This window comes from Lepisma saccharinum, chromosome 14 (assembly GCF_977018435.1).
Source record: "Lepisma saccharinum chromosome 14, izLepSacc3.1, whole genome shotgun sequence".
NCBI classification, from domain to species: domain Eukaryota; kingdom Metazoa; phylum Arthropoda; class Insecta; order Zygentoma; family Lepismatidae; genus Lepisma; species Lepisma saccharinum.
The window spans coordinates 34,349,431-34,421,519 of record NC_139242.1 but is presented as its reverse complement, the minus strand read 5'-3'; the positions used below and the strand labels follow the sequence as shown (position 1 = coordinate 34,421,519).

Here is a 72,089-nt window from a genome sequence, read left to right as displayed (position 1 = left end):
GCGTACTGTGGGAGTATGAGTTGGAATTACTAAAAATTTACTTTAAAAATTGTCCCAAAGTGGGAGGGAGGGGGGGACTAATTTAATGTAAAGCAATTCGTACAGAAGGGTACTCAATTGCAAAAAGGGCCTGAAGCACCTCCACCATGTTGTAATCCCGGTTTACCTGGGATCTGAGGTCACAGGGAAGTTTCAATTAGACATTTAGGTAGAGCTTAATTGTGTCTGTTGGCTGAACCTTCTCCGATTAGGAGGGTAGAGATATGGAAAGTTGGTGTAAAGGTTATTCACGCTTGTTCATACCTGGTAGGTGTGTGATGTTCTTGTCCTTATGCTTCTTGCAGACCGAATCGTGACAGGTGCCAAAGGTTCTATTCTCGATCCTTAGCTCACCAAACCGAGCGATCCCTTGCGACTTGTAGCATGCTAGGCAGCGGTAACTCCGTGTTCCATCGTCGTAGTTCAGCAGTGTAATGTGTTGTAGAGTATTCAGAGACTACTTGTCCATGTGAGCGTCGATGATAGGTCTAGTTCAAATGTGCGTCAAATTCTAATAGAGAGCGAGCTCCGGGGAAAAGCTTGCTTTTATAATCTTAGGCTTCGAAAGGTTGTTAAACCTTTCGAACGCGGTAGATCTTGTTTTGATCCACGCGTTTGCCTTTCAGTTCCTTGTTTAACGGAAGTTACAAGTTAGCGCATTCTTGGGATCACCCTCTGGTCGGACAATTCCAGGAAATAAACAAGTGTGAATATTAACATGACGAGGTTTTCTCGGTTTAATAATCTCCATATCTCTACAATATATATATATGTAACACTTACTTGAAAACGGATTCGTGTCGAGACGTGTGTAGGCAATTTGCACAGAAATTCCCTGGCGTTTCACCTCCAGGGAGAGAGACGGTTAAACGTCTTGTCCTTACATTACGAGAAACTGGATCGTTAAATTTTAGACCACCTAAGCAAAAACGACGGATTCTAACCGAAGAAAAACTCGACGAAATTGGGGCAATGTTAGAACGCTCTCGAAACAAACCTCTACGCCGTGTTTCACAGAAGGTGGGTGTGTCAAAATCATCAACACATGCAGCCACTAAGCTACTAAAATTAAAATTATTATTTGTGAGGAACCTTAAAAACTAGAGTCTACCGAAATAACCCTCATAGTATCGACGAACTAAAAGACAATATAACGGCAGAACTTGGAAGAATTACGGAAGAAGAACTTTTGCGTGTGAATCAAAATTTCATAAAACGATGCCAGAAATGTGTGAATGTAGTTGGACAACACTTTAAATAACTCTTATAACACAGGTTAGTGCTCGTCTTGCAATATTAATATAAATATATTTTATGCTAATGATATGTCCATTAAAATAAACGGGACGTTACTGGTCACAAATGTAGGCATCTCCGCTAGCGCCGCCCGCCACACTTCTCCCAATCTCTCGGCCCCGCAAGGAATTGGACGCACAACACCTAAAAGACACACATATTATCACATTATTCATATTTATTATTTACAAAAACTTAAAATGTGTTAAGACAATTTTCCAGTCACTTCTATATGAAAAATTGAATTAGCCTTTAATTACTTTTTGTAAGAGCTGGTCTATTTTTTAAATTACGTTCTAATTACCTTAGTGAGATTAAAATTAGGAACATTTTACATTATAACATAGTGCAATCAGTCGTTCACATAACAATTCAAGGCCATCTGTGGGTAATAAAATAAGAGTTTTGCTGTTTATAAATATGGCCAATACTAAAGTAGAAAAAATTTCAAATTTACAAACTTTAATTTTAGTACTGGTATTGCAGATATAATTCTGGGGGAGGTCGTAGCCCCCACAAAGCCCCTCTCGGCATGCCTTTCATCTACACCATTAAAAAAGTTTCATGTAAAGTAATGATTGTTAAGGTCGTGGTGGGTATACGGTAGTGTAATAAGTGAGAACGGATTTACATGAAAATGCATATCTTCATATGATGCTAAAATCAATGTTATTTTGTATTGCCTTTGCGAAATGTGTTATGTAAGCTCCAAAACATGCTATATTTATTTTCTATATTTTTTACATATATTAGGTATTATCACATATTTTAGTAATTTTTACATATATTAGGTTTTTCACATATTTTAGTTATTTTTACATATAATTCCATATTTTCAAACACTTCCGACATATTCCATATTCATGGTATTAGTACATTTTCCCTTCATGTGTTAAATGTCAATAGTTCTGCTCGTTATGTACTCTCTGCTTATTTTAAATCTTGAACACACACAATGCATCTGTTATTATAACATACTTGTCAACAATAGAGAATGCAAGCTCAAGCATCCCACCAAGGCCAATGGCGCACCCCATCATATCATATGCGTGTCCCCCAAATCATATCATTCGCGCCCTCAAACCATATCTTAATCCCCACAAAGTACAGTCAAACGGGATAACTTCGTACAGATTTTGGCATATTCTAATGTGCTCTGCAAAATCCGTGGCGAGTGACAACACGAAAATTATACGCGAGCAACACTTTATCCTTTATAAATGTACTGAAGGAATACCAAAGATATTCCAAAATATTAGGAATACGTCAGAATTTTCGTGACGGTTACCCCAGAAAATGGGGTAACTTCGTCATCTCTGCTTACGTTCCTTGCAGGTCAATATTACCCATGAAGAGGTAAGATCGTCACGCAAAATGGTATGAATTGCAAAATATATCCTCTTGTCTAAGTAGTGACGTTTGTGTGTATTTTATTCTTATTTTATTTTATTTTTTATTGGTTTTTAAACATTGAAATCTTAGAACGTCTTTGAAAACAAAAGACGCTCAGCACATGTATCATAAGGAAACAAAGAGCAAGGTGTTTCGGTACAAAGCATAGACAATACAATCAGTCATCAACTTCACATGCCTCACACGTGTAATATTTGTCTTTGGATATCTTGTTACACACACCACAAATCCATTTCATACATGAAACGCACCGAAGCCAATCAGGCCCCCTGTACGTGCTGTATTCACACTTGCATACCACGCAAAGATCTTCAGTGGACGGTTCCCCCGTGCGACCATTCGTGTTACCGGTATTTCAAATTTGCCATGGCTCAATACTGCCCCCGGAAACAATCTTTTTGCCTCTCCTCCTCTGTGTCGTAGTAGTATTTTCATGAAGGTTCTGCAACACTTCTGCAAGTCCATCTCCTTGCACACTACACACTTCCTCCCTTGATGTCCGCTCCACAACTGCACGTGTGTGACTATAGTGGAACCACGAACAAAACAACTTGCGCAGATCCGCGAGTCCTCTGCACAGTACCCCCGCGAGTAGGGGAGGGGGATAGTTGACCATGCTTCCTTATGGCCCGAGGTGGAGGGAAGAAGGGAAAGCTGCGCGGGGACTTGTCCTCCCAAGGTTTTTTTCCTTGTGGTCGATCTATACACACTCACTTCGTTCCACCAGCATGTGACTCCTACCGACATCTATCGATCTCATGACGAAGTTACCCTCCCGTTTGACGGTATTTAATTACGACAGCGTGTCTTCCGAAAGTAACTTTTTTCATAGCTTTACTGAGCACTATACTTGACATGCCCTTCTTCCCTAAACAGGAGTGCCCATCACTCAATACCGCCCCTAAAATCATTCGTCATAATCCCCGCAAAATAGTTTGGATGAGTACGTATTAATTGATGTCCATTTGAATGAAATACTATGTTAAACTGTCCATTGTTCGATTTTCGAAAACATGTAGTAAATTAAAATATGTAAATATACATATAAATAGTGTTTGTGAGTAGGTTTATAAAACTCACAATTTGAGTAACATAAATTGTTACACAATCTATACGTATATATAAAAATGAATGTATGTGTGTGTGTGTGTGTGTGTGTGTGTGTGTGTATGTTTGTTCTGGCATAACTCTCGAACGCCTTGAAGCGATTTCAACCAAACTTGGTACACGTATGACTTACAACCTGGAAAGAAATACTACTGGGGCAAGACACCACTGGCACCCCTGGGGGTGGGGGTGGGGAGAGATGACATATAAAAATAATCGAAAGGACCGACATTAGTGTGGAATCCATAGTTTTCGGGGTCGTTAAGATGAAAAGTGACACTCCCAATCCCGTTCAACTCCAAGGAACCTCTGGCACTCCTAGCGGTGGGGGTGAGAAAGGGTGACATGTAAAAATAATCGAAAACGACCGATCTTAGTGTGGAATCCATAGTTTTCGGGGTCTCTAAGATGAATAGTGACACTCCCAATGCTGTTCAATTTCAAGTCAAGTCTGTTACCCCTAGGAATGGTGGTGGGAAGGGCGTGGTATGTAAAAATTATCGAAAACGACCGATATTAGTGTGGAATCCATAGTTTTTGGGGTCGCTAAGATGAATAGTGACACTCTCAATGCCCTTCCACTTCAAGTTCATTTTACACTATAGTTAGAATTCATCATTTTCCTGCCTAATAGAACGTTGGGATAAATAAATACCCGGGCAACGCTGGGCAATCAGCTAGTTTAAGATAAAGATAGAAAATTCAGCCTTCACAAACCAAATAACATGCTCCACCCGTATGACCGATTCAATTATTGTTTCACAAGACATTGCAGAACCCTAGCTAGAAATCTGAAGCTCAGGGCGATAATAGTTGTATAATACGGTTCCTCTTTCAAAGAATTTCCCCCCTTCAGTTTTCTTGTGGTATACAGGGTGTCCCAAAAGTAGGTATACAGTATATACCACTGTCGGCCTGGCATTGTTGTTTGTAATTCATTATCCTTTTCAGATATCTTGATACTATGAATGATGGCTGGTAATTTGAAAGTACGTACACAGTCGTAGTACTACCAGAACTTGTTGTTGTTGTTTGTAATTGTTGATGAATAAAGTCACTGTTACTGTATACCTACTTTTGGACCACTCTGTATAATAATTTTAGTAACCAATAACAAAGCGCCAAATACGGATTATCGCAAAACATTATCGCGAGCGAAGCAGGCAGGCTTTCAAGAATATTAATTCAATGGGGTGTCAATACTTTCTTAGAATCCCGAGATATTTAGATTTCTCCAGCTTCGCTTTTGGGACGTTCGTGGTCGAAAACGTGTGGATACCATTTCGCAAAATACAGTCTCCAAAATTTAATGTTCGAACTCTCTCTCCAAAGAGAAATCCCTTGACAATCTAAGATTTAACACTTTATCAAGAGCTTCCTATCTCGCCCTTTAAATTTAATACTGTTCCACCACCAGAATTTCGATGCCAATTTTAGACTTACTGTTGATATTGAAGAGTGGATATGGCCTCCTCCAAAAAAAAATAATTCTAAGTCTCCACACCAGAATTTCCGCAACAGTCTAAGACAATAGTAATACACAAGAATTGGATATCCCCTTCAATTTAATGCTCAATCCCCCTCTAACCAAAATACCCTCCATAATCTAAGACCTAGAGTTGGATACTTCCTCTCCCCCAACGTTTAATTAAGAATCCTCCCCCCAGAGCCCACCTGTCAATTAAGGCCTAATATGTAAGAGTTGGATATATTCTCCCCCCTCCCGCCTTCGATAATACCCTTAAACGCTTTATTCATGTAATGGATTAAATATGGTGCATTTAAGGTGTAAAATTTTTACATATATTTTGGAAAAATATATAAATGTTGAATTTTATATTATTTGAAGAGGAAAATCCCCCACCCAAAATATCTGGATGGCGCAGCCTGCGCCATAATCCCCCTTCGCCTGTGGGTACCCTTGAGCTCAAGCATTCGCAGTTATATCCATTTCATATTTTAAGTATACTGCTATTACTTTGTGCAATTTTGAATGAAGTTTCAGTTAATGTAAGGAGAAACAGGAGAAGATACAAGTTTCAGAACTTGAAATAAAATTTGGTAATCCATTGCTTTCGTAACAAAAAAATAAAACACATTTCTTATTTGAATTTTGCATTACATTTAATGTTAATTAAGCCTAATGCATTTGATTTAGCTAGATGAGCAGCTTGCTTAATGAAAATGGCTATTTTCACAATTGTTAAGTCCATATTTAATTCAATATTTTAATTAAAATAACTAAATACATACTTATGTACAAAAACACTTTTCGTGCATAAAAATCCGTTCCTTGTTGATGAAATATAATGCAATATGTTGCAATCTACAGTGAAATACAGCGTAAGGTAAGGATAAAGTTCCCCATGCTTATAACACCGCGCCATGAAACCACATTTAGGGGATGTAGGAGTATAGCCCCTCACATTCTCGGTATCGGCCATTTTGGAGGTGATTTGATCAGCACCACGCCCCAGCCGCCTTTACCACCCCCCCCTCCCCCGCAGGTACTAATCGTTGCCAATTAATGTATTTACTCAATACAGACCCAGTCGTTCACACGACCATCATCCGACTCTCCTAGAAAATCTAATCAACATTTTTTATTGTCATGTTCGTGTTCATAATTTTGAAATGAGTAAACATTAGTTTATCTTATTCATTTCGTATATATTTTATGTGTTGTCCATAATTAAAGTAATCCTCTGCACATTGCAACAAGCTAAAGAGTTTCATGGTAAGTGTGGAGGTGATGGGATGAACACCACGCTCCGACAGCCCTTTCCTTACATCTTTTCATCCAGATACCCATATTATTAGAAGGTCCGTGAACACCAGAGCCATCTGAAGTCACATACCCCAGGAATCGAACCGAGTTCTCCCGTGCGTAATCAGACCCCTCGTGTTGACAGATGTTACTGACAAAAAATCCCTAGAAACTCCCATTTCATAATCGTGGTATCCATTTCAATTTAGAGTGAATATATAATGCACTTTTTGTACTAATCCTCTTTATTGAATTGTCGCTCTTAATAGCATTAAAATCATCCAACCCATCAACAGTATTTCGTATCAATTACAAATATTGTAAAAAATACTGATTTTTTTCCCCTGAAATGTATTTCTCTGCTGAAAATATTGTACCTAATTCAGGTTATTACACATATGTGTGAGCAAGCCTTGCAAAGAACACAGATCGGTCAATCGTTATGCGTAACGAAATTTTTCAATTATACACGATGTTCCTCTCTCTCCCTCCATAATATATATATATATATATATATATCGTAATTCATGAGCTATTATCCAATTTGTATGCATCAAAATGAATGCAAATATCAGTTTCATTTCATTGAGTTGATTGTTGTCCGACAACAAGAGAATGTCGCTTCAGAATGGGTATCTTTATTTTATATTTTGAACGGCATTGGGAATGTGAATATTCATCTTATCGAACCCGAAAAATATGGATTCCACACTAATGTCGGTAGTTTTACATGTCACCCCTTCCCACCCCCACCCCTAGGGGTGCCAGGAATGTCTTGGAGTTGAATGGCATTTGGAGAGTCACTATTCATTTTAGCGACCCCGTAAACTGAGGATGCCACACTAATATTGCTGTTTTCGATTATTTTTACATGTCACCCCCTTCCCACCCCACCCCTAGGGGTGCCAGAGGTGTCTTGGAGTTGAACGTCATTGGGTGTATCACTATTTATCTTAGCGACCCAGAAAAATATTGATTCCACTCTAATATTGGTCGTTTTACATGTCACCCACTTCCCACCCCTAGGGGTTCTACGGGCGTCTTGGAGTTGAACGGCATTGGGAGTGTCACTATTCATCTTAGCGACCCCAAAAACTATGGATTCGACCTCCACCCCTAGGGGTGCCACGAGTGTCTTACCCCCACATTATTTCTTTCCAGATTATAAGCCATATGTGTACCAATTTTGGTTATCGTGAATGTCACCAATTAGCTTAGCGACTCCAAAAACTATGGATTCGACACTAATCTTGGTCATTTTTGACATTTTAATTTTCACCCCCTCTCACCCCCCTCCATCCCGATAGGTGATGAACGTGAAGTGGAACGGTATTAGGAGTGTCACTATTCATCTTAGCGACCCCGAAAACTATGGATTCCACAATAATATCGGTCGTTTTCAATTATTTTTACATGTCACCCCTCCCCACCCGCACCCCCAGGGGTGCCAGGGGTGTCTTACCCCCACAGTATTTCTTTCGAGATTGCAAGTGATACGTGTTCCAAATTTGGTTGATATTGCTCCAGGCGTTCGAGTGTTATGCTGGAACAAACATACACACATACACACATACATCCATTTTTATATATTAGATTTTAGTCTGATGGTCCCTGATGTATCCTACGTATATAATAATAGGTATTATTTTTAACCACCCTAGGGCTTATAGCTAGGCCATGTCTTCCGCATCAACGGACTTGTGCAGCAGATATAAAACATGCGTGTCACTTGAAACAATCAATGAACTGTTCTTTTTTTAAGGGTAAATTGGAATTCTCTGATTGAAATTATCCACTTGGGATTCGTTTTCCTGGTATACGAAATTTGCAATACGGCTTAGAGTAGTTTAGAAATTGTGTTAACATAAATCATTAAAAGGTACGGAAACCTTTGATGTTATTTGTCTGTCAAATAACTTTTTGTTAATCCCTCTGGCTTGGTGCTTCTGTTGAAAATTGTGGAAACTATTCCAGTAGAAGTCAAAGGTTTGGTAAAAGTTGTTTTAAGTACACTTGATGCCCGGATGGGTTCATTAATTAGGACAGTAGCTGTAGCTACAGGGGGCCGGTCGCTCCAGGTCTGAAACAAGTAAAAAAGGAAAAAATGGAAAAAGTCAAGTCTCCGTTCCCTGTGAAAGTATTAGTAATTAAATTAATACTATTATGAGTTTGAAAGCTAAAATATTTAATTTATTTTTTTTTCTTGGTGGCCTCGCTCATTTAAAGCCGTATCAAATTTATTCTTAATACTTGAAAACAGATGATGCATATGATTTCTTCACGGTGTGATATGAATGAATAAACGAATAAGTAAGGTTATTTTACGTCGCTTTTCTGCCACTTTTGGTTAGTTATGACGATGGGGATGAATGCTGGTAAGATGAAATTGGTGATGTAAGGTACCGACTTATGACTGACTAAATGTATGACTAGGTGGGGCTTGATGAAGTGATTAAGTTATTAGAGACCCAAAAGACAAATATATTTTCAGTATTGAATGATTTTAGTTATACAGGGTGTCTCATAAGTAATAGCGCAAACTGGCACAGGTGAAAGTACACGATAACAGAAGCAAAAAGTCTCAGTAAACATGGGTCTGCAAACGAGCCGTTTTCGAAACAATTGCGAATGTGTGGTTACAAGCCGCCACTGACTTCATTGTTTGTAAACGTCGTCCTAGTTGGTAGAATGCTAATAATGTGTGCGAATGTGTGGTTAGAAGCCGTCACTGATTGCATTTTGTAAACATCGAGTGCTTTACTCCTTGCGCGTTCCGAGCTTTGCTCTTTGTTTACAAAACAGAACATTTGCGAGAGGTGGCGTTGTAATCAAACAGGATGGATACAATCAGTACACAGTCTAATCGTACTGTGGGAGTCACTTTTCTTTACCAACTTGGACGACGTTTACAAACAATGAAGTCAGTGGCGGCTTGTAATCACACATTCACGCTTATCTCGAAAACGGCTCGTTTGCAGACCCATGTTTACTGAGACTTTTTTGCTTTTATTATCGTGTACTCTCACCTGTGTCAATTTGCGCTATTACTTTTGAGACACCCTCTATGAAGGTATTTTGCCGTGTTCTCCTAATATTAGCCTTGTCACTGTGAAGGACTTTTAATTGAATGGAAGCGTCACACTGTAAATTGTTCGCGACAATGTGCAGCTCGTCGTGGATGTATCCGATTAAAATCTTGTGCAATGGCATGCGAACTTCTCTCATTAGACGTCACTTTGATCTCGATGCGTTACCGATGCGCTAAACAAATTTTAAGGCAATTTTCTAACACCTCGAAAAGGAGCAAATTGGTACAAGAATTCAGTCATAACGTTTTACTGGTTAAAGATACGTCGAAAAAACCTTCACCATTGCATTTCTCGTGAAATTCTAGTCTGATTTGATATTTCATATCACCCCCTTCCCATTTAAAATTCTGAAGTTGAATTCGAGATGGCGGACATCAAGATGGTAGCCGACAGTGCGGGTGGCGTCAATGTGGTTCCCCCTTGGCCTGATAACGATTGGTCATCACCATTTCCACGTTGCGCGCTGCAGTGGCCTTGTACCGGGGGTGTTACGTGACTTTTTGAGCCACCCTGTACTTCGATCATTTTGTCGGAGGATAATTTTGTCTCTGTGATTTTGGGTACAGTTCAGAGTTCATGAGTGGGTAACTTTGGCTTCTCCACACACACACACACACACACACACACACACCACAGAGAGAGAGAGAGAGAGAGAGAGAGAGATATTTCCGTCGTTTGAATGACTGACAGCTCATAAAGTAAGAGGAGAAGGAGGCACAGTGACTGAGGCAGCCTGTAGCTCCTCCCCTTGCTACTGCGCAGCCAGTCTTGGGCAGAGTTCTCCCGCAAAGTTACAGCTCATCAGCTCTAACTTTTTTTGTTGTAGTAGAGGAAAGCGCGCGCTTGGATCAAAATTAATGTCAGTTTTGGTACAGATTCTTCACGCGATCGGGAAATTATCGTTTGCCGCGAACATTGAAAAAGAATTGTAAGTTAGGAGAACAACATCTGGCCCAAGCAGGGTGAGAGGGGACGCCAATATCAATTTCCGTCCCGGTCGGAGAAGTTAAGTGGTTTCCTGTTTTCTGCTACAGAATTTCTACACAGTGAAACTTCTCTGTTCAAGAAACCTTAAGGTTCTATAAAAAAATCTCGATTTGGGCAATAAAATGTGTTCATAAGCTAAAATGGAATGTACGTAGGATGTACCGCATTTACTTGAATCTAATGCACATTTACTTATTATGGTCAAATTTGTTTCCAAAATTAAGGTGTGCACAAGAATTGAAGCACTTTAATTTTAGGAGCGTAAAGGTTACAAATTTTCTTCCAAATTTAACGAGCAGAATTTTTTAAGCATGTACATTTTACGTATTACTTTTAACATATTATTATTATCATTATTATTATGAAATACGTACTCGAACTCTGCGTCGTGGGCCTCCCCGATGGTGTAGTGGTAGGGTCGTCGCCTTGTAATCAAGGGGTCCCGGGTTCGATACCCGGTGGAGGCACATAGTGGTTCGGATCCCACTTTAAACTGTAGGTCCAGTCCCGATTAGTCTTACTGTGCATAAAGTGGACTTGAAACCCAAAATCAACAAACCAACCAACTCTGCGTCGGTGTCAGAGAAAAATTATTGTGTGAGAAACAGGAAGTAATATTTTTGGGGAGGATAGTCCAATTTAATATACCTCATTAATACACTTTTAAAATTTTGTGATTATATGAGCATTTTCATGCGGTTTTCTTGTTTTCTTGAGCGATTGGGGGGCTGTTTACTTAGCACCCCCTCTAGCATTCCTCTAGCGTGTTATAAGAATATCAGTTGTTGAATCTCAAAGAATGATTGACTGACTGATTTAGTTTATATTACTTCACATTTTGGCAACTTCAGTCTAATCGTGAAGATGAGTATGAGTGATCATATGATGAAATTGATGAATGGACACTTACAAAGAACACCAATGTCCAAGCTGGGATTCGAACCTGGAACCCCTGACACCGTAGCGCAATGTGCTAGCACTCCAAAGTGGAGTACGGCTGGATGAATCCAAGGAAGTGTTATCCAATAGCTATATCAGGAAATGTTATTTGATCCTCGGTAAAATGTAATTGAATCAAATTAATTGAAATCTACAGTGTCACGGGTAAATCGAGACAACATCTCCAGGAAATCTGAGTGGAGCGGGTAAAGTTTATAATCTTACCCGAAATGACATCAACCTGTTCTTGAGGGAGCTCTGATAAATGCAGACAGATTGGAAGAAGATGAACAAAAACCTGGCACCTCGGTGGAAAACGTAATCACACGGATCCTTGGTCTCGTCCGTTGGCACAGGCCACGTCACTCACTTTGAATTTAATCTGCTTTCTCTATCTCTCTCCTTCTCTGCTTGATTCCTTTTGCTGTCCCTTCATTGGCTTCCCCGCAGACTAGTCCATAACGACCGACACAGGAGACAGTTTTTGCCAAAAGGAAAGAAACGATATCATCGATTTCTCTTTTCCCCCGAGTTCCCATCTCTTCATCGCCTACTTCCCCTCCTCTCTTCGTGGAAACCGAAACCAGAGATGAGCAGAAGTCGAAAGATGAGCCGCGATTTAATTTCCACTTGGCATTGAAAACTCCAAAGTTATCCGAAGCTCTGTTTAGGCTTCAAAAGTAAAGAAAGAGTTCTTGCCAGATCTGTCACGGGACCACGACACGTTCTCCAAAGAAGCTTTCACCGCTTGCGGGAATGCCTGTGGATCTGCAATACTACTTCTGTATCTCTCTTCGCCTGCGGATGACACATGAGTAATCGGCGACTGGGATGGGATACAAGGCTAGGGATGAAACGCTATCAGTTTTAAGGTTTCGTCGAACTTTCTTTATTGAAAGACTTTGATGCCCGTTCTTGGTGCCTTGAGTTTCTCCAAACTTCAACAAAAGGAGTCACCGAGCATAGTGATTCTGTAGGTAATTCATTAGAAGAAATTCTCGTTGACAAAAAAGGCAATGTAATTACTGGCAGCTTCACAATTGCAAGGTGCCGGCCTGAGAGATACGGCCTCGTATACTCAAGGTATCTCAATATACTAGTTACCGAAACGAACTATGAACTCTTTTGAGACTGTTTGTTCATCCATTCCATGAATTCTTCACACATCCTTATCATCACGATTAACTCCTCTTGAATGTAAGCCAACGGCAAAAGCAATGGCAGGCGAATTGTTCATTACCATTTTCATTCAGTCTGTTTTCCACAACGTGATGATAACGAATCGAAATAAGAATGTCAATGAATAGAAGACAATATCAATAACAAATTGGTATCAGAAAAGATACTTATTTTACCAGAACTTCCAAAAGTACATAAAGGTAGCTCCTTTATCGTATCAATTACATTCATTGGCTTAATATCAGAATTCCGCTTAGCAGTACCAATAGCACACAGCATATACAAAACAACTATAGCAACTATTTTAAAACAATAACAGTAACATTTCAGGAAACTTACTGAACACCTGATGTACTTCCTACGAGTCGTTAAATGCTTAAAAGATGAAGCATTGATTTCGACAAATGTATCATTAATCTATTCTTGAAAAGGTTTACAAAAAAGCGAAGGGGAATAACAAAAGTTAAAAACGGAGAAGAGAAATAAATGCATTCATCTATGGATGTAGGCTACTTCCAGAATAGCCTTTTCAAAATTGAATCGCCTTTAATTTATAACTTTACCGTCCCAGAAAAGTTTGACAACCACATTGAAGGATGCTGAACGTAAGCACAGAATATTCAAAGGAGAACGTGGAACATACGCATATGGGTCCCGTGGTGTTACGTCCTGTCACAACGGTATCAATCATCCCTTACGCGGTTGACCATTTGTCATTCTTGCACCGAAGAAGCATGACAGCAGAGAAGGCCTATTTATCCCTGGACCTCAAACGCGTTGATCCATCTCTTGTTGAAGAATTAGAAGAGATATCAACCCGTGACAATCTTTCCACGCATTTAATAAAAAATGTCCACGCTTCCAGATACCGACAAGGGTTGCATATTTTGCATTTAGACATTATTTTCGTAACTGACAAGTGAAATGCGAATCAGGGCCTTCAGAGGAGGCGTTGGCTAAAATTAATATAAACATTTTTACAACGCCCTCATCGTCCTGCCCAGTGGCATGCTGGGAAATTTCACAAGGGGTATTCTGACTGTAAGAAAAGGATTAAAAAAGGATATCGTTTCGAATGTTTAATTTTTCGTAAGTTTCACAGGAGTATTAGGATGTACTTTAGAATACTGGAAAAGGTTGTAGAAGTTAGTTCTAACCTTGAAGAAAGTATTTTTATCACAGTTAAACGCTTTCTAAGTATTTTTTACCAGAGAAATTATGATTTGAAAAATGTATTATGGCAGCGTCCGCGTCTTGTTGTGAGCAGCCGTTCTTGGTTTCTAGTCATCTCAGACATGGAGGTTTAGCAGATTTTCATGCAAGATGTTACATTACCATGTTTTGGAAGCATTTAGAGACGTTATTTTAATGCTAAGAGACCTAAACCAGGCCCACCGATCCTAACGACGAAAGCATTTAGCGACATAATATCTCTTCGCACTCCACGGACGTAAAATAATCCGTATCCAAAACGATAGTAAACGAATGGCTGTACACAAACAATCACATAGCAGTGTATGGAAGGAAAAAAAACGTTCCCCAGACAACAGTAAACAGTCACTAAGACTATGAAGTATGTGTTAATAAGAAGAAATAGAAATCGAACCATTTAAAATATTTCCGCGTACCATGATTAACACAAAATTAAGCAATCGGAACTTTTACATAATGTGATATTTACAGAAAGGAAATGGATTGCCAGAAAATGAGGCAGAAAGCAAACATTTTGCTTTAACAGTAAAAGCGAAATGCTTTACATGAAACAAGAGGAAAAAAATGCACAGCAGCACTGTTACAAAACGAACGAAAACAACCGAGGTATATAATGAGCGTCAGAAGTCCCAACCGGCGCTGGTTCATGATCTTCAGGAACCAATGGGTTTCCCCGAGCACGTACATCTCTACACGAGGTGGCATGATTCGCAGCAGGTTGTCCAGTGTATACGGTCCCATTTTTAATAGCGGCCTCGGTGAGCTATCGGAGGGTTTGTGGTGGATTGGGATAATTGACGATGGCTCTCTTCAGAAGTGTCCATGCATTCCTGATGCAGTTGAGGTTGGGGAATCAGATGGCTATGGCATGTGGTGCATTCCGTGCTTCTGCAGGAACTGGGTGGTGATAAGGACGCGGTGGGGCCACACAATGTTTTCACAATGTGCAATAATTTTTCAGTACAGTAGATTGCAAACTTACCTCTTTCATTTGCGGATGGCAATATGATGAACTAATTCAGATTCAATTAAAAGCATTGAGAAGATGGAATGTTTATGGTAACTGTTGGGTTTTAAGTTCACTTTATACACAGATAGGCTAATCGGAACTGCAATTACAGTTTAGAATAGGATCCGAACCACTGTCTTCACCGGGCATGGAACCACTTGATTACGCATCTTAAAGGCAATCGTGTAACAGGTACAACGTACATTTGTCAGGCCTGGAAGGACTGCGGTTAGTAGCATAATGAGTCTTTTCATTAATTGATTGATTAATTTGCTTTATTTTACTTCGCTTTTGTGCCACTTTTGACTAATTTTCGAAGATGGGGATGATTGATGATGTGATGAAATGTGATGAATGCCCGTCTATACCCAGGCCGGGATTCGAACCCGGGACATCGTAGCGCGATGTGCTAATCACTTCGCCACGGGGGCCGGCATCATGTGTCTTCCCTATGCACAGTTTAGTTATAATTATTTAAGCCAAGATATGGCAGATGGTTAGTGTAATTTCAATATCGTAATCGCATCAAATATCGCATCTTTTCTCATTTTTGTGGCCTTCATGAAAGCATTTTGCAGTTGTCCGGAGCTCCAGCCTCTCAAACCATCCCAAAATCTGGTTGGTTGGTTCAATTTAAATTATGGGGATTTCAGCACACATGCTATTTTTGCCCGTCATACTATTGCAGAGATCAAGCCCCCTAACTAAAATAAAATTGAAGACAGACCCCAACAAGAATATACAATAGGCCGGTTGAACTCAATTAGTAAAACTATTCATTCATGCATTTCTTAAGAACTACAACTATACTGTCTTTGAGGACTAAAATACCCTTACCTATTAAACCTGAGGCTGTAAAGGAGCACTCGACACACAAAAGGACAAACACAGGACAACACAACTACACGAAGGATTATCCTGAACGTGGATCTAGGCACCAGAGCCTCGTTGGCCTGGAAGAAGCCGTTACCGGGATGTAATACATATTGACTTTTGGGTAAGGTTACAAGAAGATCATCCCTTACACCAATTCGATTAATATACCTGTACCAATATGTTTACAGAGTGCCAAATATAACGTTAACAACAAATCATGTGTACATGCAAATTTTTCCGTTGCAAGTGTGTGGAAACAGACAATGGTCAAGTCAATAAAGTCAAAGAAACAGAGTTGTAAGATCAGAAAGAACTTAAGTGTCAACCTCACTTCCACGTATTTTCCAACTGTCAACCTCACTTCCACGTCTTTTCCAACTGTCGACATCACTAACAAGTATTTTCCAACTGTCGACCTCACTTCCACGTATTTTCCAACTGTCGACCTCACTTCCACGTATTTTCCAACTGTCAACCTCACTTCCACGTCTTTTCCAACTGTCGACATCACTAACAAGTATTTTCCAACTGTCGACCTCACTTCCACGTATTTTCCAACTGTCAACCTCACTTCCACGTATTTTCCAACTGTCAACCTCACTTAAACGTTTCTTCCAACTGTCGAACTCACTTACACGTATTTTCCAACTGTCGATCTCACTTACACGTATTTTCCAACTGTCGACCTCACTTCCACGTATTTTCCAACTGTCGACTTCACTTCCACGTTTCTTCCAACTGTCGACCCCATTTACACGTTTCTTTAAAATATCGACCTCACTTACACGTATCTTCCAACTTTCGACCTCACTTACACGTATTTTCCAACTGTCAACCTCACTTCCACGTATTTTACAACTGTGAACCTCACTTACACGTATCTTCCAACTTTCGACCTCACTTACACGTATTTTCCAACTGTCAACCTCACTTCCAAGTATTTTATAACTGTCGACCTCACTTCCACGTATTTTCCAACTGTCGACCTCCCTTCCACGTTTCTTCCAACTGTAGACCTCACTTCCACGTATTTTCCAACTGTCGACCTCACTTCCACGTCTTTTCCAACTGTCAACCTCACTTCCACGTCTTTTCCAACTGTCAACCTCACTTCCACGTCTTTTCCAACTGTCGACATCACTAACAAGTATTTTCCAACTGTCGACCTCACTTCCATATATTTTCCAACTGTCGACCTCACTTCCACGTATTTTCTAACTGTCAACCTCACTTCCACGTCTTTTCCAACTGTCGACATCACTAACAAGTATTTTCCAACTGTCGACCTCACTTCCACGTATTTTCCAACTGTCAACCTCACTTCCACGTATTTTCCAACTGTCAACCTCACTTAAACGTTTCTTCCAACTGTCGAACTCACTTACACGTATTTTCCAACTGTCGACCTCACTTACACGTATTTTCCAACTGTCGACCTCACTTCCACGTATTTTCCAACTGTCGACTTCACTTCCACGTTTCTTCCAACTGTCGACCCCATTTACACGTTTCTTTAAACTATCGACCTCACTTCCACATATTTTCCAACTGTCGACCTCACTTACACGTATTTTCCAACTGTCGACATCACTAACAAGTATTTTCCAACTGTCGACCTCACTTCCACGTATTTTCCAACTGTCAACCTCACTTCCACGTCTTTTCCAACTGTCGACATCACTAACAAGTATTTTCCAACTGTCGACCTCACTTCCACGTATTTTCCAACTGTCGACCTCACTTCCACGTATTTTCCAACTGTCAACCTCACTTCCACGTCTTTTCCAACTGTCGACATCACTAACAAGTATTTTCCAACTGTCGACCTCACTTCCACGTATTTTCCAACTGTCAACCTCACTTCCACGTATTTTCCAACTGTCAACCTCACTTAAACGTTTCTTCCAACTGTCGAACTCACTTACACGTATTTTCCAACTGTCGATCTCACTTACACGTATTTTCCAACTGTCGACCTCACTTCCACGTATTTTCCAACTGTCGACTTCACTTCCACGTTTCTTCCAACTGTCGACCCCATTTACACGTTTCTTTAAAATATCGACCTCACTTACACGTATCTTCCAACTTTCGACCTCACTTACACGTATTTTCCAACTGTCAACCTCACTTCCACGTATTTTACAACTGTGAACCTCACTTACACGTATCTTCCAACTTTCGACCTCACTTACACGTATTTTCCAACTGTCAACCTCACTTCCAAGTATTTTATAACTGTCGACCTCACTTCCACGTATTTTCCAACTGTCGACCTCCCTTCCACGTTTCTTCCAACTGTAGACCTCACTTCCACGTATTTTCCAACTGTCGACCTCACTTCCACGTCTTTTCCAACTGTCAACCTCACTTCCACGTCTTTTCCAACTGTCAACCTCACTTCCACGTCTTTTCCAACTGTCGACATCACTAACAAGTATTTTCCAACTGTCGACCTCACTTCCATATATTTTCCAACTGTCGACCTCACTTCCACGTATTTTCTAACTGTCAACCTCACTTCCACGTCTTTTCCAACTGTCGACATCACTAACAAGTATTTTCCAACTGTCGACCTCACTTCCACGTATTTTCCAACTGTCAACCTCACTTCCACGTATTTTCCAACTGTCAACCTCACTTAAACGTTTCTTCCAACTGTCGAACTCACTTACACGTATTTTCCAACTGTCGACCTCACTTACACGTATTTTCCAACTGTCGACCTCACTTCCACGTATTTTCCAACTGTCGACTTCACTTCCACGTTTCTTCCAACTGTCGACCCCATTTACACGTTTCTTTAAACTATCGACCTCACTTCCACATATTTTCCAACTGTCGACCTCAGTTACACGTATTTTCCAACTGTCGACCTCACTTACATGTATTTTCCAACTGTCGACCTCACTTCCACGTATTTTCCAACTGTCGACCTCACTTCCATGTATTTTCCAACTGTCAACCTCACTTCCACGTATTTTCCAACTGTCGAAATCACTTCCAAGTATTTTCCAACTGTCGACCTCACTTCCACGTATTTTCCACCTGTCATCCTCACTTCCACGTTTCTTCCAACTGTCAACCTCACTTCCACGTTTCTTCCAACTGACGACCTCACTTACACGTATTTTCCAACTGTCGACCTCACTTAAACGTATTTTCCAACTGTCAACCTCACTTCAACGTTTCTTCCAACTGTCGACCTCACTTCCACGTATTTTCCAACTGTCAACCTCACTTCCACGTTTCTTCCAACTGTCGACCTCACTTACATGTTTCTTCCAACTGTCAACCTCACTTCCACGTATTTTCCAACTGTCGACCTCACTTCCACGTATTTTCCAACTGTCAACCTCACTTCCACGTATTTTCCAACTGTCGAGCTCACTTCCACGTATTTTCCAACTGTCGACTTCACTTCCACGTTTCTTCCAACTGTCGACCCCATTTACACGTTTCTTTAAACTATCGATCTCACTTCCACGTATTTTCCAACTGTCAACCTCACTTCCACGTATTTTCCAACTGTCGACCTCACTTCCACGTATTTTCCAACTGTCGACCTCACTTCCACGTTTCTTCCAACTGTCGACCTATCTTGCACGTATTTTTCAACTGTCGACCTCACTTACATGTATCTTCCAACTGTCAACCTCACTTCCACATATTTTCCAACTGTGGACCTCACTTCCACGTTTCTTCCAACTGTCGACCTCACGTCCACGTATTTTCCAACTGTCAACCTCACTTCCACGTATTTTCCAACTGTCAACCTCACTTACACGTTTCTTCCAACTGTCGACCTCACTTCCACGTATTTTCCAACTGTCAACCTCACTTCCACGTATTTTCCAACTGTCAACCTCACTTCCATGTATTTTCCAACTGTCGACCTCACTTCCACATATTTTCCAACTGTCGACCTCACTTCCACGTATTTTCCAACTGTCAACCTCACTTCCACGTATTTTCCAACTGTCGACCTCACTTCCACGTATTTTCCAACTGTCGACTTCACTTCCACGTTTCATCCAACTGTCGACCCCATTTACACGTTTCTTTAAACTATCGACCTCACTTCCACGTATTTTCCAACTGTCAACCTCACTTCCACGTATTTTCCAACTGTCGACCTCACTTCCACGTATTTTCCAACTGTCGACCTCAATTCCACGTATCTTGCAACTGTCGACCTCACTTCCACGTATTTTCCAACTGTCAACCTCACTTCCACGTATTTTCCAACTGTCGACCTCACTTCCACGTTTCTTCCAACTGTCGACCCCATTTACACGTTTCTTTAAACTATCGACCTCACTTCCACGTATTTTCCAACTGTCAACCTCACTTCCACGTATTTTCCAACTGTCGACCTCACTTCCACGTATTTTCCAACTGTCGACCTCACTTCCACGTTTCTTCCAACTGTCGACCTATCTTGCACGTATTTTTCAACTGTCGACCTCACTTACATGTATCTTCCAACTGTCAACCTCACTTCCACATATTTTCCAACTGTGGACCTCACTTCCACGTTTCTTCCAACTATCGACCTCACTTCCACGTATTTTCCAACTGTCAACCTCACTTACACGTATTTTCCAACTGTCAACCTCACTTACACGTTTCTTCCAACTGTCGACCTCACTTCCACGTATTTTCCAACTGTCAACCTCACTTCCACGTATTTTCCAACTGTCAACCTCACTTCCACGTATTTTCCAACTGTCGACCTCACTTCCACATATTTTCCAACTGTCGACCTCACTTCCACGTATTTTCCAACTGTCGACCTCACTTCCACGTATTTTCCAACTGTCGACTTCACTTCCACGATTCTTCCAACTGTCGACCCCATTTACACGTTTCTTTAAACTATCGACCTCACTTCCACGTATTTTCCAACTGTCAACCTCACTTCCACGTATTTTCCAACTGTCGACCTCACTTCCACGTTTCTTCCAACTGTCGACATCACTAACAAGTATTTTCCAACTGTCGACCTCACTTCCACGTATTTTCCAACTGTCAACCTCACTTCCACGTATTTTCCAACTGTCAACCTCACTTAAACGTTTCTTCCAACTGTCGAACTCACTTACACGTATTTTCCAACTGTCGACCTCACTTACACGTATTTTCCAACTGTCGACCTCACTTCCACGTATTTTCCAACTGTCGACTTCACTTCCACGTTTCTTCCAACTGTAGACCTCACTTCCACGTATTTTCCAACTGTCAACCTCACTTCCACGTATTTTCCAACTGTCGACTTCACTTCCACGTATTTTCCAACTGTCGACCTCACTTCCACATATTTTCCAACTGTCGACCTCACTTCCACGTTTCTTCCAACTGTCGACATCACTAACAAGTATTTTCCAACTGTCGACCTCACTTCCACGTATTTTCCAACTGTCGATTTCACTTCCACGTTTCTTCCAACTGTCGACCCCATTTACACGTTTCTTTAAACTATCGACCTCACTTCCACGTATTTTCCAACTGTCAACCTCACTTCCACGTATTTTCCAACTGTCGACCTCACTTCCACGTATTTTCCAACTGTCGACCTCACTTCCACGTATTTTGCAACTGTCGACCTCACTTCCACGTATTTTCCAACTGTCAACCTCACTTCCACGTATTTTCCAACTGTCGACCTCACTTCCACGTTTCTTCCAACTGTCGACCCCATTTACACGTTTCTTTAAACTATCGACCTCACTTCCACGTATTTTCCAACTGTCAACCTCACTTCCACGTATTTTCCAACTGTCGACCTCACTTCCACGTATTTTCCAACTGTCGACCTCACTTCCACGTTTCTTCCAACTGTCGACCTATCTTGCACGTATTTTTCAACTGTCGACCTCACTTACATGTATCTTCCAACTGTCAACCTCACTTCCACATATTTTCCAACTGTGGACCTCACTTCCACGTTTCTTCCAACTGTCGACCTCACTTCCACGTATTTTCCAACTGTCAACCTCACTTCCACGTATTTTCCAACTGTCAACCTCACTTGCACGTTTCTTCCAACTGTCGACCTCACTTCCACGTATTTTCCAACTGTCAACCTCACTTCCACGTATTTTCCAACTGTCAACCTCACTTCCACGTATTTTCCAACTGTCGACCTCACTTCCACATATTTTCCAACTGTCGACCTCACTTCCACGTATTTTCCAACTGTCAACCTCACTTCCACGTATTTTCCAACTGTCGACCTCACTTCCACGTTTCTTCCAACTGTCGACCCCATTTACACGTTTCTTTAAACTATCGACCTCACTTCCACGTATTTTCCAACTGTCAACCTCACTTCCACGTATTTTCCAACTGTCGACCTCACTTCCACGTTTCTTCTAACTGTCGACATCACTAACAAGTATTTTCCAACTGTCGACCTCACTTCCACGTATTTTCCAACTGTCAACCTCACTTCCACGTATTTTCCAACTGTCAACCTCACTTAAACGTTTCTTCCAACTGTCGAACTCACTTACACGTATTTTCCAACTGTCGACCTCACTTACACGTATTTTCCAACTGTCGACCTCACTTCCACGTATTTTCCAACTGTCGACTTCACTTCCACGATTCTTCCAACTGTAGACCTCACTTCCACGTATTTTCCAACTGTCAACCTCACTTCCACGTATTTTCCAACTGTCGACTTCACTTCCACGTATTTTCCAACTGTCGACCTCACTTCCACATATTTTCCAACTGTCGACCTCACTTCCACGTTTCTTCCAACTGTCGACATCACTAACAAGTATTTTCCAACTGTCGACCTCACTTCCACGTATTTTCCAACTGTCGACTTCACTTCCACGTTTCTTCCAACTGTCGACCCCATTTACACGTTTCTTTAAACTATCGACCTCACTTCCACGTATTTTCCAACTGTCGACCTCACTTCCACGTATTTTCCAACTGTCGACCTCACTTCCACATATTTTCCAACTGTCGACCTCACTTCCACGTATTTTCCAACTGTCGACCTCACTTCCACATATTTTCCAACTGTCGACCTCACTTCCACGTTTCTTCCAACTGTCGACATCACTAACAAGTATTTTCCAACTGTCGACCTCACTTCCACGTATTTTCCAACTGTCGACTTCACTTCCACGTTTCTTCCAACTGTCGACCCCATTTACACGTTTCTTTAAACTATCGACCTCACTTCCACGTATTTTCCAACTGTCAACCTCACTTCCACGTATTTTCCAACTGTCGACCTCACTTCCACGTTTCTTCCAACTGTCGACATCACTAACAAGTATTTTCCAACTGTCGACCTCACTTCCACGTATTTTCCAACTGTCAACCTCACTTCCACGTATTTTCCAACTGTCAACCTCACTTAAACGTTTCTTCCAACTGTCGAACTCACTTACACGTATTTTCCAACTGTCGACCTCACTTACACGTATTTTCCAACTGTTGACCTCACTTCCACGTATTTTCCAACTGTCGACTTCACTTCCACGTTTCTTCCAACTGTAGACCTCACTTCCACGTATTTTCCAACTGTCAACCTCACTTCCACGTATTTTCCAACTGTCGACTTCACTTCCACGTATTTTCCAACTGTCGACCTCACTTCCACATATTTTCCAACTGTCGACCTCACTTCCACGTTTCTTCCAACTGTCGACATCACTAACAAGTATTTTCCAACTGTCGACCTCACTTCCACGTATTTTCCAACTGTCGACTTCACTTCCACGTTTCTTCCAACTGTCGACCCCATTTACACGTTTCTTTAAACTATCGACCTCACTTCCACGTATTTTCCAACTGTCGACCTCACTTCCACGTATTTTCCAACTGTCGACCTCACTTCCACGTATTTTCCAACTGTCGACTTCACTTCCACGTATTTTCCAACTGTCGACCTCACTTCCACATATTTTCCAACTGTCGACCTCACTTCCACGTTTCTTCCAACTGTCGACATCACTAACAAGTATTTTCCAACTGTCGACCTCACTTCCACGTATTTTCCAACTGTCGACTTCACTTCCACGTTTCTTCCAACTGTCGACCCCATTTACACGTTTCTTTAAACTATCGACCTCACTTCCACGTATTTTCCAACTGTCAACCTCACTTCCACGTATTTTCCAACTGTCAACCTCACTTAAACGTTTCTTCCAACTGTCGAACTCACTTCCACGTATTTTCCAACTGTCGACCTCACTTACACGTATTTTCCAACTGTCGACCTCACTTCCACGTATTTTCCAACTGTCGACTTCACTTCCACGTTTCTTCCAACTGTAGACCTCACTTCCACGTATTTTCCAACTGTCAACCTCACTTCCACGTATTTTCCAACTGTCGACTTCACTTCCACGTATTTTCCAACTGTCGACCTCACTTCCACATATTTTCCAACTGTCGACCTCACTTCCACGTTTCTTCCAACTGTCGACATCACTAACAAGTATTTTCCAACTGTCGACCTCACTTCCACGTATTTTCCAACTGTCGACTTCACTTCCACGTTTCTTCCAACTGTCGACCCCATTTACACGTTTCTTTAAACTATCGACCTCACTTCCACGTATTTTCCAACTGTCGACCTCACTTCCACGTATTTTCCAACTGTCGACCTCACTTCCACATATTTTCCAACTGTCAACCTCACTTCCAAGTATTTCCCCACTATCAGCCTCACTTCCACTTATTCTGCATTGTTTCAGATTAACGATACTCTGGCTTTTAGGCTCTCAGCGAATATATTCCTAGTTGTCTCTTGACCCGTGTTGTTGTGATTATTCTTACATCAATCTCACTGTATTGCCGTTCATCGTTATTAGATATAAGTTAAATAAAAGCAACGTGAAATAACTAAATTAATCAATCTAAAAAACACTAGCCTACGTCTTTTATTTTTAACAGCTGATTACCCGATGTTGCCCGGGTATTTATTTATCCCAATCTTCTATTAGACAGGAAAATAATGAATTCTAACTATAGTGCAAAATGAACTTGAAGTGGAACGGCATTAGGAGTGTCACAATTCATCTCAGCAACCCCGAAAACTATGGATTCCACACTAATATCGGTCTTTTTACATGTCACCCCCTCCCCACCCCCACACTTCAGGGGTGTGTTACCACCATAGTATTTCTTTTCAGATTGCAAGTGATACGTGTACCATTTATATGAAATCGCTCCAGGCGTTCGAGAGTTATGCCGGAACAAACACACACACATATACACATGCATCCATTTTTAAAGATTGTCGATCAATACTGAAATTGGGATATCTTGCGTACAATTACGGACACTTTTGTGTTGTGACGAACTCACTGAAAGTAAATTGGCTTATTAGGACACAGAAATATCCGTGACTGTACAAGAAAAGAATAAATACAAAGGTCAACAGTGAACAATTTCTGACATGCGTGTTGTTCGCATCAATAATACGTACATTAAAAATTCATTTGCATACCAAGGGAACAGAGTTTCATCCTGTCTTTACGTTCTTTACGCCAACGTGCACGAAGAGGCCATAAAAAAGCAATATTTTTAGCATCTTAAAATGAAGAACGAATTTATAATACCCATCGCGGAAATGAAGAAAAAGAATGTAATTTATCCGAGGCACAGAAAAAAATAATTTCGTTATAAACCTTTCTTGAAAAACTGAATGTGTTGTTGGTATTATGAGTTTAATTAAAAATGCATGTAGTTTTGGATCATTTTTAATCTACTCAGCAGAAAATTAATGTGACTTAAGCTAAACAATTATGTTACTAGATATTTAGTTCCTACAGTAGCTCACGCCCTAACATTCGAAAAAAATTAAAAACGTTGAAGTACAAGTTAATTGTATGGTTATTAATAGAAATGATACTAAACTCGGGGGCATAAAAAGCCGTCGTGGGGCCTCCCCGGTGGCTTTGTGGTGACATTGTCATCTCTTGCTCAAAGGTGTTTCGGGTTCAATTCCTGGTGTAGGGACGTACTGTTTCCATAGTACAACAAACATTGAAAACACAACAGTGTTACATATCTAAACATTTCATTAAAACAGCCACAATGTAGCTATCTATTTTCGTATTTTGAATACTAAATTGTGTATAGCTGTTTGTAATCTCTGGACTGAATCTTATGTAGATGTCACTCTTGTTTGATGCATGTTTTCTAACTTGGAATTGAATCATCTGCGTTATTGTTGATCTGGAGGATAAAGTACTCGTATGAGCAAAAAATGACGGATTTCGCCCCTGGAAACGGACGCTGCTAGGAACGTCAAAAAAGGGGATTTTCAACCTTAAAAAAGGAGCGAGTGAGTTATTTTTTAATTTTCTCGTTGTTTTAAGACAATTTCATGAGAGTCTTAATGGAGCACTTTTTACCTCCGAGGCTTTCTTCATGGAGAACATTTATGTCAGTGAGTGAGTTGAGGGATTCGGACTTTATACATATTGGATGGATGTTACGTTTGTGTCGATCGAAGAAATAAACTTTTGATGGAGGGAAAAGAAGAGAGAGAGTGTGAGAGAAAAGGAAAGGAATTAAAGAAGCTAGACACACATACACACACGCATACAGAGAAAAAAGAGAGATGACGAATAAAAGTGAAAGGAGTAAGCAAGGAACAGATAGGGAGAGGGGTAAAGAAATAGAGAATGATAAAGACATAGAGAAAGAGAGTAGGATAGAAAGAGAGAGGTAGAGAAAGATAGAGAGAGAGAGAGAGCGATGATGGTTTAAAGAAATATAAATTAGCAAGAAATACACACACAGAGAGAAAACGAGAGAGAGATAGAAGACGGGGAAAATGAAGATAAATAAGACAGAGGGAGAGAAGATGGGGGAAAGGAAGAGCTATAAGCAAAGGAGAGAGAGGAAGAGAGAAGGCGGGAAAATGAAAGTAAATTAGCAAAGGACAGAGAAAGAGAGAGAGAAGACGGGAAAAAGAAAGAGAAATAAGCAAAAAGCATAAGTCAATGGAATGGCAACGCACTTCTTCACCTCGACAGAAGGGGGAACTCCGTTCTCAGGTAAAGTGATGGTGATACTGGCGCCGTGTCATTTTGACTGAATTCTTTGAACTGGGTGAAAAAATGAACAGTGTGCAGACATTGAAGATGCTGAAGGAAGCTATCAGAAAGAGAAGAAGTGATATTCAACTTGCTAGTTGACAATGCACGCCCCCCACACCTCAATGTAGACTTCTTAGGCCAAAATGGGCTGAACCGTGATGTCCCAACTTCCTTGCAGTCCAGATTTGGCTCTCTACAGACTTTTCCTGTTTGACCTCTTGAAAACATTCGGGGAGGGGTAACATTTCGACGATTTTAAAGACGTTAAACTGGTGAAACGACAGCCACAGGAATTTTTCCGAAATGGATCTCAGCAAAGGATTCAAAGATGGCGGAAATGTATACAAAGTAATGGACAGTACCTTGAATAGGCTTGGATCATTCGCAACACTTGTGAGTATATTGACACCTAGTTTTACATTTTTGCTGCTACAAATGAAAAAAAATTATGAAAGCATTACTTTCAGGATGCCCTTTGTAGTATATTCCATCTTTCTGACGATTGAAAACCATCCACAATCTTTGAGAAATAAAAATTCAAATATCACCATCGTCGTTTGACCACGTTCTAGGCTCTTATGTTCCGGCTATGGCCTTTCTTTATTCGCCTTCAGCAATCGTTTTCAAAGCTTAGAAAACACTTACGGAAAAATCTCAAAGGTTGTTTTCGAACCACAGATTCTGCCCTCAAGCACGGAGCTTTCGATTACATACCCTTTTCTTATGCACATTGTTGCCAACTCCTTTTCGGTTATGTTTCTACTGGTATATATGAAATGCCCTTAAATTTGACCACAAAGATCCCTAGGCCCACGCATTGTTTGTAAATATTCAGATGCAAAATAGGGGAACAATACGTACTTGTAGACTTGAATGAATATTTGGTCATATCTTTTCTTTGCTTTTGGCATCTAACATTTGGCCGCGGTGGCTCAGTCGGTAACGCGTCTGACTACCATGCTAAAGGTCCCGGATTCGATCCCCGGCCGGTTCAAATCCGGGAACTTTTCTAACGTTGGAAGCGGCCCCGGCGCCCATCCAGCGTCGAATAACATGGGTACCTGGGGGAAACCCTGGGGGGGTAAAGGCGGTCAGGGGCGTGGTGCTGACCACATCACCCCCACTAACGACCGGATCAAGAAAGTGTGGGGCGTTACCCCCACACCCCCTATACGCCTTCATGGCGTGGTGCTAAGCACAGGGGAACACTTTACCTTTTTACATGTAGAACAATATGTTAAGTTTGAAAGACCGCGAGAAGAAAAATGTGGTTCTAAAAAGAGTGGGCAATCAATATGTACCTATCAATAAATTTTAGAAAAGAAAAAGGCTCCCAAAGTGGACCACTTAGCGCGCTAGGCTACCGAACCGGCTCATATGGATGCGATAAAATATGTATTTACGAGTAATTATAGTAGGGATGAATTGAGGCGAAATTCATACCTTGTCCAGGCCGGAGATCTCGTTAGACCTTAAGGTCACTCTCTGAATATTTGTTACTTTGCGTCCCTTTTCACTTTTGGCTAATCGTGACGATGAGGATGAATGATGATTGCTTGAAATTGATGAAGGGACACTCACAAAGAACCCCCATGCCCAGGCTGGTATTCGAATTCGAGAAATTCTGTGGCGAGATTGAAAAAAATTGCTGGATTTAGGCCACTGTAAATAGAACAGCAGCCTATAGTGTTCCACAAATATACTATTTGCACAAATGAAACACGAGTGTATAGTTCTCGAACAAAAGTTAATTCCCACAGGCTTGATGGCCAACATTTCGTGCGGGTAGTGGCAAATTGCTACGGTTGGCAAAACTGCTCACGTGCAGGCAAACCGAGGGGACACTGGCTAGCGATGCAGACTCCTTGAAATGTCGTTATGGAGGAGAAGGGAAACTTCGCTCAATCTTCCGCTGATATCAAGTTCGATCTCCTCCTAGACAAGCAATATTTCCGCTGTGTTTTTCCGAACATGCATGTAATAAGGAAATCTCAGGACCTAATATTCCAGTTTATCCTCAGTCTACAGCACAAAACCTATTCTGGTGCAATTCTTCATTTGTAGCTCTATAATGTACTACAGTATAAATTGCACAGTTGCATTATCTAATTGGATCCCATAAGACAAGAATCAATTAGTGTGTATAGTGTGCTTGTTGGGAAGGATATTTAAACATACATAAGACTCAATTACAGAAATTATCTCAAGGAAATAAAAGAGCACAATATATTCCGTAAAGAGAAAAGTACAAATTTTCCTACAAACTACATAGCGTGGTTTTCTAAGAATTATTATTATTATTATTATTCAGACAAATCTAGACCAATATTCGCTTTCTTCTTATCAAAGTATAAGTATTCTCAGAACAAAATTCCGGGTGATCCGTTTGAGATGTCAGAAAAGTAAACCGTTATGTACAAGAGGTTAATGTAGATATCTTCGAGCAGCTTGTTGTAATATAAGCAGAAAAGATGCAAGTTTCGAGTGAGGGAGGTTTACAGACTTCAGCCACATGGCGGCGCTAATGTGCATGGTAACAAAGGTGGTAGTTACCTCACAACAGCGTGCACAGTATGTCGTATGGCATGCAAAATGTTTGAGTAGTACATGCATGCTACTGCCGCCACGCAGCTGAAGACTGTAAACCTCCACTCACGCAAAACCTACATCCTTTCTGCTTATATTACAACAAGCTGCTCGGAGATATCTACATTAACCTCTTGTATATAACGGTTTACTTTTCTGACATCTCAAACGAATCACCCGGTGCATTTCAGTCACGGACACTTCTGGGTTGTAATAATCTCATTGACTTTCAATAGGGTCGTTAAAACTCAGAATTGTCCGTGACTATGGATACAACAAGCACAGGTTGTTTTTTCCGTAAATAAGTATTTGCTTTCTTCGTGACACTGTCGTGTAGTTTAAACTTGTAAATTCGTGGTAATGAATTTCAACCACTGTCTGGTGTATGTCTCGTATACTTCAAAATAAATGCTTTTTTGTTACATAAGTGTGCAAATTTGTTGCACGTTTGAAAGTAATCGAAATAGTTTTACCCCGGACCAAATAACCTTTGTTTACGCTAACTTCATTCTTACAGTTGATGGAGAATCGTATCGCATTTATGGTGCATATTTTAACGTATACTTCAGATATTTTAAGAGTCTTTCTATGCAAATTTTGAATTTGATTGACGAATGACAGCATTTTCAAACCAAAATAGATCAGCCATTTCCTCTCTACTAACAGCTATCGGGAGAGCGTTAAAAGAAAACAAAAGACTGCTCCTTCTTCCTCCATACATAGCCTTCTCGGTTTTCCTTGGTTTCCACGTGCCTTCAGGGAGGGGGATTTTTCTTCTTTCGGCGTGTTTCTGACGCAGTGCATGAATGAAAAACCTTCCGCTGAAAGGAAACTTTTTTTTTCTTCAAACATCCTGCAGATCTATTATGGAGCTTTAAGGCTGCGAATTTCTTCCAGACAAAAGGAAAGAAAATCACTGCGCTCCTTTCTCACCGTGATCCATTCACAGTCAAAAGTTCTTCGCGATTTTAAGGAAAATGCCAAGAATTTGTCTATGGATGAATCCACAAAGGCCCAACTCTCAGTGCAGAGTTGAGTGTTGCGTTATTTAGGCAGCTTTGCTACTTTGAAACAGTTGACTGAAATCACTGTACCTGTTGGCCACGTGTAGAAGTTCTGGATGCACTCAAATGTTCAACTCGAAAAATTTATACTTTTGGGTTTGAGGAAGTACTACAAAGTACTACTAATATTATAGGGTTAGCAGCTAGTCCATCTAATAAAAATAATTATGTAATACACATTATGTAATAATAAGAACCTCTGTTTATAATTTAAATTAAAGTTTTATTCTAGCTTAAATCTCCTTAATTAAATTTCACATATGTATTTATTAAAGAGAGGTAAAAATATTCCGCCAATTTTTTATGGGTTGAGACGGTATGACTGAGGTTTGATGGTTCGCAGTGCGTGGGTTCGTTTAGTTTAATATAAGTTAGATTATAGGATTTTAATTTTTAATAGTATTTGTCCGGCTAAATTCATGCCAGCGGCCGCGGTTAGACGTGGGGGCATAAATGGAGGATTGTTGGCTTAATTGTAGTAATAATTAATTTTTGGTTCTTTATATTTTATTTATTAGGTGAAATTTTTAATATAATTTGTTCTTTCTTTTTACTAATTCTATAAAGGTGGTGTATTAAACTAGGATTAGATACCCTATTATTATCATTGTAAATTTAGTCTGAGTAGTATTAGTTATGATCTTGAAACTCAAAGAATTTGGCGGTGCTTTATTCTATTTAGAGGAACCTGTTCCGTAATCGATATTCCACGTTTTACTTGACCTATTATTGTAAAATACCAGTTGTATACCGTCGTAATTTGAGGATTTAAATATATATAGAAGTACACAGCGCTTATAACACATTCTTGCTTCTTCAAGAATTGTGTTGCACATTGCTGGCGAACGTAGCGGGGAGCTGATGGGGCTGCAAACCCTTCCCGGAATTGTGAGAAAATCAAAGTGAAAGCAGTAAAGAAGTCTGCTAAAGCGATAACTGCTAACTCCCCTTAAAATGACCGAATACCATTTTTGTCTTTGCAAAACTTTTAAAACTAAGATTCGAAAAGGTCATTGCAAAATAGGTTATAGTTTATCCCTCCCCTACCTGGAGAGCAGAAATGTGATATCCACTTTTACAATTCCAGCCCCCTCGGAAGAAAAATCCTGCGTATGCTAGTGTTGTAAACTGAATAAAATTTTTAAAGATTTGCAACGTGTTCCTCTATTGCATCTTTGTAGAGTGGAATGCTTAAGTATTACCAAAGCAAATTCTCCATCACCACCTTTATTCTCTTTTACGCAAACTTAAAAAACTCCAAACATGTAGCTGTCAACCTTTGCACCAGCATACCTAAAAGTCCTGTCCATAGAAACACGAAGGAACTGATGGACAATTTGTCCAGCAGTAGTTGTACATACTACTTATTCTTCGATATAAGAATAAAACTTGAATGGCTAAATTATTAACTAATGTAGTCATAATTCCTTTACCATATTCTAATTATCTTGTTAAATCATCGGGATTGTATTTTGCCTATGTACTTCATTCACAATATGGTAGCTACAAAGAGAAGAAGTAGAATATTCACCTGATTCTTAATTGTAGCTTAATCTTAGGAAGTTAGGACCTGACTAAAATACCGACATATGGTCAGAACTGGTGTGTATTTAAAATATGAGACTTTGTCCTTCAAATTACTCGCATTTACATTTTCTCTTTGCGTACACTGTGTAAAATTCATTGCCATGTAAACAACGTGATGACTTGTTAAAACAGAACAGTTTCCAGCCTGCTACTGTAAATCCCTTTAGGAAGAAGCACACAGAATTGTATCACACAGAAAAACAAAGCATGTTCGGGTGGCTACAGACAAGCAGAAATGAAATTCCCTGACTTTTCCAGGACAAATTTTGCATTTTTTCCCTGAAAATTTTGAACTAAATCCACGTATTTGTACATGGAAAATAAACACATACAGTTTTAGGTATCGGCTGTATTAAGTATCTATATTAGCTTACAAGAAATTGACTTAATTTCTCTATGATTTATATTCGTTCTGAAAAATAGTGAATTTGAAAAAATATTACAATTCACAAGCTAGGGAGGGACTTTTACAGCGCTTTTCTCATTTGCAAGCAGGCTTAAATAAAATATTTGATTATTTTTAAAATTATGACTAAATGAGATTAGAGTAAATTAGTTGTTTTTAATGAAGACATTTTGTAATTTCTAATTCTTCTAAGCCTTTCTCGTTATTAAACGTTCATATTTTGCCTTCCGCTTTCAAGAACAATGACTGCAAACTTATATTCGAAGCATTAACACTTGTATCCTATCTCTCTTTTCTATATAAAGCAAACAAACAACTTAATCCATGCACACATGATTGAGATATTGGTATTCGCGGCTTGTTTGATGTGAAGATGGCAACATGCAACACATGGCATCCACTTGGCATCTAAAACCCTAAAATATCTTAAACCTGCTTCTCGGGACTAAACGTTCTGAAAGTGAAGCAATGAAATTGTACAAAACAAAGTGTTATATTACCTTACATTATGAATGAGACTTCTGTTTCAGTACAAACATTCACAGTATCGTATCAATCCATAGGATTATTCTTTATTTTTTATTTTAACTCTCTCTAAGCTTCATTTCACCTAAGTTCATTCACTTGTTTACACCAGCTACCCAGTCCTCTCAGGTATTTGAATTATGTACAGTCGAGTGTTAAACAGACTTCCACTTCCTGATATATTGGGGCTGCAAGGTTTACAACAGGTAAACAAGGAGTAAGCAGTTTACATGAATAGGAAGGTAAAAACTGACTGATCAGCGTATAGGAAGTCAGCAGTGAGAGGTGTTGAGAAGGACGGACAGACTGGGAAGGGACTCACTTTTTGTTTTGATTAGAGACAAGCAACAACAGTTTGGAAAGGGGGGAAGGAGACCAGTCTGCCTGAGCTAGGTGAACTACCTACGAAGCCTAGAGAGAGCTTAGTTTATTTTACTCTACGTGATCAATTTCATTATCATTCTTCTAAGTGTAGACAGGTAATTATCCTAACCATAACATGCATGATTCAGGTTCAAAGGTTCACAAAATCGAACGAGTGACTATTTGCCATTTCTAGTAGTATATTTAGGTATTGTATTTCAGTTGTACCTTTCGCATCCAAGCATAAAACTTGTCATGAGGACTAGTGGTCTCATCATTAACGAGGATGAATGGTGAATAGCTACATTTTCCATTTAATCTGTTGGGAGTGGTTGGTTCGATCTCATCATTCTGTAGAATGATACGGTATATCCAAGTGCCATGAAACTGACAACACGCTGTTACTATATTGCCAGCACAAAGTGCATGTGTGTGTGTATATGTATATACAACTTGTATATACATAATATTAAAACCTTAACGCAAGCGATTTATAGTAGAGGAATCTATTGCACTGCACAGGCATCTGATTTTGCTAATCAGACAGGATAAGATAGGAACATGCTGTTAATAACAGCGTCTGTAAGTTTATATATGAGGCACGTCTAGAAAGCAAGTTCCGATATCATTGGAAAGCTGCACTAGTGGTTGGAGCATGACTCGCACTTGCAGATAGGAAGAGGTGGCATGTGTCTGTAATGTGGTGCAGTCGCATAGTTGTGAAGGGAGTCGATTTAAGAACAGTGTTATACCAGGGCCAAGCTAATTTCTGGCTGTATTCACAGCGCAGAACGGTTATTTTGGCAAAATCCTGTTTCCCTTCTGCCCGCTGCAGTGAGGAGGGATTCTAAGGTTGCCGATTGTTGCCTAAAAATGGGGGGCAGCGGTAGGCCTAATTGGCTGTTTGACTGCAAGTTCCTTCGTAGGTAAAAGTGACAACAGTGGGTCACTGCCATAAAGACGGTTCCCGTGCCAGGAGTTAGCTTGGTTGATTGATTTGCTTTATTTTACTTCGCTTTTTTGTGCCACTTTTGGCTAATTTGCGAAGATGGTAATGACTGATGACATGATGAATGGACACTCACAAACATCCATGCCCAGGCTGGGATTACAACCAGGGATCCCTGGTGTTGTAGCGCGATGTGATCACCACTCCGCTACGGGGGCCGGAAGGAGTTAGCTTGGTTCAACTATAAGAAAGATGGCAGTTCTCATATACTGACTACATGCTGTAATCAGATTTTTGCACGCTCAGAAGCGGATGCCGGCAGAGATATACCGGAACTTGTGAGAGGTGTAAAGACTGGATGCCATAAGTGACCGTGTGGTCAGATAATGGTGCAGATAATGGAAGGCAGATCAATCATGCACGACCCCACACAGCTGAGCTTTTTTGCATCACTTCAAGTGGGAGCCCCGACCTCACGCACTACGACTTTCATCTCTTCCTTCAGCTGAAGCGGTTTCTGGCAGGACAAAAGTTTTGACAGTAACGCTGCTGTACCCACGGTTCCGCTTTTTGGAAGCAGACACATGGCATGGACATACAAAATTTAGTGCCACACTACAACAAATACCTGAAGAACGGTGATGAATATGTCGAAAAGTAAGTTATGAGTAACTGTAATTAATACAATAAAATGTCAATTATTACGAAGTTTGTGTTTTAATTTATGACTAATTGGAATGTACTTTCTGGACCGACCTCGTATAGAGCTTTAGCCTGTTTAAAAACAGCAGACGAAAAGTGAAAATTGAGTAGAGCTGGCAGAGGAACATTGATGATTGATGAAAGTGATATGTTTATAGGATTGAAAGCCTGAAAGTTTGGCCGACGAAATGTCAGACTACAACAGAGAAAATAAAATTGGATGCGTAAGAGTGCCATGCAGGCATTTTTATGCCGTAGTGAGACATTTTGTCGCAATTCGACATTAGTCAGATTTAAGTAAGTCTCGAAGCTTTCCTGGCAACGAATGATGAAAAGGTTCTCTCGGGCTATCGACCAGGTGAGTTGTGGAAAAGATTCCAAGTTTTCGAGAGCTAACGTCACTCTCATCTTCAGGAACATCTCCACAGCTCACCTGGTTGATATCCCGAAAGAATCTTTTCATCAGTCAGATTTATCCGTCAAAAATCAGATGCATCAATGGTGCCTAAATATTTGGCGGATCAAATGTCGTTCCACGGCATATGACAAAAAATTCAGGTTGGATAAAAGCCCTCATTCGATTCAATGTTCCTTCAGAACGTCCACACAAGGCCGTACTACGGTGTCGAACATCTTTCAGACGGTGCCAGAGTGGGTGCACCCTTCTGGTCGACAGGTCCGACCTCTTATAGCTCCCATAGACAAGACAAAAAATATGTCAATACATCTTACATGTGATATTTAGAGGTTCATCAAATATGTGTCCTTCACTGGAAATTTCTCCTCACCTTCCATCACTTGTTTCTGGCACCGTGCTTGTGTCCAATGCATAATAGAGACCAAAAAGTTTACGCCAAAGGCTGGCAAGATGATATCCCATTTAAATGCAATGCTTATTACGACTTCTACATAATCAAATGCCTGGCAGGTGCATTGCATCACATAGCATCTACAGTTCAACAAAGAAACATTTGTCAGTAAAGACAAAATTCCCTGACTCTTTTTGACCTCTCCAATTCCCTGATTTTTCCAGGTTTTCCAGGTCTGTCGCCACCCTGATGTTCTATCCTACGCCACGTGGATCTGCTTTTCACTTAAGAAAACAGTGTTTCTAACTCAATATTTCTTTAACTGAATCACAACTAGATTATTTATTTCATGTGCGTACTTCTAATTAATAGTTAATGTTGCTTATAGTACTTGAATTCTGAACTGAAGTTGACTGCAAATCGTGCACAGACTCGGAATTTAAGCTCAGGCTGTCAGACGCGCTATACAAATACGTAGTAATATTAAGGTGATCTTATACCTGGCGAAATTTGAGCATTATCCTCGTCAAGCGTATGTAAGCTTACGGGGTAATTTTAGTCACGATTATCTCGAGAATCAATGGACATAAAGTTTTCAAATTTCACCTTAACACTGATTAATAACATTTCTAGAGGACCATTGTTTGATACTTTCATTTGCTGCAACAATGTCCTGATACTTAACTAATTTTACTCTTAAAACATACATGCTATTTTTCCACTTCTCTTAACAGGGAAACCCTGAAGACTCCAGTGACCTCTCTATGGAACCTCGTTTGCGACTAACGAGCCGTCATTTGCTATTGAGTGAATCGGAATTGGGATAGGTTTGTCACGAAGTGCTAACCCTTTTCTTTCTGAGCGAATGCGTGCTATTGCTATACTAAAGCTAAGCTACCAAGAGAATAGATTAGCGCCAGTTCCTCTGAACACCTCTAACATTCCAATCCTATTAACCATGAAAAATCTTTCCACTTGCCTTTAAAGTGTGGGCGACCATCAGAACCACAGAAAGGACAAGAGAAGGGACCTTGTGGTCGGCCCTCTCATCAGCCCTTCACGGATCGTTAAGTGCGTGATTTGATTCTTACCTCGTGCTGGATTGCGAATCAATTGATACGAACCCGGAAGGTCCTGGTTTTTATCTCTGACGAATCACAAGCGTTGGTTCCCTCTGTAATTGTTCTACCTCTTAGTCTCATTTTCCCCCCTTGCGTCCTTTCCTCACTCAAAAGAACCAACCGCTTTTGTACAGCGAACAAATGATCAGCGAAAGCTCCTCTATTGGCCCGTGAGATGGCGCTGCAGCAAAGAAATTGAAACGAGCATCATGCCAAAGCTTTTCGGTGGTATATCCTATGTAGCTTTAACTAAATTAACTTGTAGAAATTACTTCTGTTAACGTCTAGCTTCCTTTTGATTTGCTATAGTGTAAAGAGTGTAAATCAGTTTGACGAAATTATATGGATCATTAATACTTAATGTAATAAATTGTACCTCTCTTTTCAAGCATAATTAAAGTTGTTATTCACAACATTGGTTACAATTTTCACTGAAGAACAGTGAAAGAACAACCGCTTAAAACCTGTAAACAGAAGCAGTTTCCTACTTCTCTTTCTTTAGTTTCAAATTTAGAACTGTGCTTTTCTTTGTCAGCTGAAGATATCTTATAAAATCCTTTGAATTGCAAACTTAAAATCTCATTTGCCTGCAATTAACCCCGTAACTGTAGTGACTATTACTAGGATCTAACTGGATTGCATACAAACAACATGTGGTTTGTTGTGGTATGCAACGGAGTGTGTTAGCACTGCGCTCTACGAAAACCAGCCTGGGCATGAGTGCTCTTTGTGTGTGTGTGTGTCCATCATATCATCTTCGGGATAAGCAAAAGTCGCAGCGAAGTGAAATACACGAAACCAATTAATCAATACAAAGAACGTGCGGGTCATGAGAAGAGTGAGTACAATCGAAAATGATGCGCTCCTCCAAACATCCATTACACAAACTATCAGCGTTGAAAATTCACTGCATACTAACAAAAGAGCCGGCTTCAATTATTATCACTGGCAGGTGACCAAAAGCAATGAGCATATTAACACAGAAAGAGCCTGCCACGTATACTCTGTCCCGGAAATCTCTGGAGCGAGAGAAGGAAAGCAAGTCTCTGCGCAAGCAGTGACTCGAGAGATGCTTGTCTAATGAACACGTCCGAGGGAACGGGATTGCGTGGAGGCGGAAAACGACTGCATCGACCAGCCTTTGCAGCCGCGTGTATTGCTTGGCTCCGCCCATTCCCTCTCTTCCCATTTCTACGACTATGCGCTGCTTTGCTTCACAGATTCCTGGGATAGAGTATAGGTCAACCACGACACGCACCAACATCTCAATAGAAACTTACCGCCTTCCATACGGATTTCGGATTTTGAGTTCCTCAATGGTCTGTGGCCGACTTGAGGACACTTTGCATTTCAAGTATCTCGCAAAGCAAATAAATCCCAAACAATTGAACCAGGTGACTTATCAGCGACCGCACAATCATTATTTTTATTAAATGCCTTAACAGAACCGTATGTTCGCCCACCTACGTGGCTCTACCTCACCAGGGTTCGCAGGTTCGAATCCAGTAGAGGGTATGAGTGTTCTTTGTGGATGTTCCTTCTTCATTTCGGCATATCATTACTCATTCTGATCTTCGCGATTAGCCAAAAATGGCAGAAGAGCGAAGTAAAATAAACCAAATCAACAAAAACCACATGTTCTAATCCTTTCCACCAATCCAAGTTTCGACAAATGGCGTAGTTTTGTTAAAGAAATGACAATCAGTATAAGTGTTGGCTGCACCAAGCAGGAAAATTTCCCGCAGCAAACAAAAACTGTTTGTACTTTGGTTATTTCTCGCATCTTTTCTGTCACTTTTAGGCTAATCACGATGATGCGAATGAGTGATGATTAGATTAAAATGATGAAGAATGAGGCCTCCCTGATGGCGCAGTGGTAGTGTCGTCGCCTTCTAATAAAGGGGTCTCGGGTTCGACAGTGGTTCGGATCCCACTTTAAACTGTAAGTCCAGTCCCGATTAGCCTTACTGTGCATAAAATGTACTTGAAACACAAAATCAACCAATCTAATTTTAGAAAATAATGAAGGGGCAATCACAAAAATAAACTCCAGCTCCACCCGAGGCTCGGTGGCAAGGAATTTAGAAATTTTATTGAAACACCCTGTATATCATTTATCAGTAGTCTGGGTACTCGCCACCATCCAGTTTTTCTGTATTTATTCTTAAATGTGCAACACTGTTTTTGTAGTTTTCATTCAGTAATTAATTTGAGTTATTATATCCCGAAAAAAGTATCATTGCAAACCACATGTTTCAAACATCCAACTCTTTACATGCAAATGGGCACACAGTTTTTAGTTGGCAACCAAGCTTACGCATCTCCAACTGCAGAGTTATCCTATTAAATGAGAGATGAAATCTGATCGATCATGTTACTCCCCTTTGCCGTAAGTGAAGTTGACCTCCTCAGGATTACATCTTAGAGTCTTGCAGGCTGGAATCCATTATCGGCTTTTCCACTGGAAGAGCATCTGACATCCCGAAACGCCTCATTGGGATATCCTTGGCAGCGTGACCCATTGCGAGAGTCCCCCATCCTTTCCATCGATTCTTACTGAAGTGAACGAACATCTGGAAAATTTCGCGAACTTCTCTCTGTGCAGGGCAGAGAGGTTTGGAGGTTACATCAGTATAGTCGAATAGGAAAAAAAATATCACTTTCTAATTTATTTGTTGTATTTGTAACGACCCTTCATGATCGACATTATATTTCAGGCTTGCATATTATAACGGATAGTGGCAGAAATATAATACATATCAGCCCTTCGAAGTCTCCGCCACTGTTCAACTTGTTTAATATCTCTTGTATTATCAGAGTTTGTTATAATGTTAAAAAGAGTTTTATTGTACGTATAATACGGCTCTGCGAGATCACCAATGCTTTGTTTATATAATATGCCAGTGAACCGTGTAATCTTTATTGTTTGTCATATTGTATTGTGTAGCACGAATCTGCTAGTCGATGACACCATTGTTGTAACATTTTTTTATTCTTGGCACACGCTCATTCAATACGTGTTGTGTTTGCAATGTGCTTTTGGTAATTAATATGTTGGGTTTGATACGCTGATAATACGTATATGACGTCACATATAGTTCACATTTCCGCCACACGCCTGGGCTGCCATCCCGGCTGTATATAAGCAGCAAGCCCACGACGCTCAGTCAGTTATTGGCGTCTGTCTTAACTTTGAAGCATTTTCTCCACTTTTGGACATTTTGCTAAATCCTAAGAACAGTCTGACAGACTGAATCCTTGGGCTATGAGAGAGCATCTTTACATTGAAAAATCTATTTCCACCTTAACTTTAAGAAGGTTAGAGAAGAATAAACAATTGGGGTTCGGTTTTGCTTACTTTCCCCCTCCATATATCCATGTCCTGGCCCCCGTACTTTCAAAGACTGCTCGTGTTATACTTCTGCCTTTACAAAACGAGCTTTTAAAGCGTGGTGACTGCTAGTTTTCCAATTTTGTTTTCTCATTTCAGGATTGGGTATGCAAACTGGTGCTGACCCTGAAGATCTACGCCTCGATGGCGTCCGTTAACTGGATGTTCGTCGAGGGCCTCTTCCTCCACTCAAGAATAGCCACGACCGTTTTCCACAACAAGGTTCCCTTCAAGCTGTACTACTCTATAGGATGGGGTAAGCAGATCAAGACGAACATTGCATCGATCAGGCATTAATCTCTCCCTCTGCAACCCTTCAAATCCATCACCCCGCAATTACACCCACCGACCACCTCCCCGTGGAAAAATCGAAGTGCGCCTCTGCTCATCCCTTGATGGAGGATCACGAGAGCACTTTGTAATCGTCTCCTTGTAAGAGGGTGATTTGCAAGAATGATGGGTATTGGTTAAGCCGTAAAAATTGCTGGCGAAATCCTCGCCCGTGCCAATTTATAAGGAGGCGTAATGTAATGCACAGAGCGGTGGTTGGAAAACGAGAAACGTGTTCTAGTGAAAAGGGTGGGGTAAAGTTCTCCGATCTTCCTTTCCCGCTAGTTCTAGTCAGTCAACGAAGACTGCTGTAAGTGTTTTAGGAATTTCAAACGATTCTTTATATTATTCAACTTACTTTTTCTTCTTTACACATGCTCACATTTAATTTGATTGATTGATGGTTTGTTTTACGTCGCTTTCCTGCCAGTTTTAGCTTAGATGAGAATGAGTGATGATGAAATTGGTGAAGGGACACTCATAAAGAACACCCAAGCCGCGATTCGAACCCGGGACATCTGGAACATCCCGGGACATCTGGCTTCGTAGCGTACAGGGATAACCAATCACCATGAAGGTCGGCTAAATTTAATTAATTTAATAGACTCGGTTGAAATGCATCCATTGTGTGGAAGACACACTCATGATAAACCGTGAGAAAAGTTTACAGTAACGACACACACACCACAAGGTGCAGCCCTACAACACCTCCAAATTTTCACAGCGTGTAAAAGACATCACTGCGAGTAACTTTTCTTTCTAATGTTTTTTTTCTCGCTGAAGCTTCGTTTCGACGCTAGAAATAATTGAAAAACGGATTCTTTTTTCTGCGTGTATATGCAAACATGCATCCCAGATTCGAAACTTGAATTCCAATTAGTTAAAATTGTTTTCTCATCATGTTTGTGTTTCTATGTCTATCGCCGTATGTTCCGAAAGGTCAGACATCTTGCAAGTAATTCAATTTCCTTCTTATTACTATTTCTAGGTTCCTACAAACACATAAGATTTGAGTTAGAAATTAAGTGGATTGAGTCTAAACCCAGTGATAAATTTACATTTCCAAACGTTCTTGCAAATAAGTTGCCCAATCAAAGGAATGGATTTGCTTATCAGCAGTGTATTTGGAAGTAACTTCATTATACTTACGAGCCTTCTGGAGTTAACACAAACCAGTCAACATAGGCTTTGAGGCGGATATTTAAAATAACACATGAAATGTTGAGGAATTTGTTGACCATTCCTTCAATATATAACTATCAGAAAATTGAAAATAGGTCAGTTACGAGTTTTCAGCCATTTTGAAAAAAGGTCGGCCATGTTGAAATTTATGCATTAGTTTAGTTTTTCGTCATAACTGCTAAACTAATCATCATAGAGACGTGATTATTATAAAAGGTATTTACGTTCATTATAAAATGTTAATATAAGCTTTGCCCCTGGCTCATCCAGATCACGCCACTGAAAAGCCAGCATCAAAAACGAATAACAAAGTGCGTGTATATAGTCCGCTCACAGGAAGATTTTAAGGTATAAATATAATCACATAAATAATTTTTAAAAATGGTTTTATAACGGACTTGCATATCATTAAACATAGGCCTACATCCCTGGCTCTCAACTCTTATTACCTTACACTACAAAAGTTCAAAGAACTCAAACGTTTGTCAAAAGTCATCACCCTGTCCAGAAGATAACTGTTACTGAAATTACATTTTTTATGCGCACATTTAAAATAAATCATTGATCCTAATGATGCATGGAGTTAAATGTGATTGGAAGAATATTCTGTTTCTAAATTGAACGAATCATTCCTTGACTGTCAAATGAAAGGTCAGTGTTAGTTATAGGCACCAGGGTAAGCAGGAATTTTTTCGGATGCGGCTTGAATTGTAAAGCTTCGATTTAGGGGGATACACAATTAAATTTTTCGTAATTATCATTTTCTAACCTTGGTTTTAAAACTCGCACAAGAACAACAATGTTGATGGGGTGGGGAAGGGGGGCGCTTTTCATTAACCACTTTCGTTTCCCCGAGTTCTTTACAGCTTTCATTTGATAACGTCTGGGTGGCGGATTCAGACTTGCATTTGTGCAAAGTAGTCTCTTTCCAATATGATTCACTTTACACCTACCATGTTACCGAAGGTTAAACTACCTGTAGTCTTGTGATTTTCAACCTGTGTTCGATTTTCTGTGTGTGTGTGGGGGGGGGGGCGCCTTGAACCGGTGTACAGCCTCAACGGTGCATTCTACATTGAAAGTATAAACACATTAGATTTAAAACTATATATTTTCAACAATCTTTCCCTCCTTACATTTTCTCGCTATCTACACTAGTACGTAGATTAATTTGATTATTATTCAGAATAATATTTTTAATTAAAAATATTATGACTTTAATTGAATGAAATACAGTAAAAAAAAGTAAAAGTGCTCCCCTGTGCATAGCACCACGCCATGGGGGTGTGGGGGTAACGTCCCACACTTTCTTGATCCGGTCGTGAGTGGGTGTGATGTGATCAGCATCACGCCTCTGACCGTCTTTACCCCCCAGGTACCCATGTTATTCGACGCTGGGTGGGCGCCGGGGCCGCTTACAGTGCGTTTGTTTTGGCTCTGGGCCGAGATAGCGCGTGACGTTTCGTAACGTCTCGCTTGTTTACGCACATATCTTTAGCATGTAGACAATTATATTTAAATTGCATAACGAGGACTAACCTGTGTTATAAGAGTTGCTCAAAGTTGTTCACGCGCTGTCTCGTCCCAGAGTCTGTATTATTAGTCTAAATAGTTCTAATTATTTGATTGGATGTCTTTAATTTGAATTGTTAATGACGGAATTGTCCTATGGTGCCAGACTTTAGACGAGATCGATAAATAACTAATAGAGGCAATGACACCGTATACTATGCTGGTATGATCAAGGTATTTTGTGTTTTATGCTAATGGTATAATTTTATTCGACTCATTTAGTCAAAAAATTATTAATCTCAGATCACAATATCATTTATCTTCTCACCATTAATTTCATTCAGTCGAAAATTGTCAATTTTACCATTTGGTGATTCTGATCAAATTCTTTGATTTCCTTTAAACGTGAAACGATATCATTTCATTTTCTCAATTATAATTTAATTTGTCAAATGAAGAGCTTCAATTCAACGTTATAAGCCAATTCGATTCGTTTATTCGTTTTTTTTTGGTTGCTCAAACTTGTCCCCTGTCTCTCCCTCTCTCGGTAGAACTGTTGTCTAAAGTGCAAAGTACGAGTAGCATCATCCTTTTTCAGCACCTTTGAATTAAAAGAAGTTCGAGATTAGAGAAAATTCAAAGTGGCTTGGTTCGTCGACAACTTGTCACATGCAACTTTCGCAGCCTCTCGTTAAAAGTTCAACGCGGGTCTTTAATTGAAGAATATGAATCTCTGTCCGTCTAAAAAATCTCCGTGCTTAATAAGGCCTTTTTGATGTTAATATTTGAGAACGTTACGGTACCTCCCTCCCCGTTCCTCCCTGGCAACACTCCGAAAGATAATAAAACTGTCATCTCTCGGCTAATTACAATACTAACTTCTTCATCCACCCTGAAAAAAAAACCGTTTAAAACTTAGAACTTTCGTAGCCAGTCTGTGAAGCTAATTCCCTATTTGTATTCAAACTCAAGAAGGAAAGTACTGCTTTTAATTCAGTCAAACTTCGACAGAGAAAATTTTCACAAAGGCACGGTCGGTTATTTTGTTCCCATGCACCAAAATCGAAAGACGAAATATTTTCATTACGGTGTGTCGAAAGTAATATACGAGGTCTGTTTAAAAAGTTAGGTCTGTGTCGCCTACTACAATGAAAACAATGATAGGTAGTTGCACGTAGCGGATGCGTCTGGTAAGATGAAAAAGTTCCAGTGAATATAATCGGAGATAAAAAGATACGATTGAAACATTCGTCCGATAAAATTTTTGATGACTGTGAGGAGATTAAAGTCGCATAAACTTTAAAACATGGCAGGTTAGTTTATTTTAGAGCGTTATTCGTCTGTAAAGCCAGAGACAGTGGTATTATTCGAGTAGATAAGTCTTTATCAATACTAATTCACATACTATTGTCTGTTGAATGTCGCCTAATTAAGGTTTAATTCGTGTGAATTCTTTAAATTTAGATTGCAAAAGGCCTCATAACTGAAAGGTACAATCACCTATCCTGAAATGCAGGGTGTCCCACGAACGGCGCAACTGGGAATTAAGAGTGGCGTTACTTTGTAACCGAAACCTGTACATACATAAGTCATACACCAAATGTTAGCCCTGTCCAAGTACATATTTTTAAACATAGAAACAACAAACGGGGTGCAGTGTTGTTCATGCAGTGTTGCCAAATGTAAGTGAAAGTGTAAATTTATTTTTCCACAAAGCATGGAAAATTGCATGTCAAACATTCGTACGGAAATTTAGACGTCAATTTCCACCTTGGGTAGGTGGACTATTTCGTCATCTATAGTTCAGAGAAGAAAACCGATCGTTTTTGCGTATAGCCAATCCTGAATGCCTCGTAAAGGCGTACCGGTCCAAATGGGTGGCAACACTGTTGATGTTTAAGGCAACAAAAGGTGTGTTTAGTGATGGTCTATGACATGAAAATACTGGAAAACTGGAAATGACATATCCATTTAAGTGGAACCATGCTTCATCCGTGAAAAAAAACCTTATCCAAAATATTCACACCATTGTCTCTAATAAAATTTCTAAACCACTGGCAGTATCTTACACGTGCACCTTTGTCTGCTTCCTTCAGTTCTTGCACAGCCTGTACCTTATATGCACGTAGGTGCAATTGTTTTAACGCTCGGTGAGTTGTTGTTTTTGATACACCTGTCTGTGCAGCAAGTTTACGAACAGATTTCCTGGGAGATTGTGATATTCTCTGCTCCACATCCTGCAGCACACCTTGTGTCAAAACTGGTGGTTGTCTGTGGTAGGGTTTGTCATTAACTGATCCTGTTTCACGAAATCTGGAAACAAGTCGATATATCGTCGAATTTTCTGGAACACTGTTATTCGGATATTTCTCGCGGAACACAGTTTTTACACTAGCGTACATTTTGAACAAAAATAATGTTCCACAATTAACACCCTCTCTGCCAAAGAGTACTTCATTTCACAGAACAATTCTAATCTTCCCCTACGAACAATGAGAAATGCACGGCTCAAACAGTTCTGAGTACACAACTAACTGATTCTTTTGTTTTCGTTCGGTGGGCGCTCTTATCGCATTGCATGGTTGCCAGGAGTAGGTAAGTAACACTTTTTTCACCATAATTTTCATTTCATTTTCTTTTTTTCCTGTTTCCAGTATTTCCATGTCATAGACCATCACTAAACACACCTTTTGTTGCCTTAAACATCAACAGTATTGCCACTGTACCTCATATTTTTTTAAAAACACCCATTTGAACCGGTACGCCTTTACGAGGCATTTCAGGATTGGCTATACGCAAAAACGATCGGTTTTCTTCTCTGAACTATAGATGACGAAATAGTCCACCTATCCAAGGTGGAAATTGACGTCCAAATTTCCGTACGAATGTTTGACATGCAATTTTCCATGCTTTGTGGAAAAATAAATTTACACTTTTACTTACATTTGGCAACACTGCATGAACAACACTGCACGCCGTTTGTTGTTTCTATGTTTAAAAATATCTACTTAGACAGGGCTAACATTTGGTGTATGACTTATGTATGTACAGGTTTCGGTTACAAAGTAACGCCACTCTTATTTCCCAGTTGGGCCTTTCGTGGGACACCCTGTACTTACTTACCTGTAATGCGTTATGTGTGTTGCCAAACTCTACGGCCATGGCTGAAGTTTATTTATTTCGTCTTGTTTTACATAGCGAAGTTAAGCCTGTGGAGCCTTTTCTTCCACTTGACCATATTTACAAAAAAATTGAATGTGGAAGTTACAATATAAAAATCTCAAAGGAATAAAAAATAGGAAGAAACAATCACATATAAGAATAGGAATCTAACCTATACACGGAGACACACACACATTCTCGCCCTTACACATGCACACACATGCACGTACAAGCAAATATAGGACGCTTAAACATAGTCCAAAACGATATACATTAACGATTCGTCTTAAGTATTAGATACATATAATCATTTTTTTTTGTGCTTACTTTCTTCTATCACTCTCTGCACCTGTTACTTAGTTTGGGAAGTCAAATGTTTAATTATCATTATTTAATAGATGCAATTTTAACAGTATTTTTAACGTCACATTGAGGAAGAGACATGAATTCCAGGTGGCAATTTGTTCAAAATGCCTCCTGAGGTAACAGTGAAAGAATATGTGTAAAACTTGGATTTGTGGAGTGGAATGGAGAGCGGAGACCATTCGCGCGATCTGGTGTTGCGGCTGTGAAAGTCAAAAAGATGTTGCAATCGATTATAGATATATTGTGGGTCTTTTATTTGGAGGATTTTGTACAGTAAAATTAACTTATGAAAATTTCGTTTATTGTTTAAAGTTCCTACTGAAGTTTGCCTATCGGGGTGCTTCGTGTGAATAATATTATGAATGATTAGTATACATGTTGTCATTTTAATGGCGCCCACGGACCACAGATTCGTATAGAGGACATCAAAACAAACAACTTTTCTCAGTAACATTTTTCTCGTTGGTGCGTCGTTTCAGCGGTACAGTCGTTCAAAAAAGCCCGTTTTGTCGCCTGAATGCTGGCAACCACACACAACATTTGATCGTATCTGTGACGTGTTTTCCTACGGCGACACAGCACACGGCAGGGTTGCAAGGAACACACAAATTTTGTGAAAAATTACAAACTACCAACCACGTTATTAGTTTTAAAACGAAGCGAGAAACGCGTCCAGTAGACCGAACATCATAGCCTACCAACCAGAAGATCAACAGTCATCTCAGGGGAAGGGGAAAGTGAACCAACGATATGAGAAATGGTAAAGATATGTATTCAAAATGAAGTGTCAATATTGGATTTTGTCTCAGCCTACATGTCAAATATCAATAATAATAAATTTTATTGGACTTACAGCTTGCATGTGGCTGTTTACGCCCAGCTACATGTCAATTATATTTGCTTATCTCGTTGGAAGGTTGATATCTACAGGTTTGTGTCCAGATGTCTTGTGGTACTTTTGTGCTGATAACGGAAGTATCCGAGATTCACGTTGTTACATTACGGCTAAAACACGTACAACCACAGTAACAATGTAATGATGAATCAGTAGCGAATATACTGCCCTGTTCACAATTGCAAACTATTACATGTGTATCTGGTGCATAGATAAACACAGTCGTCGGAGAGCTTGTTTTACTACTACTTATATCCCTATATTTTCAATCATTTTTGACACCTGACTCATAATGCCCTGAATATACATTATATTATGTGTTGCTTACCTTTGGAATTTTGAGTTCTGCCATTTCTATTTTGTCATCTGTTCAGTGTGTCACAGACAACTAGTATCAGAAGGACGAAGTGGATAGACTAAATTGTAGATTCCAACTTGGTAACTAGATTTGCAAATATTTGACATGTAAGCTGAGACAAAATTCGATATGACCACTTCCACTTGAATTCTATTTTCTTTCTACCATTTTTCGCATCGTTTGTTTACTTCCTGTTAGGTTACAGAACGTGTTTTCTTATTTTGTTTTACGGTACATAATGTGGCTGATTGTAGCTATGTCATTTTTCACAGAATATGTGTGTTCCTGGCTACCCTGCGACGCATCGCTTCACGACGGGATATGACGTCAGAAATGTAATCAAATGTTGTGTGTGGTTGTCAGCATTTAGGCGGCAAAACGGGCTTTTTTGAACGACTGTAGCGCCGAAACGATGCACCAATGAGAAAAATGTTACTGAGAAAAGTTGTTTGTTTTGATGTCCTCTATACGAATCTATGGTCCATGGGCGCCATTAAAATGACACCCTGTATAATGTGATATGGTTGAGTTTAAGGGATTTTTTAGACCGAAGCGACAAAGAATATTATATCGCTTATGAACGAGTCAATCAACAACAACGTCTCACACTGTAATCTCTCTTAGGGAGCCTTCAGACCGAAGCGACAAGCGACACGGGCTCCATCCAGTCAGTACAAAAGCTTTCACTGCGCATGCGTTACCAACAGACCGAGGCGACATGATATACAAAACTGAGAAACCAGTCCGAGAGACAATGCAGTTTGTCGTATCACATCGAGACGAAAGATTGCATTTATTTCTGAAGTTTGGTTTCCAATCGACATTTGTCGCATGTCGCTTTAGTTTGAAACGGGAGAGAGAAAAACTGTATTACATTTGGAAATGACATGTTAAACTAAATCAAATTGCCATATTTTAAAGGACAGGACAAAAAATTGTGCTAGTGAGTTCAGAATTTTGAATTACGCGTGTGTCTAGAATAAATAGACTGCCATTAGATGCTACATCTCATTAATGTTAACTAATCAACAAGTTTCACTGCATTTAAAGTTTACAATTTTTCACCGCCTTAACAAAGACGGAATGCGTTTTTTTGTTTTTAAATTGGAGTTTAATCTTAGTACAACAGATGGCGTATGTAATGTGTAATTATATATTTCATTTCGTTTCAGTTTTTCCGCTAATATTTAGCGCCGCCTGGGCGTGGTGTATGGAGGCATATCACCCCGACCACTGTTGGCAGAACTATGGAAATCTTTCCCTCATCTGGATCATAGCAGCCCCTATGATTACAGCGCTCGTGGTAAGTTACGCACTACTTTGTTATATTCAAGAGGCGAAGTCTTGGTAATTGAAATCTTTAATAAAGGGGTATTTGTACGAAAACTTAAAATGGAACTGGCACCAAAAAGGATAAATTAGGCACACAAAGGAACATTAGATCCTAAAATGAGTGGCACCACAAGAGGGAAATTACATACTGAAATAGGAGGGATTGGGCACTAAAAGAGGGGAATTCAAGGCCTGAAATAGGATAAATTTGGCACTAAAGGAGGACAATTTAGATTTTGAAATAGGACAAATTGGGCTCTAAAATAGGGGAATTTAGTCACAAGATAGGGAAAATTGGGCACTAAAACAGAATAATTTAGATCCAAAAATAGGAGATATTGGTCACCGAAAGAGGGAAATTTAAGTCCTGAAATAGGAGAAATTGGGCCCAAAAAGAGGAGAATTTAGATCCTGAAATACGCAAAATTTTCTAGAGAGAATTTAGTCACTGAGATGGAAACATCGAAAATGTTTAATTTTCGTTTCAGTCTTCAGCCCTTAGCTTCTAATCCCCGTGGTTCTCAGGGTTTATTGAGGGGGAACAGCTTCAAGGAAGTCCCGCCTGATGTCCCGAAAGTAAAGTGCTTCTTTCATTAGTAGCTTATAATTGTCTTGCTTAGTGTAGCGTCTACATAAAGTATTGTATTGTATTTCATTGTTGTCTCGCAACAGAACTTAACACATATTTGTGAGTAAGTAAACCTACAACATGACCAAGAAAATAAAAAACTTGAACCCTCTTAGGCTGTTGTCGAATTTTCAACCGAGGGAGCGTGGGCGATGCAATCAGTAGCTTGCCATGCAATCCTGCCCATGCGTTGCCAAATTGTGCTGCGTTCATAAACACGTTGTCGTCACCTTTATTCGGTGTCAAGTGTTTGTCTCGTCATGAAGAGGAAAACCGTACTCAGCGAAAGGAGAGATGTAATATTTAATGTTATAATTTTGCAACGAGGGGGGGCATTCTGGCACGATCAAAGGGGAAAGCAAGAGGAGAAAACTAATGACTATCCACTTTAGTTCAGGTTTTTTTTCTGATCTTTTAGGGGGTGCATCGCGAGGTTCTACACTGGTTCTCCAATAGAAACCCTATTATTGATCGTATCCTTAGAAGATGGTGCATATGTGCAATATGGGATTCAAATGTATTCCTATATACAGGAACAGTACATTTGGTGCCAAATATGGAGGGGGGGGCAAGGACAGTTTATAAATTTACTTTTTCTTGGTACACAAGGCTTGGTATTAAGAGGTCACAGTGCGGGGGCAAGAAGTGGCCCAACTGCCCTCCAAGCCCCCCAATAATCGTCGCCAGTGTGTAGGAAACGTGCATAGAATCAAGGCAGCTAAGACCATATAAAAAAGTGCAAAGCAACCAATACATGTTTAGTCTTGCACGTCTCAAATGAAGTGTGAACGTGCAGATCAAGCTAAAAGAATGCAAGATAATGCCAGAGCTCTTGTACTTTCAGCCCTGAAACCTCCCCTTTACCGTCGGCTGTTGCGTCAGGAGGGGAAGTAGACGGCACGATTGGCAACTTACGGTATTGCCTTTGCTACGCATCACAGCAGGCGCTCGAAACAGCCAATCAGACAAACATGTTATTGGAATCTTCCCGCGCTCATATGCTATTGGAGGCCAGGAATAACGCCGGCCGTACGACACCATACAGAGTGCTATAAAACTGGTAACACTTACCAAGACCACGTCAGCAACAGCAAGGCTACTGCCATCTTTGTAGTAGCATCAGAAAACCTACGAGAAGAAATAAACATTCATTGACATTTCACTACGGAAATTCATTAAACATGCATACGCAGAACAGAGCGAAAATTTTAATAATAAGAAAATGTTACACTAAGTCTGTCACTAATCTCGTTACTAATAATGCTTGACAGAATACAATATTAATGATTGAAGACTTGAAGACAATGACAGCGCCAGGGGATGGGGACCATCGCCCCTCTAGCATACAATAAAAACTAGATAAATAAATACTCTTTGCAGCCAAAAATATGATTTTTTTGTGTGGTATTTTGGCGCATGTGAATGTAACCATTCTCTGCCTCCTCACTGGTGTCACGCCCTTATATACGTAAACAATTGAACTTCTACTAGTTAATGGGCCTCATACTACAAATTTCATATCCCGCGTTAGTGTAGGAAAGGACATTATTTTCTGCCGCTCGTATTAACTTTCTGAAGTAGATGCACAAATATGAATATGGTTAAATGGTCTTTATGAGCATGCAGTGTTAAATGGGACATTATGCAATTACTAGTTCCACTACTGACACCTTAAATGTCTTATTCACTTCACTCTGTTAGTTCCGAATAAAGTTCTAAATGTTAAAATCTTAATTCAGTCATTAATTACATTTGCGTAACAACGTAACTATTTCTTTGTTTCTTATCTTTTCAGATTAACCTTTGTTTCCTGATTAACATAATCAGAGTTTTAGTAACCAAAGCGAGATCAGCTATCAATGACGATACAGTACAAGTTAGGTAAGTGTTGTTAATCTTGTAAACTATTTATTCATTAGATTATTTAACAGAATGACGGAATATCTTCTAATCATGACACAAAATCTAATCTAGCAAAGGGTTGGAATCTGTGAGGTTCAAGGTTAGAATATGTCGTTGTTTTGGGGGAATATTGGTTAAAATATTGTATTTCACTAATATTTTTATACTGAGTATACTTCTCTAATTTTCACTAATGGTGTTCTGATAGAAATTCCTACGGTACATAGGAGTAATTTATTTCTGTTGATTCGGACGAATGGAAAGACACACATCTCCTATATCTCTCGCCTTCTAATCTCTCTGTGCCTTTAATAATTTTTTCAATCTCTTATCTCTGTCTCTCTATATTTCCTTCTCCTTTTCCTTTTCTCTCTATGTGACGATTTATCTTTCTCGTTTCTCTTGTCTCATCTTTCTCCTTTGTTTCTTTCTCTCCCTTTCTTCCTTTCTATCGATTTCTTTCTCTTTTCGTTCTCTCTCATATACTAAGTGGCATAACCATTTGCATGTGCCGTAAGGGGCAAGGTGGGCGACCACCCCTGACGCCGGGGAAGGGAGACGCCGAAAGAGAAAGTAAGAACAAGTTAAGAAACAGTCATCACAGGGAGCCTCGCGAAAATATTTTGTTCCCTCTTAAATTAATATTGTCAGTTTGCAGAGCACTGGAGTCAGAAAATTGCTTGCTTCACTCGCAATTATTCACTTTCTCCGAGTAACTTATCAGGGGTATTTACGTAAAATGATTATGTGATCTGCAAGGTACTGAGTGACGAATAATAGTATACGCAAAGGTCAAAATCGGGAAGTAATTTTTGATGTAGCATTTAAGAGCAGCTGCATTACCAAACATAAAAATATTCTCAGTTGTAAAGCAATATTTCGTCTTGCTACGTTTGAACCACATGCACCATTATTACAATGCTATTGTGCTAGAAATACTTTTGTAAAATTTTTGTATTTTCACCAAAGAAGAATAACATACTTTCTTGGTCGCTTTAAATGAGTTTTTTTTTATTTCGAGTCCACTTTATGTACAGATATGTTAATCGGGACTGGAACTACAGTGTAAAGTGGGATCCGAACCACTATGTGCGGGAATCGAACCTTGATTACAAGGCGACGACATTACCACTACGCTATCGAGAAGGCCCCTCGTACTGAATGAAATATATCTCAGGATGAGGTATGGACAGTAACGATAGGTCGTGTTTCTGCACCCTCCCCCCTGAATTCTCTCAACCTCAATCTATCACTGATTGGATTAGACCCCAGGGAATTCGTAACTTGATCCTCTGTTTCGTACCAAGATTTAATTACGGGTAGAACAATGTGGAAAACACAAGCAGGAAAAGGAAGACAAATACCGATGCTTGTACCGTAAAGGGTCGATATGTCTTGCTTCTTTCTTTAACCAAGCAAAAGAAAACGAAAAACAATGTTGGCAGTGATGTTTGTAACAATACAATCTGAAAATGTTTCTTCCAATCACACACAGAATTTTCTTGATTCAAAACCTTCGGATTTTCTATCTCAATAGGTTGGTTGTTTGATTTGATTGATTGATTTAATGATTGAAGTGTTGTTTTAAGCCCACTTTATGCACAGATAGGCTAATCGGAACTGGACCTACAGTTTATATTGGGATCCGAACCACTGTGCAATGTGCCTCTACCGGGTACCTAACCCGAGACCCCTTGATTAAAAGGCGAAGACGTTACCTCTGCGCCATCGGGGAGGCCCATTATTTAATTTGGCCTATTTTACTTCGCTTTTCTTCCACTTTTGGCTAATCGCGAAAATAACTAAGTTATGATATGAAACTGATGAAGGGACACTCGAAAAGAACAGAACACCCGTGCCTAGGTCAGGATTCGAACCCAGGACCATTCGCGTCGTAGCGAACTATAACTCTGTATTTGCGTAATATAATTTTCTAAAATCGAGATCCACTTTTAACGGTGCAATGGAACAAACAATTAAATTTAAAAACTATGCATTTTATATGATATGTGGAGTCCCATGATATAACATCATTGTTACGGCGCCTACATACTAATTCACCTATAACGTTTAGGTCAAGTTATGTAAGATGGTTAGTTATTATTAGAGCCTGGAAGTTCAGGCATTTATTTTCGTTAAAATAGGCAGGCAAAAAGGCATTTATAATGTGGAAAATAGGCACTAAAAATGAAAAAAAGGCAAAATAAACCGAAAAAAGGCACATTTGGAAGTCGCTTATTTTTATCTATAATTTAACATGTTAAAATCTACATTGGGAAGAGCATTTCAATTTTCTCCGTCTTGATTGCACATAACTACAAGGTGTTTTTTTAATTACTCAACATTCATTGATAGTAGTCTGTCAGAGAGAATGTTTTTCATAATAGAAAATGATATTTCTACTTCGACAGAAGTTATTGGAGCATACATAAAACAAGCTAATGTAGCTGGACGCATTTCGGTAACAGCATTTTCACCTTTTAGAATATCACAAATTGTTTTCAATTGTTTCAAGTCCTCATTTGCACTCACTACCCGCTTGCACTTTTCCGCAACAGCTGACCCCTTTTCTCCTGGCACTTCCATCATCTGCTGCATAGATTCCTCGTACATTTTCATGGATGCTACAAGGTGTTTTTTTAAGTTCTGTAATTGTAATTGTCTCTGGGAATGCACCATAATGTGCAAAAATAAACTTGAATAGCACAGGAGTTTTTTCACTTCACGAATTGAAGCCGCTTCATTTTCTGGAAGAGCATCTATCACCTCACTGATTTTTTCAAGGTTGTTAGCATAATATATAGCTGCTGATATCCAGGTTCCCCATCTAGTCAAGACTGGTTGCGGAGGTAAACTAAGCTCAGATGCAACTTCCTGAAATTTTCGGGTTCGAGAGGGAGATTTCAGAAATATCTTCTTTGTGTTTGAAATCAACCTGTCCACTTCAGCAGTCAATCATGCACAAGGAAATGTTAACCGAAAGGCAATATCCTAACTGAGCATGAAATACATTTTTCTCACACTTTTCTCCTTCAGCAATGTTGAAACATGCATGAGTTCAATATTACTTAAATAAGGCGAAAATTATTCACATAATAAACGAAAGAAAAATAAATGCCAACAACGTTTTTTGGGAGAAAAATAATTTATATAAACATTTTTTTTAAAAAAATGGTCAAATTTAATTTAAAAAGTAAAAAAAAGGCATTATAATTAAAAATAGGCAGTGTGGTCCCAAATAGGCAAAATAGGCAAAATGAAAAGGGTTCTAAAACATTCGAAACAACATGAGAAACGTATATCCGGAAAAATTTTATCAATATATGCAGTAGATAAAAAGAGGCATTTTGCCAAACTTCTGGGCTCTAGTTATTATATTTTGCCGCAATTAGAATATCTCATTTTTCATTTTGGAACCCTTTTCGGGCAACGCTAGGAGGGAGGGACCATGGCCCCTCGTAATAAAGAGTTGCTCCAAAGGTTTCAGAAGCAATAAATTGACTGTCATTAGAATTGTTGTAGCTACTGCTACACCGACCCCCATCTGCTGTTCTGTCCCCATTCCCCCGGTATTCCTTATACAGTAACCCCCGAGTTTCGTTAGTAATGTGTTCCGCAAACCTTTACGTTACTTGAATTTTACGTAAGTAGAATGTAAATTGCTTAAGTGTAACTTCGTAAGAAACTGCAATATTGATTACTATTAGCCTATATGTAGTATGTGTATATATATATATATATATATATATATATATATTATTTACGTGGGTTAAGTCATAGTCATGGCAACTATTTTTTTTCTCGCGAACAGGGGACAACACTAAAAATCTAAGATATACGTTTGAAAGTGTATGGAATGTACTTCCGAAAGAAGCCACCAGATGGTGTATGAGAACAATGGTGGAGTAATAAACACGCACCCAAGTTCAGTCGGTGAGTGACAGCGTTCGAAAATGGAGGCCATGAAGCAGAAGCAACGTTCGTACGTTAAAATTGCAGTTCTCCGTGGCAGAAATGCACGGGAATGCCATACAGAGTTACGGGAAGCACTGGGTGTGCATGCCATGCCCTATCGAACAATGAATAACCTGCGTGAATACTTTGAAGATTGTTAAACAGTGTAGTCTTGTATACTTGTTGTCCATGCCATAATAAAGCACTGTTGTCCAATGTCCTGTGTTCTGCATCTTCCCTACGAGAGTCTTCTGCATCCAGACTGCATCTGGTGGCTTCATTCGAAGGATCATTCCATACACTTTCAAACGTATATCTTAGATTTTTCGAAAAATTAAATATGCTGACCAAGGCAGTAATTTATTTTATTAAAAACATAAACTAAACGTAACGTTTCAACCTTCCAGCAAGGTCTTCTTCAGACTCTGTATCAAGTACAAATGTACAAGAGTACAGAGTCTGAAGAAGACCTTGCTAGAAGGTTGAAACGTTACGTTTAGTTTATGTTTTTAATAAAATAAATTACTGCCTTGGTCAGCATATTTAATTTTTCATATCATGGAAACAAGGCTTAATGGTGTTATAACTTAGATTTTTCGTGTTGTCCCCTGTTCGTGGGTAAAAAAATAGTTGCCATGACTTATGACTTAACCCTCGTATTATATATGTTTTATAAATGAAACATCATGCAGCAGTATTTACTCGAATATAAACTATAAAAGTATGAAAAATATATTAAAAAAATATAAAAACAAACTGAAATCACACTTTTACAATAAAAAAATGTCTTGTGACAGCTACGTACAGTTATTACGTAACTGCAAATTTACGTAAGTCGCGTATTACGTAATTCGGGGGTTACTATACAGGGTTATTCATAAGTCCGTGAAACATTTGAAAAATTCGTAAGACATGAACTACTGAACAGAAAACAAACATTATGTATTCATAATAAAGATACACTCTCCCAGTTTTGTTTGCAAGATCTCAAAAGGCACAAATTCGCCATGTATCCACCTTTAGTGACGGCAAATGTCTAGGAGACAATCCTGAAGACACGAGTTAGCATATCATCGTTGATAAGCGCCTGTGCTAGGACAACCTTCATTCTTGAAGACAGTTCTTCTGGAACTCTCCTCGAAGCCGTCGTTGCACAGCTACAAAGGACGAATTTCTTGCAAACTCAAGAACATAAAATGTCTGCTTCCGTTCACTGAACGACATATTGTTATTATGGCCTCCTGGACTAGTAGCAAAACACGGCAACACCGCACCGCGCATTGCTTGCATAAAAAAACTTGAATTGTTTCTCTCTCTATTGAAGTTACAGTTCTATGAATCCGTTGAATCGTTTAATTGTTATAACTAGGGCCCGGGACTGTATGTCCTATAAAACTGTAAAATATGTATGTAATTATGTTATATAAATTGGAAAATATGTCAGAAAAATGCAGAAATATTCCCAGTAAAGCCAAAAATATGCACAACAGTACTCTCGAATTTCTCCCATACCCGATAGAGTAGAGTAGGGGCTGTAATGTACCGAATGTTATTTTTACTTTTGACTGATTTTTGTGAAAAGCTAAAAAGGAAAAGAAATGAGAACGAAACTTCTTTACTTCCCGTGCAACAATGAAAGAGAACATTTTTCCTCAATAATGTTTGCATGGCTATCAATTGTCGGCGGGATAAAAAAAAAGTGGGGTATTATTGTTTTGTACTAAGAAAAGACGGCACCTTCCTTCCTACCTTTCCATATCCTGCCATCGACAATATGAACTATCCGTTGTGCTAAAGCTATGAAGAAAAAAATATGAAATAACCGATTATGTGCGAGAGAATTACGAAATTATACAGAAATATGTCTTATTACAACAAAATTGAAGAAATATGTTGTAAAAACTCGAAATTGGTGAAATATGTCAAAATATGCTTTGTCAAGTTTGTATATTTCGGCTGATTTTCATCAGATATGTAAAGATCTCACCCCAATAATAGATCCGAAGCCTAATGAAAAATATGTTATAACAATAAGTCCCGGGCCCTAGCTTATAACTGTTTTAAATGTTTCACGGACTTACGAATAATCCTGTAATTTTTTTCATCCGGCATTGTTGTTGCAGAGTTACGAACTGAATATTGATTAATTTAGTATATTTACTTTGCTTCTCTGCCACTTTTGGCTAGTCGTGAAGATGAGGATGAGTGATGAAAAGATGAAACTGATGAAGGGACACCCGCAAGGAACATCCATGCCTGGACCGAGATTTGAATCTGGCGTTGTAGCGCGTTTGTACCGCCACAGCGGCGGCTTGTGAACTGAAAGCTAAGTTGTGTAATATTGGCGTACAAAATATACCTCCCCCCCCCTCATGGCATAGTGGTAACATCGTCGCCTTGTGATCAAAGGTTCCCGGATCGATACCTGGTGCAGGCACATGGCATAGTGGTCCGGATCTCCCTTTAAACTGTAAGTCCAGTCCCGATAAGCCTATTCGTGCATAAAGTGTACTTAACATATCAAACATATACTTATGAAATAACTAAAATATCAACAATGTGTTTTCTTTTATACTGGGAAGCACAATATCTTCTTAATTGTAAGGTTAAGCGTATCAGACAGTGTAAATGGCCCCAACATGGTGGAAGATCTATCCAAATGCTGCGCGTGTCAACAATTATCTAGAACACTGCACAGGAACAACAAATTGTCATGCTGCGCACAATATACGTCAAGGTGAAGCATATGAACCGATTCTAAGGGTTTAACCGAGCACGAATAAACAAGCGCATTGCCTTCACACCTGCCATTTACATTAGCAAAATTGAATCCGCAACGCAGGTGTGAATCTGCAAGCAACGGAATATCGCTAATTTGCCTAACGTATTACCTCTTCAGTTGCTCTGCACGGTTTCCTCCCGCAATGCAGTCGCTTTTGGTTGAACATGCAGATAAGCTGTGACGAGACTGAATGTAGATCATGTCGTATTAAAGCTTCTGATGTACAGTCACCGGCAATAAAAATGGAACATTTATCCTGAAATAAAAGCTTTGCAAGGCGTTGTGTGTGTGTGTTGCCTAATTCTACGGCGATGGGTGGATTTTAATAGCAAATTTTCAATGGCAGGTTCTAACACCGCCGTAGAGTTAGGCAACACACACAACGCTTTGCAGGGAAGCGAGTATTTCAGGATCTTATCAGTTCCATTTTTATTGTCGGTGGCTGTACGTGGCGCCACAATCGAATGATGAAACTCCGTCCTGACTGGCTATAAGGAACGCCAATTATGAACGTGGTTGAGCTTTCAGCCATGCGATTGGAGGAATGCAGGTAAAAATGGCAAACGATAAAAAAATGGCAAGAGTAAAAATGACATTATGGCGTTATTGTGTGCTATTACAATATGTTTTATCACTATGTGACGTCACACAGTGTGGCACAATCGGCGTCAAATTTATTACTAAATAATGGGAAAAGGTTAGATAAAATCTGATTGAAAATTTGAAACATCAAGTGAATGTGTGTATTTTATCCGTAATATGTCTAGAGCTGTATTTTATAGTTTGGGAACTTAAGAAGTTCTTTGTCACACACGTTGAGAGTTCCTCAGCAGGGGTTTTCATTGTGAGCATGAACAGTCCAACATCATACAGTACTGACGTTGCACATTCATTGCCATAAAAAGCCTTCATTCTCTGATGAATGTAAATTGGGGGACACATTTTCTGCAGATAAAAATTCAGTCACCACATGCAGTTTCAGGTTTCATAGTATGGTTACATGCTGCCATTCTCCTCGCTCTAGTTCAGCAACCCCTGGTGATAGAAGTTTGAAACTTGGAATGGAGAAGGGAGAAAGTCTGAAGAGTACAATGCATGGTTGCTCAAAATCCAAAATGTCTTTACACGTGAAGAAAAAATAGGAGGCATTACTTTTCAGCCCGCCCTCGTATAATGAGTAGGATTGTTGAATTGTTTTGTTTAACTTGTAACAATATCTTCTTTGCAGCTGATCGGTGGTGATTGATTCATGTTGAATTGTTGGACTTTTATTCTCCGTTTTTGGGTTCCACTTGTTCCTACGTTTAAGAGAATGGAAATTATGGATGTACATTACATTATGAATTTTTCTGTACGATATGGTTGAGTGTAAGACAAGTCATGAGCCTTAATCTCCGCCATATAAAATAAAGAGGTAAATATATAAATGCCTGCAAGTGTCAAAGGTAGGGACCTAGAAACAAAAAACGGTGGTAAGAAGTCCAACAATTCAACTTGTAACAATATGTAAAACATGCATCCTACAATAAAATAAATGGCCTAAGTTCCTTTTGTTTTATTGGCGATTTCATCATGCTACGAATGCAATTTTAACATGGCACGATTTCGATTTCCTTCTGTTAACACACACTGCGGAGTTTTAGCGATTACTTAAGATTTTGTTCAATATATGCTTTCGTAGTTAGGTTAGGCAGGCCAGGTTTGGTTCTCTTAGCATTAAAATAAAGTCCCTAAGAGCCAGTTTTTCAATGTCCTGTTAATCTCTCTGTTAACTAACTGCCAGTTGGAGATAACAGCCAGTCTTAACCAGCACCGGGTTTTTCAATGTGAAAGTAACTGCCAGTTAACTAAACCATCGTTCGTTCTCCGAAACAGCGTGTTGGCAATTCTGAAACACAGAAATTACAGGAAATCGATCTGCGCGCCATCTGTTAGTATAGATTCAAACCGCGTTGACTGGCACACAGCCTGGCGTTTAAATATAGAACTACAAGCACGCCTTACTCGAAAGCACGTTATTCCATGTGCAACGATAGGAACAATGGCTGCGTATCCATTTTGTATGCATACGAAATAAATTAACGAAAGACAGCACTACAAATTTGGTTTTCTGCTAATAAAGGCCAATTCCACGTGGAGGAAATGATGTTATGAGGCGCAAGCGCAGATACTTTCTTGTAGAAGAAGCGTGAAGATCTCGAAAGTCGAGACATAATTAATACCTGTTTGTTGATATAAACACTATTATTATTTTTAACATGTAAATATTATACATTTGACTGCATGCTTTGTACCTCTCTATGCATGTTGTTGAGCGAAAAAACAACATGTTAATAGTAAGCAAGCTTTCTAAACTTCTAAAAATATGAAGGAACGAGTAAAAATAATTTTAAAATTTACAGTAATATTTATCCGAGAAGATCATTCAACAATAAAGCGTAAATTGAATGCAACACACGTAATAAATAATTGACAAGAAAGAAATACCCGTGACCAGGACTCGTATTATAAAACACAACACGCTCCGAAAGGTGGTGCCGCTAACCACTACACCACATTACTGTTTGGAGATTGTTGCGCCTGGTAGACCGGATATCCTGGTCACAAATTCTCTAACACAACCTTGCCAAGCGAATTCTAGCAACTACGCTGCTTAATTTCCATATTTGCATGGACGTTGGTCAGCTCTGCCAAACAAAATAAGTCTTTTTCTGTACGAATTTAAAAGTTTTATGAACCATATCTTGTTTAATCTGACAGTGAAGTTGCGAGTGTGGAACTTCGATAGCAGCACGAGGCATCCATGTTGCTTCGTAACTTTCAGTTAGGCTGGTAACTGCAAGAAGAAGTACCAGTAAAGATAATCGCCACCAGAGTTCCAGTTACGAGCTAACTGTACATTGAAAAACAGAAATTTTCACTAACTTCCAGTTACATGCTAACATGAACCTTAACTGAACATTGAAAAACCGGCCCTAAATGCATTCTACTAAGGTTCCGATTTACTTCTACATTAATTCTCACTAGTCTACGATACTTACAGTCGCTTGTCAACGGAAAATACATTGTCCATGGGAAGTGCGCATGCTCGCGTAAGGTTTTTAGTTGCGTTTTTCAAAATAAATAACTTTTTTTGGAAATCCAGTGCTCATTACGTTAAGGAAGATTCAAATTTCGTGTAAATGATTGCCTATATTCTACGATAACTAATCTTCCTGATGGGGGAATTTGAAAAAAAATCATAAAACAATCGGAACTGTTATGTACACATATGTTTGTGTAGGTGCTCAGTTGAAAACAGTAACACTCTCCTTTTAGGGCACTTGTGAAATACTCGTTACTTAAGCTAAGAAAACAGTTCTCTACTGCGCACGTCAATATTAAAATAAACGCACTTGCTTTTGCGTTGCCTGCAATATAGTAGAGTGATCGTGGAGCATCGTAATGTATGAAGCACGAAAGCAAACATCTCGGCAATATCAAAGCGTACAGCAATGGAGAGCGTGGAGTCGCGCCTACGGTCCCCCGAGCGAACAAAATTCCCCAACCTTACATTCGCATTCTTTCTGTGTCTGTTACTTCCGCCTCTTCAATAACCTGTACGTGACGAACAAATATCTATATGCGTAATGAAACTTTCAGAGAGAGAGAGAAAGAGATGCGTGGTGGGCGAGTTTCAGATATTCGGTTCCTGACGATGAGCACGACCTACTCTTTCTGGTTATCTTATAGCCAGTCTCCGTAGCGGAGTGGTTAGCACAGAACGCTATGACGCCAGAGGTACCGGGTTCGAATCCCTGCCTGGACTTGGGTGTTCTTTGTGAGTGTACCTTTATCAGTTTCATTATATCACCACTCATCTTCATCTTCGTTATAGCCAAAAGTGGCAGAAATGCGAAGTAAAAAAAATATCAATCAATCAAAACGCTCGTGTCCTGCTTTTACCTAGGGCCATGCCTTATAACCATTGCTCATCTTCATCGTTCCGATTAGCTAAAAGCGAAAGAAAAGCGACATTGATTAAGATAGCCAGATTGATACGAGAAACGTTGGTAATCAGCCAACAGACCTTCTAAATTATGTGTCTCTCTCTCTTTTCTTGGTCTTCCTGTTTGTCTTCTCTTTCCTTCTCTCTCTTTTCTCTGACTTTCCCCCCTTCTTTTTCATCTCCTCTCTCGCTTTACTGCTACTTCTCTTCTTTCTCTTCTTCTCGGTCTGTTCTTTCGTTTTCTACATCTCTTTCTCTCTTTGTGCTTTCGTACTACTTCTCTTCTCTCCTCTATCTTCTCTTATTATACAACCTCTCTCTCTTCGCTTTCGTTCTACTTCTCTTCCATTTTTTCTGTTTCTCGGTCTTTTATTTCCTTCTCTCTTCGCTTTCGTTCTATCTTTCTCGGTCTTTGCATTTCCATTTCTTCTTCTTTCGTTTTCCAACCACTTCTCTTCTATCTCTTTCTCCGTCTTTTCTTTCCTTTTCTATCTCTATTTCTCTTCTTTCGCATTCCTACTACTCGCTTTCTCTCTCTCGGTCATTCGTTTTCTATCTCTCTCTTTCTCAATCTTCCTATTTCTTTTCTTTCTCTTTTTCGCTTCCCCCCTCTCTCCCTCCCTGTATGTGTGTACTTGCGTTGTGCTAACAGCTTCTCCACGGGAGCTCGATGTGCAACTGCTGGTCTCTTTTAGCAAATTATACTGGCGAATTTTATTGCATGAAGAGAATTTATGAAGCAATTTCCTTTCTAGGTATTTTGAGAAGATCTGGCAACCCGTATACGCGGTAGTTTCACACGTTGTCTACACAATAGGTTATTCCTTTTAATGTTATTGGCTGCGAGACACTTTGCGGAGATTGCATGCCACGCATTGCACTGAGAGTATACACCAGCAGCTAATGTATGTCACTCTAATTCTATTACAGGAGAGCAATTAGAGCCACGTTCGTCCTGTTCCCGCTTCTAGGAATAACCAACCTCCTCTTCTTCCTTCGCCCCAGCGACCACAATATGATGGAGGCCGCCTACGTCATCATCAACTCCATACTGCAAACGTTACAGGTGAGTGCATTGCGTTTTGGCAAGTTCTCAACGTGCAGAACAAACGTGCACTTGTTTCAATAATATCGACTAAATGTTGAGATTGTATAATACCCGTGCGGTGACATGTTCCACGAAATGGTGCGGTTTCATCCAAAACTACCATGTTCAATTTTTCACCAATGGCCAGAAACCTATGCTGGTTGGCAACCTGAGCAGTATTACCAACCGTCAACTGTAAAAGTTTTCTACTAATACCGCATTAAAGTGCTTGATGATACTTTTCAGTATTCTTTTTATGTAGGCTATATAAAGTTAGTGTTGAGAATTTATTGAATACAGTATTGGACATATTATTGGACCGATTTGTTGAAAAAATTAGACACAGAAAAATTTGACAGATTTTATGTTTTGTGATACACATTGCATTGTTATAAACACTGCAAGTACTGTCAGTACTTCGTATGACCACCTTTGGCCTTCACCTTTCACCCTTCTCGAGCCCATTTTAATCACTGCTTCTCTACAGTTCCTTTATCACTCTTATTCCTAAATTTCAAACCACGTGGTTTATGAAACTACATGTTGCTCCGGAGATACAAATAAAGAACACCCTTACAGCAATTAGAATTAATATTATTTCCTTTGTTATAACAAGACCTCGGATATTTAGGTTCTAAAAAGTGGGTTTTTAGGTTCCTAAAATAGGCTCTAAAAATCCAAAAATAGGCTCTAAAAATCCTAAAATATGTTCTAAAAACCTTAAATTAGGTTCTAAAAAACTTAAATTAGGTTCCAAAAATCCTGAAATAGGTTGCAAAACGACAATTTGGTACAAAATTCCTGAAAAATACTGATTAGATACAATCGTTAAAAACAAAATTTCACAAGAACCGTAATAACCAAATATTAAGTTTCTAAACAAATTTTCATGTATTTATATCATTTTCAAAATTCTCTACAAATTATTATAATACTGCACTTGTTCTGTTAGAAAAAGTTACTTGTATGTATACGTATGTATAATTTGCTGCACAATATCAGGCTACACACTTGGAATTCCTTGAATTCCGGGAATTACACGTGAATTATTGACACCGGACATTATGCGTGAATTATTGGCTCTGGAAATTATTCATGAATTTTGGCAAGACATGGAAAATTGCAACTTTTATTAATCGAAATCCTATTAAATTTATACATGTTTATAAATGCCCTGAGGCAAGTATCTCTCAGTTTAGCTTTTATTTCATTCATTTTTTTGAGGACGAAAAAGAAAGCTACACAGAAAATAAAATAAAATTTTCTCAATCCGTTTACTATGTTAGTGTCTTTTACAGAACAATCTACCTGACAAACGGAAGATTATTACAAAATAATATATCTTGAAGTTGATTAGGTAAAATTTTTGTTACATTGGAATCATACAATCCCTTTATATTGTCAATATTTTTGTGTATGGAAGGGAGGGTGAGAGTCGGTAATACGTAAGGTTGGAATAGAGAAAACATCTGTTTGTGTCCTTGAATTTTTGGAAAGTTCAACTTGAAAACCAGGAATTATACTTGAATTTTATCATGGTCCTAGTGACCACCATGAATCTTTTTTGCGTTATCCATACTAAAACTCCACCTTTTGTCTTTGAGGATCATTTCATGTGCTGAAAATTATCTTTCAACAGAAACATAGTCAGTAGTGCTAATTTGAATGCTAAAATATTACTTCGCAAGGCATGAATGCCAAAAAGGACCAAGCTGACGCGAAAGTAAGCAAGGCCACACAGATCAGAAGTTTGCACTTGGGACTGTGCAGGCAGTAAATTGGGTGCCGAAACTTAGAATGGGGAGGAGGGGGAGGACAGTTTACTTTATCTTAGTAGGTAAGGCTTAGCATTAAGAGTCTATAGTACAGGGGTAAAAAGTAGGGGGGAACTGTCCCCTTTCACCGTCACTGTCTGCAGGTAAGAGTGACGTCAGATTGTTTTGTTTTGTTTAAAGTTTGATAAACATCATATACTTGGAGGGGGGGAAATCGACAGAAAACATGTTTCAAACACACCAGTCATTGAATTATTTCGCCACCAAACCTAGTAAATACCTCTGAGATATAAAAATCTGTAAAACCTAAAAAAAATATAAAATCCTAAAAAAGGTTTAATTTAGGCACATAAACTAAAATAGGTTCTAACAAGCAAAATAGGTTATTTTAGGCACTATAAAACTTAGTCAGTTCTTTCGTTTTTTTATGAAACGCTGATATCACTTATTTCTTATTTACCTGCAATGGAAAAAATAGGTTAGAAACCTAAAATCCGACGTCTAGCTATAACCAAACAAATGGCATAAATAACACGGTAAACAATGTACATATTGTTCCAAGCATTCTTGCGAATGTGCAGAGAATTGTGTTGCAATCTATTCTTGGGACACGAAGATAAGGATTGTGGGAAACAAGAGTATATCGAATCAGGCAAACAGTTTAATCCAATGAAAAGTTACTACAATCGTCAAATATAATTAGTTAGAACACTTTCAAAACAAGAAAATGTGATTGGTTGAGTTTTGTTTTAAGTCCACCTTATGCACAGTAAGGCTAATCGGGACTGGACCTACAGCTTAAAGTGGGATCCGAACCACTATGTGCCTCCAACAAGAAAATGTGCTTCTTTTTTACAATGAGCTCAATAATTTGGCCAATACTGTAGAACTTTGTAACTATAATGAAATATGAGTTATAAAATGCAACCAAAAATCTATCATGAGATTTTGACGCATCTTGGAAAGACACACAACAACCCCTTAAACTCGAAAATATAATTCTATTGTTTAGGAATTGCATAGCAGTAGACTATCTGTAAGCATAAGTGAAGAAGTGTCATACAGATTTATGTTAACCATAACAGACTGATATTTTCTCAAATGAAGCTGTCCTCTTATACCCTGTCCCAACTATCTCTGGAGCAAGGCCGCGCAGAGCGGCAGAGAAGTGGGGAAATCGAGTGGGCAGAAGGAAGCAGTAAACGCTGCTGAGAAGGCTGGTAACTGCAGTCGCTCCCTGTCCCTCCACGCAATCCCGTTCCTCTCACGTGTTCATTGGTGGAGCCATCTCGCGTCCCTACTTGCGCAGGGACTTGTTCTCGTTCCAGAGATAGTTGGGACATAGTGTAAAACCGAAGGAGCCAACGATGAAGAGGAATTTCGGTAAAGAATAAATCTTGTAAGGGAATCCCTAAAAGTTCAATCCCAAAAGTATACGTGCGTTCGTATTTGCAATAAAACTAATCATGTTAAATGTATAAATGCTGTCCTACACCATCTATCAGACGGGGTTTTGTGTGCTTTCACTAAAGATCCAATCGCTGCTGCTGCCACGAATCTGAATTTCCATGCTCACGGATTGCTACTATATTTTCAATCAGCAGTGAATAGGTCAATGCCTACTGTCTGAATCAGACGCAGCTAGATTTCCTGCAAGATTTACCAGTTGGACTAGTTGTGTGGTACTTGCTCATCAGTAGACCTCTGATTTTTTGTTCTAAAAAGTATGCTTTTAGGCACCTAAAAATCCTCAAATAGGTTCTTAAAACCCTAAAATACGTTCTAAAAATCCTAAAATAGGTCCCAAAAATCTCAAGTTTGGCTCGAATAATCCTGAAGTAGGTTAAAAAAAAACTTAAAATAGTTCAAAATTCCTGAAAATTGCTGATTAGGTATAGTCACCGGCAATGAAAATGGGACACCTACATCCTGAAATACACTATCTTGCATAACGTTATGTGTGTTGCCTAACCCTATGGCGATGGCAGAACTCAGCATTAGAAATTTGCTATTAAAATCCACTCTTCGCCGTATAGTTAGGCAACAATCTTCTTTCATGTTATCCACAGTAAAACTCCGCAATTTTGTCTGCGAGGATCATCGTAGATGTTGAAAATAATCTTTCAACATAAACATAGTCAGTGGTGCAAACTTCAATGTTGAAATGTTAGTTTGCAAGGCGTGAATGCCACATAGCACCGAAGTGAGCAAGACCACACGTATCAGAAGTTTTCACTTTGGACTGTACAGTATCAGTGGCACCAGACATTTTGCTTTGTTTAGAGCTTTGAAAAATCACCATGGATTTGGAAGAAGGGAAATCGACAAACACGTTCGTCATTGAATTTTTTCGTGACGAAACAAAGCAAATAGTCTATCTCTGTGTGACATAAAAGTACTGTAAAACCTTTAAAAATATATAAAACCCTAAAAAAAGGCTTGATTTAGGCGCATATACCTAAAATAGGTTCTAACAAGCAAAATATTTTTTTTAGGCCCAATAAAACTTCATCAGTCGTTTCGTTTTTTAACGAAACACTGACATAACTTTTTATTTCCTACATACCTGTAAAGGAAAAAAATAGGTTAAAAACGTAAAATCCGAGGTCTACTCATCAGCTAGTTTTCGCCTCATACGATACTCGTTGTTGTCCTTGGTAGACTTATGTTCTCACAATGATTTGCTCAGACGAGCGACTTGAGGAAGAACGTTGTAGAAAAACAGTCACTGCTGTTATTTACCTTACACAAGAAGCTGCCGTGCAGATACTTCGGTCTGAGAGCTTCCTTACAAGCGTCAGGGAGATTTCACACCGAAGCGACAAGAGACACGGACCCCATCAGTCTAAAGCAAAACATTCATGCGCGGAAAAAAAACCAGACCGAAGCTTGTCGTGTCGCTGCGGTTGGAAAGGGTGAATTGATTACTGAGGGTTTTCTTCCAAAGGACACGTGTCGCTTGTCGGTCGTCGCCTGTCGCGTGTTACATCGGTCTGGAAGCTGCCTAAGAGTCTCAAGTTAACATCAAGGGAACTTTCAAACCGAAGTGACACGATAAACTGCACGTGTTTCTTAACGCTTGCATGTCGGGGCCGTTTTCTCAATAGTCTGCATCGTGTTGCCTCGGTCTGTTGGTTGCTTTCCTAGACTGTATGGTGCCCATGTCGCTTGAGAGTGACTCTTCTCTCTGAAAGTTTCCTGACGTACAGTCACCGGCAATAAAAATGAGACACCTAGATCCTGAATCCTGCAATCCTTTGTGTGTGTTGCCTAACTCTCCGGCGTTAACAGATCTTCCTATTGAAAAGTTGCTATTGAAGTCGAGAGATAGGCAACACACACAATGCATTGCAGAGAAGCCAGTATTTCAGGATCTAGGTGTCTCATTTGTATTGCCGGTGACTGTACAAATATTTTGACCAATCTTGAAACTTTTTTCTTCATATTTTCAGGGTTTCTTCGTTGCTGTTCTGTACTGTTTCTTAAGTTCTGACGTCCAGGACGTCATACGGCGCGAGTACCACAAATTCAGCGCAAGAAGAAGCGCCAGGCTACACAGACAAAACACAATCGCGACGCCTATGACTATCAACTCGTACAACGAAACGCCTCTGCATCGGTTTGGATCTGTGAGGACAGTATCGACGTTTGTGTAGTGACGTGGAGGTTACTTCAAGTCCTTTTTTTTTTCAAAATTATACCGGCCATTTTAAAAAAGACTGTTTTGTATTTATTCACTGTTTCAATGTAAAATCTTAACCAAACCAGAGTAAAAGTACTTTTTAAATTAAGACAGCTTCAATGAGTCACTAGCGTATGCAGGGAGGGACCTGCTTGGGCTACAGCCTCTCACGAAATTTGGAGAAAATGAACATTTTCAAACGAAATTTGTCTTTGAACAACTTTTAAAACTAAGGTTTAAAATATTATGAATTATTTCTTTACGTATCAAACCCCTTAAAATGCAGCTATTTAATATCCACCTTTGCAACTCCAGCCTCCACCCTCCCTTCCGGAAAAAAATTTCCTGTGTACGCTAGTGCAAAGAGTATTAACAAGCTACAGGTATGCTACTATAAATGGTTGAAGTACTGGTACGTAAACATAATTAATTTTAACGATCCTACGAGTTAAAAAAATGAACAGTTTTCGACCGTTCAGATATGAAAATTAAGGCATGGAACGTTGTTCCTTTTATCGTTTATAACAGGAAAACGTACTGTGTAATAATACTAACCATGATATAATACCTAATGCAATTCTAAGTAATACTTCTCTACATATGTTTGTTGACATCAATAAATTTTCTAAAATAGATTTCTTACTAATAATCTTACATATACTGTTACATACTGGGTGAGTCTGTTCAAAGAGGCCCCGTGGAAAATGTGCTCCTTGCATGTAGGCAACCCTGGTACACCGAAGAGAAGAGCGGGTAGAGAACAGTCCAGCATATCGGTGCCAAGCAGTTTAGACAACTTGACATAAACGTAAATTAATGAAACATATTCTGTAAATACAGTACAGTGTGACAACAACCTATTTAGAGGAGGTGCTGGAAATGTCCTCCGTTGACCTCGAGGCACGTGTGCAGACGATACCACATGTTCTGAAAAGCACGGGTGAGGACATCCTGCGGGATGGCCTCGATAGCTGTGATAATGTTGTTCTGGAATTCTTCGAGTGTGTGAGGGTTGTTACTACAGAAGGTCGTTTCACGTCCATGGTAACAAAGTTAGACCCCACCTGACCTTAAGAAAAACCGTAACGTCACGAGCGGTGGTGCTCCACGTGATACCCCTGTCTTGCAGCAATGGCCCTGCAGCGGAGTTTCCATTGGAGGAGACTGCGTTGAAGAACACATTGGACCAAACGATCATATTCCTCCTGACAAGCTTTCCAAAGACCGTCAATTGTGCGGGGCCGTCTGCTTCCCAAGGCTCGTTTCAACAACGGAAACCCACAAAAATCCATGGAAGAGGCATCGGGGGATTTCACAGGGATGTCTGGAAAGGGGATTACATGAATGCATGTTTAACGTGCCATCCGATCCATGTATGCCTGCGTGGACTTTGCAGTATGACTGGAAGCCTTGTCCTGGTGGATGACAACACGAGATGTGTCACTGCCATAGAGAGAAGGAATATCATGTTTGTAAAGTGGCTCCAAAATATTCGTCTGGTAATAGCCTGTATTTATTTTAGCCTTTTTCCACTCTGCGCAGTGGAAGTTTGCCGTTATGGCAGTAACCACCAACAACCATGAACCCGCGTGGAAAACTTTCAGCACATTCACGTACCCACTCAGATCGACCTCTTGCATCACGTGGACGATAGTAGATGGCCCTTTTTTTTTTACCACATCCCGACAGATACACCCATGCTTCATCCAGGGACACCACATACTTCCAGCGGTCCCTTGCCAGATGGCGTTCGTAGAGCTTTCGACTGTTGGTCTTCCTCTCCTGGACATGTGAGGCACGCAACTTATGAACTTGAGGCTAGTGCTTCCGCACAAGTTGTAAATCTTGGGCTATGATGCGATTCACAGTTGCAGGGAAACATTGCACTGCCTGTGCAATCACTCTTTGCGTTGCAGGGTTTTCACATCGCACCACGGATCTCACTTTCCGCACAACATCGGAGGAACGCTTGGGCTTCCAATATGCCCGAGGCCCACTTTGACTGGTTCTAGCAACAGGTACGGTGCAAGCTTTATGGCGATTCAACACTGCATTGATGCCCTTCTTTGACACATGGAATGCTTTCATGTGGCACTGTTCAATTATCTGACTATAACTATAACCAACGTCGGAAAGGGCACAGATGTACCCCTCCCAAAAGACTGGAATTTTTGGTGCCATATAAACACTCACTCACACACCAACCATCGTCTTTGCAAGTCAACACACAGTACTTTCGTCCTACTGGCTCTGGCTGCTCTGTGCTGTGCCTACGTGCTGCTCCCTGGTGATCGAAATCGTTACCATCAACGTGAAACAACCTTCTGTATACACTTGTCCCTTTAGAGCTCCCCACAAGAAGGAATCACAGGGTGATAAATCTGGAGAACGAGGTGGCCAAGGTTGGTCCGTGCCACGGCTGATGACGCGATCAGACGGGAACACTGAATCAATGTGCGTGATCGTTGCACATGCTGTATGCGCCGTGGCTCCATCCTGCTGAAAGTAAGCGTTCCTTCGCTCATCCTCAGTCAGTTGTTCAACAAACACGTTGAATATGTTACTGATGTAACGAGCCGAGTTCACAGTCTCATGGAACAACACGGGGATGATGCGGCGTGACGACACGACACCGAGTTTCTGGGCGTGCAGTGGAA

General features: G+C 39.7%; 1 protein-coding gene across 1 annotated transcript; it reads left to right on the top strand.

The window, feature by feature from the left end:
* The first annotated feature begins 63,872 nt into the window (after window positions 1-63,872).
* On the top strand, window positions 63,873-69,448 carry LOC145998472 (corticotropin-releasing factor receptor 1-like). Its single transcript, XM_083134884.1, has 2 exons — window positions 63,873-63,954; window positions 69,203-69,448. The coding sequence occupies exons 1-2, from the start codon at window positions 63,904-63,906 to the stop codon at window positions 69,404-69,406; spliced, it is 255 nt and encodes an 84-aa protein (XP_082991010.1). The 5' UTR covers window positions 63,873-63,903; the 3' UTR covers window positions 69,407-69,448.
* Window positions 69,449-72,089: the final 2,641 nt, after the last annotated feature.

Coding starts and splice junctions, on each gene's coding strand:
- LOC145998472 (XM_083134884.1), top strand. CDS start 63,904: ATGATGGAGGCCGCCTACGTCATCATCAACTCCATACTGCAAACGTTA. Junction 63,955..69,202: donor CCATACTGCAAACGTTACAG/GTGAGTGCATTG, acceptor TCATATTTTCAG/GGTTTCTTCGTTGCTGTTCT.